General features: G+C 50.1%; 2 protein-coding genes across 2 annotated transcripts; both read right to left on the bottom strand.

Annotated features, from left to right (window-relative positions):
- Positions 1-19552: 19552 nt before the first annotated feature.
- Positions 19553-22822, bottom strand: LOC141021883 (uncharacterized). Its single transcript, XM_073497737.1, has 2 exons — positions 21689-22822; positions 19553-20509 (listed from the first exon to the last, which is right to left on the bottom strand). Exons 1-2 carry the CDS (start codon positions 22820-22822, stop codon positions 19553-19555), a joined length of 2091 nt encoding a protein of 696 aa, XP_073353838.1.
- An 11116-nt stretch (positions 22823-33938) lies between these two features.
- Positions 33939-38408, bottom strand: LOC109766082 (arginine biosynthesis bifunctional protein ArgJ, chloroplastic). The gene is made up of 16 exons (XM_020324850.4): positions 38056-38408; positions 37837-37960; positions 37553-37626; positions 37376-37420; positions 37213-37263; positions 37064-37132; positions 36768-36826; positions 36556-36625; positions 36378-36458; positions 36192-36278; positions 35723-35845; positions 35541-35603; positions 35237-35314; positions 34973-35118; positions 34777-34847; positions 33939-34324 (listed from the first exon to the last, which is right to left on the bottom strand). The coding sequence occupies exons 1-16, from the start codon at positions 38218-38220 to the stop codon at positions 34242-34244; spliced, it is 1389 nt and encodes a 462-aa protein (XP_020180439.1). The 5' UTR covers positions 38221-38408; the 3' UTR covers positions 33939-34241.
- Positions 38409-71400: the final 32992 nt, after the last annotated feature.

Raw genomic sequence — 71400 nt, 5'->3', positions numbered from 1 at the left:
GAATACGGTGGCCCTAGTGGCTTCTTGGGGAGCATTGTGCCTCCACACCGCTCCAACGGAGACGTACTTCCCCTCAAAAGGAAGGAACTTCGGTAACACATCCTCGTCTTCACCGGCTCCACTCTTGGTTATCTCGTGCCTTTACTTGTGCAAGCTTATTTGTGTGTTATCACTTGCTTGCTTGTGTGCTTATTGTTGTTGCATCATATAGGTTGCTCACCTATTGCATATCTAGACAACATACTTTGATGCAAAGTTTAAATTGGTAAAGAAAAGCTAAAAATTGTTAGTTGCCTATTCACCCCCTCTAGTCAACTATATCGATCCTTTCAATTGGTGTCAGAGCCTCGTCTCTTTATTAAGGACTTTCCGGTTCGAAGAGTATGGTTGACACCGTAGACAGTGTGGAGGAGCACTCCGGTGCGAATCCGGTCTCGTCTACGGGCGATGGGGGAACCGCGGTCTCTCGTGAGGAATTCAATGTGGCTTTAGACACATTGAAAACCTCCATGAAGACCGAGGTTGAAAGCATGTTTAATAAGTTCATAGAAGGGCTTAAATTATCCACCGCACCGATGAAAGTGGGTGATCCCACTAACAAGGTGACGGATGCTAACTCCGACAAGGGGGAAGCTACTAGTGAAAAGGCTCCTTCTTCTAGTGGTAAAAATGGCACCGACATCTTTGCCCATGTGGAACCTCCACTTGTTTATGGAGGACCGATTCCCTCCACTCATTTGAATCATGCCGGTCCTCCCCCTAAGATTGTGAAAAATGAGGACTTTGATTCTTGGGTCTATCGCTTTAAGCGCCATTTAAACCATGTTAATACTAATCTTTGGAGAATCATTGAAGAAGGTTTTTATCTGCATGATCGAAGCAACTTCACTCCTAGAGAAGCCGCAGATAATCAATTCAATGAGAATGCTCTCTTCATCATCCAAGATGCAACCCCACCCGAAGATCTTGCTCATCTTCGGCCCTACTCCATGGCCAAGGATGCTTGGCGCCAAGTTGTCTCGCTCTATAGGGGAAGCGCAAGCATTCAACGCTCCAACTATGAAGTGGTGCAAGATGAAGCCAATGAGTTTGCAATGAAAGAGGATGAAGAACCTCGTGAGCTTTATCGCAGATTAACTACTCTCGCGGTCTCTCTCCGAGATCATGGGAGCAAGGATACGGATGACAATTGGATCAAGCGCAAGTTCCTCAAGGCCATAATGCCTTACAACAAGGCCATGTCCTCCGTCATTCGTCAAAGGCCGGATTTCCACACGTTGTCCTCGAGTGAAGTATTGGATGAGTTCGTGGCAATGAGTATCTTGGACAAAACCACCGACAATGCGGTGTTACATTCTCAAAGAGCAAAGAAGCCCAACCTTGCATTGAAGGCCAAAGTTTGTGTGGAAGAAGAGGATGAAGAGGAAGAAGAGGAGAGAAATCCCGAAGATACAAAGTATGCTTATCATGAACACATGGCTCTTGCTTCAAGGCAATTTTGCAGTAAGAAGAACTCAAGGCCCAACTTCAACAAGAACAACTCAAGTGGCGCGAAGGTCAAGCAACGAGTGAGGACTTTCTATAATTGTGGCAATGTGAGCCATTTTGTTGCGGCATGTCCTTATGAGAAGAGGGAAGACAATGGTGGCAAGCTCATCCGAAAGGACAAGGCCAAGTCTTTCCCCAACAAGAGCAACTTCACCAAGAAGACTCCACTCAAGGGGTTGGTGGCACAAGAATAGTACAATGAGGATGATGATGATGAAGACGGTGAGTCGGTTGCCGTGGCCTCCATTGCCATTGCAACAACTCCACGGGTATCCCTCTTCGACTCACCCAATGAGAACATCACCGCCAAGTGCCTCATGGCTAAAGCCACCAACAAGGTAACCCCCAACATCAAAACTACCATCATTAATAATCCTTCTTTGACGGATTGCATTGATGAACATGAGGGGTCTAATATGGAGGAGAATGAATTTGACTCTTTTATGAGTAAGCTTAAGGGTAAATCCAAGAAGCACTTCGTTGCTCTCTTGGAACAACTTGGTGAAGCCAATGACATGATCGAGGCTCACGAAGGTACCATCTCTAAGATGGAAGGGCATAGTCGTGACTATGCCGATGAGATTTTGGATCTTTCCAATGCTCTTGAGGAAGAGCGAGGTATTCGTTTGGCTCTTGAGGAGTCATACAACGATGACCATGCTAAATTAAAGAAAGATCTTGATCATGCTCTTGTTATATCTCGTGTGCTAAATTCCGAGAAGGCCAAACTTGGGGTTGATCTTGCTAGACTCAAGGAGGAGTTTGATGTACTTGACAAGGCTCACAAGGCCTTGAAGGATATTCATGCTAGTCTCAAGGAATCTCATGATCTACTTCAAGTGAAGCTAACCAAGGAGAAAGCCACCTTTCCTCATATGGTTTTAACTGATAATGCAAATGCTACTAACCCTTGTTGTGAGCATGTGCATCTTGTTGAGGAGAATGCAAGTTGAAGGAGCAACTTGAGAAAGGCCTTGTGTCATGCATACAAGGAGAGAAGAACCTCAACGACCTTTTGAGCAATCAAAAGGAAGTTGTGGCCAAGGAAGGGATTGGGTTCGCGCCCGTGTCCAAGAACAAGAAGAGGAATGGCAAGACCAAACGACCTCCTCCTCTCAAGCAAACCTTTGTGAAGGAGGGAGAGGTTACTTCCAAGGAGAAGAAGAACAATGTGAAGGGTGGTGGTGTCAAGAAGGGCAATGCCACCCCTTCCAACAAAGCCGACCACTTTAACCCTTCTTATGTGTTGTGCCGTGCTAGTGATGGGCATGTTTATGCCAAATTTGTTGGTTCTCCTTATGAGTACATTGAATGGTCTATTTGGGTTCCTAAGACCCTTGTCGCTAACATCAAAGGACCCATTACAAAATGGGTACCTAAAACCAAGCATTGATTTCTTGTAGGTGTTTGCTTCCGGTGGGGGATCATGGTTGCTCGATAGTGGAGCTACAAATCATATGACCGGAAGCAAGGACTTGGTGGTGGATGTTCACAAGATTCCATCTATGCCCACCAATGTCAAGTGGTGTGATGCCTCGTCCTCTAAGGTATTGGGACTTGGCAAGGTTGTCATTTCTCATGATCTCACAATCGAGAAGGTCATGCTTGTTGAGTCCCTTGCATACAATTTACTTTTCGTTCGTCAACTTGCACTCATGGGCTTTGCCACTTTCTTTGATATTGATACCGTGGCCCTCTTGTGGAGCAAGACTCTTAAAGTAGCCTTTGTTGGGCATGTCGAGAACGGTCTCTATGTGATTAACTTTTTGGAGCGACCCACTAAGACCGCGACATTCCTAATGGCTAAAGTTAACATGGGATGGCTTTGGCATCGCTGTTTAGCCCATGTCAATATGAGATCTTTGCAAAGTCTTCTCAAGGGGGACCATGTCCGTGGACTAACAAATGTTAGTTTTGCTAAAGATCGTGCTTGCAGTGCTTGTATCGAAGGAAAGCTACATGAAAAGGCTCACCCTCCCATGACTATCATTTATTCGAAGAGGCCTTTGGAGCTCCTTCACTTGGATCTCTTTGGGCCTCCATCCTTTGATAGTCTTGGGGGTAGAAAGTATTGCTTGGTGATTGTGGATGATTATTCAAGATACAATTGGGTATATTTCTTCAAGAGGAAGAGCGAGACCCAACAAACCGTCATTGACTTTGCAAATGAAGCCCAACGTCAACATAATGCAAAGATCTTCACAATAAGAAGTGACAATGGCACCGAGTTCAAGAACTACACCTTGGATGAGTTTCTTAGTGATGAGGGGATCAAGCATCAATATTCTGCACCATACACCCCTCAACAAAATGGTGTTGCGGAGAGGAAGAACCGAACGTTGATGGACGCGGCAAGGACCATGATGGCAGAGTTCAAGTCTCCATACAACTTTTGGGCCGAAGCCATCAACACCGCTTGTCATGCTTCCAATCGGCTCTACCTCCGCAAGGGCTTGAACACGACTCCATATGAGATACTCACCGGTAACAAGCCCAACCTCAAGTACTTTCGGGTGTTCGGGTGTAAGTGTTTCATTCTCAAGAAAGGTGTTCGGTTGTCTAAATTTGAGGCTAGAGCTTATGAGGGCATATTTGTTGGTTATGCTACAAACTCTCATGCTTACCGTGTCCTCAATAAGTCCACGGGACTTACTGAGGAGACGTGTAACGTGGAGTTTGATGAGAATAACGGCTCCCAAGTGGAGCAAAGTGGCACTTGTGATGTGGGTGATGAAATTCCTCCTCAAGCCATAAGAAGAATGGGAGTTGGTTCCATCCTACCCATTGAGGAACCCCTTGTGGCCGAAGGAGAAGCACAATGCTCCACCCAAGTGGAGCCATCACCAACCCAAGGCCCACACGCTTCCGAAGAACAAAGTGAAGGCCCTCAACCTCATGAACAAGACCAAGGGCAAGATCAATCTCAAGACGGTGTTGAATCACCAAGTGATGCCCAAGGTCAAGTTCTCTCCTCCAAGCAAGTTCAAGATCAAGAGCACCCTCAAGATCAAGAACAAGCTCAAGACGGCGCTCAAGATGATCAAGTGACCGCTCCTCGACTCACCCCCGAGGAGGAATTGGAGCGTCGTGCCACCAAGATTGCATCCAAGCTCTCCACCAAGGGTCATCTCATGAAGAATGTGCTTGGAAGCATTCAAAAGGGGGTAAGCACTCGTAGACAATTGGCAAACTATTATGAACATCACGCGTTTCTCTCTTGTGTTGAACCCCAAAAGGTCTATGAGGCGCTCGAAGATCCGGATTGGCTCAATGCCATGCATGAAGAACTCAACAACTTTGAGTACAACAAGGTGTGGAGATTGGTGCCAAGGCCAACAGGGAACCACAATGTCATTGGAACCAAGTGGATATTCAAGAACAAGCAAGATGCTCATGGGACAATAGTTCGCAACAAGGCAAGATTGGTAGCACAAGGCTACTCCCAAGTCGAGGGTATCGACTACGGTGAAACCTTTGCTCCCGTTGCTCGCCTTGAATCCATTCGTTTGTTGATTGCTTATGCTTCTCATCATAACTTTAAGTTACAACAAATGGATGTGAAGAGTGCTTTTCTTAATGGTCCTATTAATGAGTTGGTGTATGTCAAGCAACCCCCCGGGTTTGAGGATCCCTACTTCTCCGATCACGTGTATCAACTCGATAAGGCACTCTATGGCCTTAAACAAGCCCCACGTGCGTGGTATGACCACCTTACCAAGGTGTTGCAAGATCGTGGATTTGAAGTTGGGAAAATCGACCCCACTCTTTTTACTAAGAAGTTCAAAGGGGAGTTGTTTGTGTGCCAACTATATGTTGATGATATTATCTTTGGTTCCCCTAACAAAGCTTTCAATAAGGAATTTGCCGCTCTCATGACCTCTAAGTTCAAGATACCTTCGATGGGAGAGTTGAAGTTCTTCCTTGGATTCGAAGTCAAACAAAGAAGAGAAGGAACCTTCATCAACCAAGCCAAATACACTCAAGACATGCTAAAGAGATTCAAGCTAAGTGATGTCAAGCCGGCTTCCACTCCAATGCCCACCAAGTGCCAACTTGACATTGATCCCAATGGTAAAGCGGTGGATCAAAAGGTATATCGCTCCATGATTGGCTCCTTGCTTTACCTTTGTGCATCTAGACCGGGTATCATGTTGAGTGTGGGAATTTGTGCACGGTTTCAATCCACACCTAAGGAAAGCCACTTTGTGGTGGTCAAGCGAATCTTTCGATATTTGGCTCATACCCCAAACTTTGGCTTATGGTAACCAAGAGGAGAAAACTTCAAGCTTGTAGGTTATTCGAACTCGGATTGAGCGGGAGACAAAGTGGATAGGAAGTCCACTTCCGGAGGGTGCCAATTCCTTGGTTGCTCTTTGGTAAGTTGGTCTTCTAAGAAGCAAAGTTGTGTGTCTCTCTCGTCCACCGAAGCGGAGTATGTGGCGGCCGGTAGTTGTTGTGCACAACTTCTATGGATGAGGCAAACTTTAAAGGATTATGGTGTCATTTGTGACAAAGTGCCTCTTTGGTGTGACAACGAAAGTGCCATCAAGATTTCTCTCAACCCGGTGCAACACTTCAAGACGAAGCATATTGAGATTCGGTATCACTTCATCCGGGATCACATTAGGCGAGGGGAGATCGAGCTCAACTATGTCAACACTCATGATAACCTTGCAGATATTTTCACGAAGCCCTTGGATGAAGCAAGATTTCGCGAGTTAAGGCATGAGCTAAATATCATTGATTCGAGCAATGTTGCTTGAACCCTTGCACACCCCACCATACTCAACTTGTTATCTTGTTTAGGTGTAGGCATGGACATAGGGGGAGTGTTATTCTCTCAATGAACTCTCCCTCCCCCCATTATGCATAAATTGATCAACTCTTTCACATTAACCGTTGTTGATGGTACTTGTGCTTCAAAGATGAGTTTTGGTCATGGGCCCAAGGATAATTCTTCACGATGCCATACCAATTGACTCAAACATAGGTGGCTCCGGCCATCGCCCTCTCTTTGGAGAGGTTGTGTTGCGTGTTTTAGTCCTTGTTGTCTCATGTCTCCCTTTCGTCGTGTCGAGCTTGTGTGTGTTGTCTCGTGTGACAGCGTCTTGGTGTGTCCGTTCGTTTGAAGGTTGCTTTGCAAAGGCCTTTTGTTCTCTCTTGTTCTCGAAACTTGCATCTTCTTGAGCACACGGTACTAACGCGGCCCGCCACGGTACTACCGTGTGAGCAGCGCACGGTACTTCCGCACCTAGTGCGGCAGCAAATTTTTACTGCCGCCTGGGGGAGCGGTACTACTGCCCACGGTGCGGTACTTCCGCCCGGGCGGTACTACCGCGATGACACGCGGTACTACCGTGCGGTTGAGGGCGCGTCGGGGTTAAGAGCGGGCAGGGGGGAGTTCCAACTTGCCCATACCCATTCTTCTGTTTCTCTCCACGTCGTCTCTCTCGCTCAAGAACGGCGCCGGAGACCCTTGCCGGATCTCCATCTCCGGGCGCTCTCCTTGGATTCCGATCGGTGGGATCGTTCCCCACCACTTCCTCTTTCCATGGAACAAGGTTTCTCCCCAAATCCCTCTCTCTTTGGTTCGTTTGTTTGCTTCTAGGTTTTTGGGGAGATGCATGTTGTTCTTGAGATTTTAGGCCAAATCTATGCAAGAGTAGGATGTAGGAGAGTAGTAATGCGTAGAGTTTGTACTTGCTATGTTGCCCCGTGATAGATTTTATCAACCGTAGTACCGCGTCGTTGTCACGGTTGTGATCAGATCCAATTGTGGATTCGGATCTGCCGCCGTGCGGTACTACCGCATCTCTGGTGCGGTACTACCGCTCATACGGTTACTACTGCGCGAGGCGCGCACTAAAATTTTACTGCCGCTCCGAGACACGGTACTACCGTGCCACCCTGGCATGGTACTACCATGACTAGGAGTAGCACTAAAATTTTAGTACCGCGCAGCCATGCGGTACTACCGTTTTTGTCAAATCTCTCTTATGGCAATTCTCAAGTACGAGTTCTACTTGTTTCACCTGTTTTGCTGTGGTCTTTGCATTATCCTTCTCGCTTCTCGTGCGTGTTTTTGTGTTTTGTGTCTTAGGTGGTGGCTTCGGTGCCCCTGCACGCATTTCCAATCCCAGTCGTGACACGGGCTCCAAAGCGTCTGCACAACCAAGACGAAGCTCCAGAGGGCTCCAATGCCCCCCAACGTAGGACCAAGACCACCGCCACCAAGCACAAGGAGCCCTCCATGGGCATGGATGAGATACCACTTGCTGAGTTCATCTCTCGAAGGAAGATCAACCCCTATGTGAACCCTCTTGCCAACTTCAGAGGGAATGACCTGTTCTGGACCAAGCAGCAGAATCTCATTTATCTGGATGTGATCAAGGGCAAGCAGAACATATATGTGGGCGTGCACTGGATTGACATGAATCACATGAGGGATGATAAGCACCGTGCCTACTTCGGTGAGGCCTTGGATCTCGTGGAGCAGTTTTCCATTGAGGATGTGTTCTCTTTCCACCTGGACTTTGATCCCGAGCTTGTGGCCCAGTTCTTTGCTTCGGTTCACTTTCATTCTGATGAGGAACGGAGGATGACCTGGATGACCAATGGACGTCAGCTGACTGCTACATGGAAGGACTTCATGGATTTGCTCCACGTACCTGATGAGGGGCTCAACACGCCCATTGGTGTTCGCCCTCATGCCAACTCCGAGTCAGCTAACAAAAAAAAGCTCCAGCAGTGTTATGTTGAGAAGTTGCTTCCCAGTGGCAAGAAGGCGTGGGTGCTAAACTCATTTCTGGACATCATGTATCGCATCTTCCGCAACTCCCTCTTTCCCCGCATTGGTGACAAGGACAAGGTCCATGCCTATCTTGTGGATATGATGCTCCTTTGTGAGGAGGCACGCGTTTCTCAGACGCAACCACTTGATGTCTCACATATCATGTGGTGTGAGCTTCAGTTCGCGGTGTTCAACCGCAAGGTACCCATCTATGGACCGTACATGTTTCTGTTGATCTCGAAGACTTGGGAGAAGCTCTTTCCCGGTGATGAGTTTCTTGCTCCTGACTGGACTCGTCATGAGCCCATCAAGCTCCGTGTCAAGACCCAATGGGCCAATACTACTACTCGTGCTGAGGTTGAGGCTGCTAGGATGGATGTTGATGAGGAGGATATTGAGGAGGAGGACGTAGATGAGGACAGCTCTGCTGGGTATGCCCCTCCCTCCATTGAGCCCTCTTGGGCTAAGAAGCTGAAGGCCAAGATGAAGGCCGTGTTCTGCATGCAGGCAAAGGGGCAGTACCGGACTCACGTTGCCTCCAAGGAGAGTCGCCGCAGCGACAAGAAGATCATGAGGGTTTTTGGAGAGGAAGTTTCCGGCGGCTCCGAGGAGCACATCACTCCAGAGGCTGAGTGGATGGCAAAACAAGGCTTCAAATGGACTGATTCTGGGAGGAGCCCATCCCCACTGCCGAGTCCGACGAAGAGCGTGCGAGTGACTACTCCGCTTGAGCCACCACGTGTGTTGTAGGTGTCCTCTCTGCCTTTTTGGCGTCTCGATGCCAAAGGGGGAGAGAGTGTAGGATTTGCTAGTCATTTATCGTGTTTGTCTCGTTTGCTTTTGTTCCGTTGAACCTCGTTTGCTTTGCTTTGGTTTGGTTTGCGCTTGTGAGACTTATCTATCATATGGTGTAAGACATATGCACTCTATCGTACCTTATTGAGCTTATGCTATCTTGTGCTATTTATATTATGCTCATATTTACTATCTTGCTTAACGTTAGTCTTGTTGTTGCAAGATATGCCTTGTCTATAAAATATAGGGGGAGTGTTGATCCTAGTATGTGTGCCGTGCAGTCCAAAGCACTTATCTAGATAAGCACACATCTAGGGGGAGCTCGTCGACATTTTATAGATGTGGGGTTTGCCCATGTTCATTTTATCTCATTGTTGTGCAAATCCCATATTGTCATCAATCCACCAAAAAGGGGGAGATTGTAAGGGCATATTTATCCCTTAGTTATTTTGGTGATTGATGACAATGCTTTTTGCGGACTAATCGTGTGCGTTGAGTATTTCAGGCATTTCATCACTACGCACAAGACGATTTGGTGCCCCTCGAAGACTACTGAAGACGACGTTTCTCTATGTTTCTTTTCGGTGGATTTGAGTCATAGGAAAGCCGTACTCAGGGGCGGAGCCAGGATTTAGTCATAGGGGGGGCGAGACAACAGCGAAGGCCAAAAAAAATTTGTGTCTCACAAACTACAGAAGTATTTACTTACGGCGACGAAGAATAAAACTATCGCTATATTTTTTCCTTTTCCTAGTTGTTCTTCCAAGTGCAGGATAACCCCAAGGGGTTGTGGTTTTTTTTCTACCAATGGGAACTTTCCCTTCACCGCCCCCATGGGGGTGGTCCAGAGGGTTCATAACTACCCCTCTTAGTACGGGGTGTTTACCTAGCCAACACTTAGATCCGTCTCTACCCATACTTTTTTGGTTCACCCTTATATCTAGATATCACTCGCAATGGGGGCAGGTCTAGCTATAAGTTGTAGCGTTGAACAACTGCAGTTTGTAATCGGACTACTCCAAAATACGGCAAAAAGCACATCGTTACGAAACATTATCATACGTATGTTTAAGATGGACATGACCAATCATTGTATAACTAAATATCAGGATTTGGCTTGCATTTATATAGTTTTGAATGGAAAATCAATCACTGCTTGGGACCAAACTTACATTTGCTTGATATCTACCAACGCAAACATAAATATAGAGTCAATATGTGTTGTATTATTAGAAAAAAGTGACCAACATCGCAAGAATACATACCTAGCTGGAGTATCAAATCCAGGCCCGGCCCGGCTCGTCCCATCTGTTCGTCATAACTTCCGTAGGCATGCGGGATGCGGCAACCATCATTGGTCAGGGTCGCTTGACGAAGCGTCAAAGGGTTAGCGCTTCCAAAAGATAGTGCATGTTTATGCCCTAGTGTGGCGACGATGGCCGATGGCAAAGCTTGATTAAGTTGGGCGGCGGCGGCCAGAGATCAGTTGGAGCTTCATTAGGTCAAAGGGCACGAAAAGGTAGATGCATCCAATTCACTCACGTGAAAATGCCATTTGTTTTGGGCTTGGGCCAGCCAACAATATCTGGATGCATGAATAAAGGCATTTACCTTTGCTAATGGCCGGGTACTAAGTAACAATTACAGAGTAGATTAGTATTAGCCCCCCTTAAAAATCCATGGGGGTGGCCGATCCATAGGGGGGTCTGGCCCCCGCTCGCCCCCCTACTGGCTCCGCCCCTGGCCGTACTATTAAGAGGGGGTCCGCTTTGGAATGGTTTGGGTGGAGTCATCACGTACACGTCTACTCCATTTGCACCTCCTTTCCTTTGGCACTTTGGAGTGTCCTCCGTCTTTTCACGTCTATGCAAATTGTCGTGTTTGCTGAGCTTGGGCATATGGTAGTAATGCTCCGAGGAGCGGTAGTACCGCAGGCCCTTGCGGTAGTACCGGGCCCTGGCACGATAGTACCGCAAGCGCCCACGGTAGTACCGCTCCCTTGGAGCTATACTACCGTGACCCCAGACCAGGCGCTGTTGCGGCTGCAGTAGTAGGGGCGGATGTAATTTTTTACATCCGCGCCCTACGCGGTAGTACCACGCTCGGTGCGCGGTAGTACCGTGCGTTCTGGCCTGGCTCAGCATCTTACGCGGCAGTAGGAGCGGATGTAATTTTTTAGTCCGCACCCCGCGCGGTACTACCGCTCCTGGATTACGGTACTACCGTGCCGGATTTTTGCATTGACTCCAACTCAGAGGAAGTTGCCACGGATGTATTTTTATATGTCCGTGCCTTCCCGAAATCTGGAACATCCCTGCCTTGCGGTAGTACCGCAACGGGGAGCGGTAGTACCGCGCCAGTGGTTCTACCGCCCTCTGCTTCAGTGCATTTGGGCTGTCCCGGTTTGTGCTGCTCGGGCGGTAGTACCGCGGGGCCCTGCGGTAGTACCGTGGCCCTGGCGCGGTAGTACCGTGCTGCGCAGGCTGGGTTGGTGGATAACTGTTGGATTTGTCCCTCCACTATATAAGGGGTGTCTTCTTCTCTGAGTTGACTACCTCTTCCATTTCTAAGCTCCATTGTTGCTCCAAGCTCCATTTTCGCCCGATCTCTCTCCCTAGCCAATCAAACTTGTTGATTTTCTAGGGATTGGTTGAGAAGGCCCCGATCTAAATTTGATTCCCCCCACTAATCCCTCGCGGATCTTGTTACTCTTGGGTGTTTGAGCACCCTAGACGGTTGAGGTCACCGCGGAGCCATAGTCCATTGTGGTGAAGCTTCGTGGTGTCTTTGGGAGCCTCCAATTAAGTTGTGGAGATTGCCCCAACCTTGTTTGTAAAGGTCCGGTCGCCGCCTCCAAGGGCACCAATAGTGGAATCACGACATCTCGCATTGTGTGAGGGCGTGAGGAGAATACGGTGGCCCTAGTGGCTTCTTGGGGAGCATTGTGCCTCCACACCGCTGCAACGGAGACGTACTTCCCCTCAAAAGGAAGGAACTTCGGTAACACATCCTCGTCTTCACCGGCTCCACTCTTGGTTATCTCGTGCCTTTACTTGTGCAAGCTTATTTGTGTGTTATCGCTTGCTTGCTTGTGTGTTTATTGTTGTTGCATCATATAGGTTGCTCACCTAGTTGCATATCTAGACAACCTACTTTGATGCAAAGTTTAAATTGGTAAAGAAAAGCTAAAAATTGTTAGTTGCCTATTCACCCCCCTCTAGTCAACTATATCGATCCTTTCAAGGGACTCACAGGAAGATATGACAACACAACTCTAAAAACACAAAGAAGTCATACAAGCATCATAATACAAGCCAGGGGCCTCGAGGGCTCGAATACAAGTGCTCGATCATAGACGAGTCAGCGGAAGCAACAATATCTGAGTACAGACATAAGTTAAAACAAGTTTGCCTTAAGAAGGCTAGCACAAACTAGGATACAGATCAAAAGAGGCGCATGCCTCCTGCCTGGGATCCTCCTAAACTACTCCTGGTCGTCGGCAGCCTGAACGTAGTAGTAGGCACCCTCGGTGTAGTAGGGGTCGTCGTCGACGGTGGCGTCTGGCTCCTGGGCTCCAGCATCTGGTTGCGACAACCGAGAGGAAAGGAAAGGGGGAAAAGCAACCGTGAGTACTCATCCAAAGTACTCGCAAGCAAGGATCTACACTACATATGCATGGGTATCTGTGTAAAGGGGAAATATCGGTGGACTGAACTGCAGAATGCCAGAATAAGAGGGGGATAGCTAGTCCTGTCAAAGACTATGCTTCTGGCAGCCTCCATCTTGCAGCATGTAGAAGAGAGTAGATGGTAAGTTCACCAAGTAACATCGCATAGCATAATCCTACCCGGCGATCCTCTCCTCGTTGCCCTGTTAGAGAGCGATCACCGGGTTATATCTGGCACTTGGAAGGGTGTGTTTTATTAAGTATCCAGTTCTAGTTGTCATAAGGTCAAGGTACAACTCCAAGTCGTCCTGTTACCGAAGATCATGGCTATTCGAATAGATAAAGTTCCCTGCAGGGGTGCACCACATTACCCGACACGCTCGACCCCCTTTGGCAGGACACACTTTCCTGGGTCATGCCCGGCCTTGGAAGATCAACACGTCGCAGCCCTACCTAGGCACAACAGAGAGGTCAACACGTTGGTCTAAATCCTATGGCGCAGGGGTCTGGGCCCATCGCCCATTGCACACCTGCACGTTGCAAGGGCAGCCGGAAGCAGACCTAGCCCCCTTAATACAAGCGCAGGCTTACGGTCCAATCCGGCGCGCGCCGCTCAGTCGCTGACGTCACGAAGGCTTCGGCTGATACCACGACGCCGGTTGCCCATATCTTGTCCCACGTGGCGGTTAGTGTGTATAAGGTCCACGACCCAACTCAGATCAAATACCAAGATCTCGTTAAGCGTGTTATTATGAAGTAACCGCGGACGCCGACCAGGGCCAGGCCCACCTCTCTCCTAGGTGGTCTCAACCTGCCCAGTCGCTCCGCCACAAAGTAACAGTATGCGGCCTTTGGGAACCCAGGCCCACCTCTACCGGGAAGGAGCCACCTGTCCTTCCAGCCCCCCACATCGGAATCACTTGCGGGTACTCTACGAGCCGATCCGACTTTAGTCACCACATGTGTCATATAATATGTATGTAAGTATATACCCGTGATCACCTCCCGAGTGATCACGGCCCGGTAGTATAGTATGGCAGACGGACAAGAATGTAGGGCCATCGATGGAATAGTAGCATCCTATACTAAGCATGTAGGATTGCAGGTAAAGGTAACAACAGTAGTAGCAAGGACAAGCTATGCATCAGGATAGGGTTAACGGAAAACAGTAACATGCTACACTACTTTAATGCAAGTAGTAAAGAGAAGAATAGGCGATATCTGGTGATCAAGGGGGGGCTGGCCTGGTTGTTCTGGCAAGTAGGAGGGGTCGTCAACACCGTAGTCGTACTGGGTAGCAGCGACGTCGGTCTCGGTGTCTAGCGAGAGAAGAGGGGAAGAAACAATAAATATAATGCAAACATATGCATGACGATGCATGACATGACAATGAGCGGTGCCAGGTGTGCCCTAACGCAGTAGGAGGTGATACCGGCGAAGGGGGAAAACAACCGGGAAAGTATCCCCGGTGTTTCGCGTTTTCGGACAGATGAACCAGAGGGGGAAAGTTGCGTGTTCGCTATGCTAGGGATGTGTGGTGGACGAACGGGCTGCGTATCCGGATTCGTCTCGTCGTTTTGAGCAACTTTCATGTACAAAGTATTTTCATCCGAGTTACGGATTATTTTATATTAATTTTTAAAGTTTTAAATTATTTTCTAGAATTAACAGATTATTTTAATTCGAAATTGCATTTATGACGTCATCATGACATCAGCAGTCAACTCTGACAGTTGACTGGTCAAGCTGACAGTTGGGTCCCGTTTGTCATTGACAGAGTTTGACTAAACATGATTAGTTAGTGTAACAAGTGATTAGGTTAATCTAATGAGGATTAATAAAGTTAATTAATTTCTTAATTATATTTTTATTATTTTGAATTAAACTGAGCAAATGCTAAGTCCCCACATGAATTCCTACCTAGTGCGTATGACAAGTGGGGGCAGTGTGCAGAGTTGACCCGGTCAACATGTTGACTAGTCAAGGATGAACAGTACATGTGGATCCCAATTGTCACTGACTCATTTTATTTAACAGTTTTTTTTAACTAAAATGAATTAGTCTAATTAGTGGGGTTAGGCTAAATTAAATAGGGGCCCCTAATTAACACGGACAGGCCCACATGACAGTGGCACATGGCCAGCAGGGCCTGCGTTGGGCACGCACGAACGCAACCAAGGCACCGGCAGCCACGAGCAGAGGCGGGCGCGAGTACGCGCGGGGCAGCGGGCGGCAGGCAAGGCCGGCGGGCGGCGCGCGCGCGGTGGCCGCTGGAGCGGGGCTAGCGGCGGGCCAAGGAGGGCGGGGGCGTAGGCTGCGGCAGCCGAAGCGGGCAAAGGCTGGAGCGGCGGGGCTGCAGCGGAGCTCGGGGGTGCGAGGCGCGGCGCTCGCGATGCGCGGGTAGGCGAAACGACGGAGCAACGGGGTTGTGCGGACGGGGTCGGGGCTCAGCCGACGGGAGGCCGAGGAGTGGTGGGGAGGCGTAGGGCGAGGCGCGAGTGCGGGAGCAGAGGAGCAGCAAGCAGGGGAGGAGGGCGCGGTGAGCACGGAGCTCCGGGCGCGGTGAGCGCGATGAGGCGCACAGGCGCGCGAGCAGGGCCGCGGCGAGCAAGTAGCGGGAGGCGGTGGGCGGTTGGGCGTGTGCGCTCGTGCGTACGGGGACAGGGGAAGCGAAGAGGCCTGGGGCCTCACTGTGCGTCTGTAGGGAACGGGGCAGTGGGGGTCGGGGAGGAGATGGAGACGACGGGGACGGAGAGGAAGCAGTCCGGCGGGGAGGAGGAGGCAGGCCGGCGAGGTTGCTCCGGCGACGGCGAGGTGGCCGCGGCGGCGGGCGACCAGGGGGCGATGGGATCGGGCTCCTCCCGATCCAGATCTAGTCGAGGGAGTGGGGGAGTGGGGTTTGGGGCGACGGGGAGTGGGTTAGGGTTTCGGGGTCCAGGGGGATAAGGAGAGGAGTGCGGGTGGCCGGCTGGGCCCTTGCCTAGTTGGGCTGGTGGCCTGCTGGGCCGAAGCCCAGTGGGAGGGGGGTTTCCTTTTACTTACTTTTTTTCTTCTGTTTTGTATTTTCTTTTCTTTATTTTCCTTTTCTGTTTTAATTCAATTTTAAATATTTATGCATTCTGTAAAAGTGTGTTTCCTTCACTTTAAATACCTAAACATTAATTGGCACACTCCGAACATTTTAGTTTTGATGTTTGAAAACTTTTGTTGTTTGCCATATTTAGACTATTGATTTTTGAACCGGTTTTTGAACTAACGAGAGATTAGAAACAGTAACAGAGGTGACGTGGCATCATTAGCATAGATTCACTGTAGCATAATTATTCGGGCGTTACAGATGGGGTAGTTAGTCCCACTTAAACCCACTCCCACCTGCAGCCTGACCTTGCTTTCATGACATTTTCTTACCCACTTGGCATATTGCTCGGGAACTCCACGCCCCTTTCATGATTCCACCATTGGCCTGATTAGGAATAACCACCACGCAACATTAATTGCATGGGTGAAATATTTGGAATAAGGACCATGCAATATTTGAGGAGAATGGACATGAGTTTGGGTGGCTTTGGAAGAAATAAACTAAAATAGCATTTACATCGTTCTATCGAGGAATATCACCCAAAAATTATGTGGTTCCTCTGAGAATGGAGGGGGTACGTACTTACCAGATTAGCGATCTCGGTGATCTAGAATATCATGAACCGTGCATGCTAGTGAATGAGACTTGCAAAATTGAAAAGACCAAAGTAGTGATGCAAGTCAAGAGAAAGCTAGAGACGTGTGGTTTGAGGCAGCATCTATATAAATTCCCAAGAGGCCAAAAAATCATAAGAGCATAAAATAATTCATCTATAAATGCCTCTAAGTGGTTTGAGGCAACATCTAGCCACTACAGCCCGTTGACTCAATGCTTTTGTAGATAGGAAGTGCCTCTTCACTTGGAGGCAACCTCTAATGAATAAAACAAAAGAGCGAAAGCGAGCGTGAAAGAAAGGCTATGCTAGTTTTTTTCAAAATAGATACCTCAGATGTAAGATTGCCCCAAAACACTCCAGTATTTGCTGACAAGCTTGGCGGTATAGGTGGGTCCCATGCCTCTCAAGACCTTGGATGCCCCAAGGAAAGTCCCCATACATAGCTGAAAGGATCGAGATGGATCTGGAGGGGGTGAATAGGGACAAATACAAAATTTAATTGATTATTAGCAAGTTTAGGTAACAAAAGAATATAAAGTGCGAGCATAAACAATTGCCTAAATATTTGGTTCAACAAGTCATGGCGAATGCAAAGGCCAAGTAGCCAAAGTAAACCACAAGTAGGGAGCTAGAGTTATAGATAATCGAAGGCACGGAGACGAGGATGTATCCTGATGTTCACTTCCTTGAAGGGAAGCTAGGCACTGTTGGAGGGGTGGGTGTTACCACGAAGGCTCTCCCGATTATCCTTGAGACGTCATAATGAATGTGATTTTTCAACCACTAGTGGTAGACCTTGAGGTGGAGTCCAAACCTCTACAAATATTTTGGGGGTAAATCACTAGTTGATTCCTCACTGAAGACTCCTCCCATCAAGGAGTCTCCAACCTTCAAGAGTAATAAGATCAGAGAGGAAATACTCAAGACTTTCTTAAATCACGAATTGCTTGGGTCAAAAGAGAGGGGCGGAGTGGATCTATGCTCGGGCGAAATCTCTCTATAGAACTCTCAAGAGTCTCCTTGGAATTTTCTATTTGATGTGCAGACAAGGAGGGGGGACCTTTATTGGACATAGGGTTCTTCGTATTGTGTTTTCCACCCCCTCCACGAAGTGGTGGAGGGGTATTAGTACCCATGCAAGAAAATTAGCCCTTTTGGGCTGATTACTTGCAGGCGAACGATCCGACAGAAAAAAAATGCCCGGATAGTTTGGCTGCTTAAGCGTGTTGGCTCATAGCACAAAATGCATATTAGATGTAACAACCACCAGAAGTCTACGAAGTTGCCGGACAATTCGGTCAATTAGCCCAGATGAAGCTCTTCCCCGTGTGATCGATCGACGCAAACATTCGACATAGGATTTTGCTATTTTTTGTCTTGGCGCAGTTATCCATAAAATTTTGCTCTTTGTTGTCTTGGCGAAGTTATCCAGACACTCTGGCAGTTTGCCCGGACAGTCATGCTTCATCCCGGATAAAAACTCGTTATGAACATTTGTCCTGCAAGCTATTTTGTCTTATGTAGCCAGAGAACGTCTACCCAGACAGTCCAGCCAGAAGATTACTCGTGTTCTTTTCTTTTTCTTTTGACACCAGTGTATAGAATGTGCCATGACTATTTGGCTTTCGAATTTTTAGTAGGAATTATGTGTTGGGATGATTGTTATCCAAGAAAATTCATTGCAAACCCCTTTGATCCCCTCTTAATAGTGTAGGATCCCTATAACTCAAGAGTTAAAAGAAACTCGGTGCTTCTCATCGTTGTTGCACCTCTCTTGATTCATATTATTTTTGGGAGGTCTATGATCGACACATAAATTATCCATGAGGATTAAACCCTGTACATTCACTTAACAAACATAATTAGTCCCATATAACTATATTTATAATGATATCAAAAACATATTAAAATGGTGTGATTGCAAGTTTGATAGTATCTTATGATGTATCATGTGTGACAAATAGATGTTTAGATACAACTCTGCAGCGGTGTTGTATCAAATAGCATATTGTGATGTATAATATGTAATAAATATATGTCTAGATACAACTCTTCAAGTAGTGCTTGTGTCCTAGAGTTGTATCTAGAGTAGATGCCATTTAGCATGTCTCATGGAAGAACAAATCATAACGTATCCTCTGTCCAAATATAATGTGCATTATTTCTCCTTGACAAGGATATTGCATTATCATTTTGGGTAGTCAACATGTTTTAGATGCAACGCTACGTCATGCCATGTGATGACTTGCTTTCACAGGACAACGGAATAATGTTGATGAATTTTTTTTGCAAATTATGTGAGTAGTGTGATTCTTTATGTTGAGGGTGCCGCCTAGTCATATGTTTATCAAGCAAATTCAACAAAAAGTCAAAGCATCAATTCGCAGTTAATAAGTCAAAGAAGAAAGAAGATAAAAAGAGAAGGTCAAAGGCGAACCAATTTAGGAGGAGGGGTGGTAGGCTAGTCCACCATAGCCCATTCACCGCATAGACTAGTTGGTCAACTTTTATCCATTTACTTCTCTCACCTGCCACCTCTAAGTAGTCTTGGTCATTTAGAGAAAGTACAATAGGTCCTAGTGCTATAAGCCATTTTACATCAGCAAAATCCCATGTGGAAGAAAGAGAAGAGAGGAAAGAGAAGGTAGCCGGCGCTTCACTAGTCGCCGGGCTGCAACACACTACACGAGAGAAAAGGACCGCATACAGCCCTTCAAAGCAGGCGCTGCTTTCTCCCTCCCAGTCAATGTGTTTCCTTTCTTCCCTATGCATGCAAATACTAATTACTATAGCCAGTTGAGCAGGTCCTCTATAGCCAGCGTTATTTTCTTATGAAGGCTATAAGATGACATGGCACAAGTTTAGAGCCCGCTGCCGGCTCTTCTATTAACCATGCTCTTAAGGACTCCTAGCCTGTATAACCCCCCAAGGGTGGAGGCTCAATCATGTCTCACTTGAATACACTCAAGGAGAGAGTGCACAGAGCTCTAGCCCCGTATCCGAGGAGTCCCATATGACTCAGACCAACTGTAAGGTACAAGATATATCTCCTCTAGATTATAGTTCACACACACTCACGATCTGATATAGGAATTGAGTTACAGATGAACTGGGGGAGCAGAGGTAGGAGAAAAGAGGAAGGTAGCCGCCGCCGGGTTGGTCCGTGATCCACTGGATGGTTTGCTCCTTGCCTTCGATCTGGTACTTGTAGTTGCAGCGATGGGGTAGCAGGCGGGCCAGGTCCATGAGCGGCCCAGTGGGCAAGCCCATGTGCGTACATGCTAGGAGGGCTCCTAACAGCCCCCCTTCCTTAAAATTCGGCTTGCCCCCAAGCCGAAACCACCAAGAGCCGCCTGGATCCCACTGCACTCGATGTTCCTTGACTACCTTGAAGTAGTGGTGGTAGCCGAAATCGGGCTTGACTTGAACGATCGGGTTGTGGTGGCCGTGGCCGGTGGCGACCCAACCAAATGAGGTGCCAAAGTTGTCGTTGTCGAAGCCGGGGCAGTTGTGGTCGATGGAGCCTTGCAGGAAGCCGACAGTGACAGCGATGACACCCCACCCTCCTTGAATAATAGTTTGTCGAGTCCATTTCAATAACAGCCACAATGCAATTCGTCCAGGATCCCAAGGTGTTACCAGCTGGTAGATGCCCCAGTGAGGCCCCAACAACTCGATAGCATAAAAGAGATGATAATCTGAATGGAGCTCATAGGACCGATGTCCAGCTTGATACACATCAAGTGCACTGGGCTCAACGCTTGTTCCCTTGCACCAATGAATATCCAGATTCAAATGTGCTAGGACAGAGCAAGCTTCCAAGTAATCAACCCAGGTAAGTAATAGGACGTTCTGAACAGAACAAATGTCGCTGCTCTGTCTGAATGAAGAAGTGACAGTAACAACTGAATTGTTTGAACCATGTTTCTTCATCTTCCACAGCAGTGCAAACTTCTCGAAATAAATTTCCCAGTGGGCAAGACCATAGGTAAGGTATTCAACACTTACTAGTTGCTGCACCATATAGGATATATAAGACTGTACGCTTTTTTGTAGGTCACCTGCATCCCATGTATTGCTTCTGAACACCCTCAAAGTAATGTTGATAAGATTCAGATAGGCCATACAACTTGCATGTGTATGCAATGTGCCAAGAGAAGATGTTTCCCGAGTCACTGTCCGGCTGCTACTATGACAAGCTTGAAAATGTAACTGGGACATATATCGACTTCTGGTGGCAAAGTCTGTGAAATATAGTACCTTTGTGCTGGTGATCCAAGGTTGAAAATGTTCAGAATTGCACTGGCCCCGGGGTGCCGTTAGAGAAATGAATGTAATTTGAAGATACCATTTAAGCAAGAAAAAACTACCCAGCTGTGAATGCAGAGGACAACGTGAAGAATCAAACAGTGCACCGTAGTTTCCTTGCAACGGCAGATGTAGCATCTCAAACAGTGGTTTCAACGTGGTCAGCACACAGCTTGGAGATGATGTTGTAGTGATAGTCCGCATTCTTATGAAAAGAAGGATGCACTTGTCATAATCTTCAGGAGGTTTGGCAGGTGGTCTAGGGACACAGAGCCTTCTAGTTGCCTGCATTCCCACTCCCTTATAAGGTGCTTGCACGGTGGGAATCTTTCTCTCCATAATTCCCTCTTCCCTCAAGTAAATAATTGCAGTATGGTGGCAGTCAGACCAAATTGAACATAGCTCCTCAAGATAGTTCGCTTCAGATCGAAACTTAATTTCCCTTCGACTCAAAAATGACCAATTCACTGACATTCTCCTGGTATTCATGGCCCTGTGCAATTTCTCATGCCATGGAATAATAGATACAACGGCATGTTCGTCATAGTTAAATATCCATTGTTCAGATATGCTAGCTAGAGAAATCGGTGATAGTCTGCAGGAAGGCCATGGTTGCAGGTTGACTGAAGGGGCTAAAAAAATATGCAATATTCTGAACTTCAGAAGCACACCACAATTTTCAGTTTGATTTGGTCGACGCCACAGCTCATAATCAATGTCAGCAGGAGATAGTAAAACCAAGCAGCGCGTCATCATTGCTCGACAATCGCAGGCAAAATATTGTAGCTTCAGCTGAACATTTTTTTGACTGAACCCAAGTTTCAGTTGTATATCTTGAGCACACAGTTCATAAGAGGATTGCACACAGAAGATAACGCAGCAGACTGTGAGTTTCCTTATGCATTTTCTCAGTAGACTGAACCATGCATCAACACTTAAACTTGCAGAGATATCCACATTGCGAAATGCCAATTCATTTGATGCTTTAGCATCAGGTGGTGCCTGATCCAGTGGACGCCTGGATTGCAACTGTGCAACTGACAAACAACTGGAATGCTCTTCCACGGAAATCACCTCATAACAAGAAACCGGAGGGAAAACCACATCTCTGTATAGCTTCCTGCCGAGTCCAAAATTGAATTCATGCGGATGACAATGTATACCTGTACATGGCTCCTCCTGATAGCTTGTATCTGAATGAAACTTGAAAGACGGCCATGGCTTGGGTCTGAACAGGTTTCTGATGTATCTGATCCTCACTGGCACAGGTGGTGGCCATGGTTGCTGCCCGATTCCTTGCTGTATCGGCGGCAGGCACGAGGTTTTGCTCATGTCCACAAGACGAACAGGCTTCAGCCATTCGCCATCCTGGAGTAGACCGTCTGTCGAACACATGGTCAGCACCGGCAGAGCAGGGTCGCTGCGGATGATGAGGGCGACATCGTGGTCCGCCTTGCTCATCAGTTGGGTGGCGGTGTCGCCAGAGAGGGCATCAAGCTCCTGCATGCCGGCATTGGGGTCGACGTCGGTGGTGGTCGTCACGGGAGAAACGACCTCGGCACAAGAGGGAGTGTTGGTGCCGATGGAGGCCGTTGCCTGCACCGGAGCGAGCTGCTCAACTGCTTGGTGGACCGGGTCGACCGTGGGCTCGAGGTGGACGGTGGTAGCAGCGTCATGGACCTCGTCGACGCTGTCGATGGTGTCAACCTGGGTCGAGCACTCCGTCGAAGAGGTGACGGGCACCATCGTGATGCACACCGGGGCTGCATCATGGGCGACCGTGGGAATCTCCTGGGCCTTGGTGGTGGAGCCGGAGACGTCCGGGACGGGCGCCGACGCGTTGGTTGTGCTCTCCGGCGAAGTGGTAGCTGATGGTGGGTTGTGGACGACGGCGGGTGAACTGGTGGCCCAACTGACGTCAAGGGCGTTCAGTTTATCGGCGAGGGACCTGGCGGCGTTGGTGTAGGCGTCGAGCCTGGCGCCGAGCCGCTCGAGATACTCCTGAAGGAACGGATCCATGGTTGATTCCGTCGGATGGTGGTGGTGAAAAAAAATGGGGAAAGAATTTGGGGAACGGTGGTGCCTGGCTCTGTATACCAGATGTAAGGTACAGGATATATCTCCTCTAGATTATAGTTCACACACACTCACGATCTGATACAGGAATTGAGTTACAGATGAACTGGGGGAGCAGAGGTAAGAGAAGAGAGGAAGGTAGCCGCCGCTGGGTTGGTCCGTGATCCACTGGATGGTTTGCTCCTTGCCTTTGATCTGGTACTTGTAGTTGCAGCGATGGGGTAGCAGGCGGGCCAGGTCCATGAGCGGCCCAGTGGGCAAGCCCATGTGCGTACATGCTAGGAGGGCTCCTAACACCAACATCGAGGGAAAAAAAAGCCCATGTTCGACCTTGGGAGGTCTCATACAAATCAAGTTGGCAATCAAGCCTTCCTTGGCAGTTCACAAAATAGGACTAGGTAGCGTTCCGCCAAGGCGACCGAACCTATTAAAAAAACATCGTAATATCACTTTGTCGAGCGTACAATGCAAGGTATTTGTACATACACCCTACTCGTTAAGTCTGTGTTGAGACTACGGTTAAGAGATACCTCCTAATCTCATGCTCCCTTAACTACACCAACATCTTTTCCTTACAAGTGTGGGTTTGAGATAGTTTTGGAAGATTGCAGATGTTCTTGTGAATTTTGTTTGAATATTTCCTAACTTCTATAATTTTTGTTGCATTGGTTGAATATATCACGATCATCCATTTAACCTACAAAGAGACCACATTTGTCCATTTAATATTGTCATCTCTGTCGAAATAAGAAGGCATGAAACCCAAAATGACAAAACGGAACCCCTATTACGTGGAGCTAGTTTTTTGTGTGAAAGAGAATCAAAAACAATATTTTCAAACCCATTTTTTCTAAAAACAAATTTACATACACACACAGATGTGGTGCCCTCCTATAAAAGACAATATATGGTCCAAAAATGGAGTTATTATTTGCCTTTGTGCACCCACAAAATTGTCTTTTTGTGTAGATTACAAATTAACATGTTTTTCCATAAATTTTACAAATATATAAAGTACATTCATATATACCAGTGGATTGTTTTTTCAAACTTCTTAATACATCTTTCACGTTTTTCAAAATAATGAGCTCCTTGACGAAAATACAAAGATGAACATGGTTCCACGCGCACCCACGTGAATAGTAAATAAAAAAACTTTTTTTTAGTTCAAAAATGTTGGGGTATCAAATTTGGTCGGCCATTCTACTCACGTGTGAAGTTTGGTGAAGTATTGACACATGTGGTATTCTTAATGAAGATAATACAATTGAGACCATACTATCCATCGAACAGTGTTTCTCATATAGCTTCAGTTTTGTCATTTTTGCCCAGATTTCCGTGGATGCCATTTTTTCATGAAACTTTATATGCGAGTGTACCGGTTGACTATGTATGTTAGAAAAGAAAACAGACGTATTTAATTTTCACTAGTATTTTTTAAATTTACTGTTCACAAGGGATGCGTGTGAAACCATGTTCGTCAAATCAGGGGACGCTCCTTGGAGCCAACTTTGACACTCATATGAAACCACACACCACCGCTACCAATGAAACCTTTTTCAGATGCGTCATCGCGGCCACATGATATATCCTCCAAAAATATTCTGTCACCTACGTAGAGCGTAACAGTATCTTATTTTATATTATAATTTAGCAAAAGTACTACAACAGGCCGAAACATCCAAGCTGGCCCATCCTTCTATTCGCCAACCCCTTTCAATGTCACAACATCAAGCTCTATCAGTGAATGCGCGAAAGCCCTAGCCTGACCTAGGCAAGAGTGTAATATCCCTACCCTAGCCGCCCATGGCGACTAGGGTTTCCCTACTCCGTCGGCATCCCACCGGCGTTGAGTTTTACATACTGCCCCTCACATCTAGTCCTCACATCCAACCGCTCCGCTGGATCCTCAGGCTGATGGGGACAGCTAGCCTGTCTTCCAGGCCTTGGGGTTGGTGGGTGTATGGCTACAGGGGAAGACCGACTGTGCTAGTCGGGGAGGAGGCAGTTGTTTCGACCAAGGCTGTATGGAGACTAGCAAAGGAAAGGAAGAAGTCGAGGAAAACAGGTGTTGCTGGTGAACAGAAGGAAAGCTCGGTGGCACCTCGGGAGAGGAAGAAACCGAAGAACACTATGTCACCAAAGAAGAAAGAGGGTACGAGCAATGGCACAACTTCAGGATCGGCGGGCTCCGAGGGGGAGCGCCACCAGGAGCAATGAAAACTTTATGCTGGAATTGCCGCGGGATTGGCGACCCCGCGACAGTTAGTGAACTCCACGATCTTGTGCGGATTTGTGCGCCGTCGATTCTATGTATAGTTGAAACCCAATTAGCTAAGAGTCGAGTGGAAGGCTTGGCGGGCTCATTACGCTTTGATGCTAGTTTCGGCGTTCCTAGTAGTGGTCGTAGTGGTGGCATTTGCTTGTACTGGAATAAGAGTTTGAATATAGAAATAAAGAATTTTTCCAAGTATCACGTAGATGCATGGATCTCTGAAGTGGGCAAAGAACAGTGGAGGCTTTCTTGCTTCTATGGAGAAGCCAATAGAAGTCTTCGTCATAAAACTTGGCAAACAATGAGGGTTCTTCGAGGTGAAAGTACTCTCCCATGGGTGTGCTTGGGGGATTTTAATGAGATTTTGTGTAAGGAAGAACAGCTTGGGCCAAATGAAAGGGATAGTGCACAAATGGAAGCATTCAGAGAGGCAGTGGATATATGTGGTTTGGCTGACTCGGGCTACAAAGGCGTATTCGGACTTGGGAAAAGAGGGTTGCAGGAGGAGAGTTTTGTCGTGTCTGGCTGGACCGAGCTCTTGCTACGACTAGTTGGTCTTCTCTCTTTCCGTTTGCCTCAGTGGAGCATCTTACGGCAGCGAAAAGTGACCACTGCCCAATTGTTCTGCACACAAAAGCTGATAGCTCTGGAGTTCGAGCGAGGCAGCGCCCCTTTCGGTATGAATGCATGTGGGAAAGGGACGACCGGTTCTATGCTATGTTAGAGAAGGCGTGGAAGAACAGTCCTTGCTCTGGATCAGTTGCTGAAATGGTTGCCAAATTAAGTTCGATGGCTGCGGCTTTGGGAAGATGGGGCCGGCAAACATTTGGTTCAGTGAGACAAGAGCTTCATTCTTTGCGGTCTCAGCTGGAGCAACTACGAGCAGATCCTATGCGGACAGGACCTACAACACAAGAAAAGGGAGTTGAAGCTCGGATCATTGAACTGTGTGTACGTGAGGAGATAATGTGGCGACAGCGTGCCCGTATTCAGTGGTTAGCAGAAGGGGATAGCAATTCCAAAAAATTTCACAAGAAAGCCTCTGCTAGAAAGTCAAAAAACATAATAGTTTCCCTTGAGCGGTCTGATGGAATAATGTGCACTGATTTGAATGAGCAGGAATCCATGGCAACAAATTTTTATGAGAATCTCTATACATCAGAGAACACCATTGGGATGGAAGAAGTGTTGTCTCACATCCCGACGCGAGTGCATGGAGATATGAAGGTGAAGTTAGATGCTCCTTTTTCTAAGGAGGAGGTGAAGTCGGCGTTGTTCCAAATGTTTCCAACCAAGGGCCCCGGGCCAGATGGTTTTCCCGCTCACTTTTTTCAGCGCCACTGGGAGTTGTGTGTAGATGAGGTGACTGCGATGGTGTTGCGAGTGCTCAATGGAGAGGATTCTCCGGAGGAGATTGACAAAACGTTCATTGTGTTAATTCCCAAGATTACCAGTCTAAAAAATTTAGGACAATTTAGACCGACAAGTCTTTGTAACGTAATTTTCAAGATTGCGTCCAAAGTGTTTGCGAACCGTCTAAAAGTAATTCTCCCCGAGGTAATTCCGAAGAGCAGTCCGCATTTGTTCCAGGTCGTCTTATTACGGATAACTTCATATCGTCATATGAATGTCTACATTACATGAAGAAAAAGAGGAGAAAGAGTAACAGGTTTTGTGCTCTAAATTTGGACATGATGAAAGCTTATGACCGACTAGAGTGGTCATACCTGAAGGCAGTCATGCTGAAGTTGGGTATTAGTCCAAGTTTCACCGACACAGTGATGAGGTGCGTTTCATCAGTTTCTTTTGCGGTTATGTTTAATGGTGGTAGGCTCGATGATTTCAAGCCATCCAGGGGCATACGGCAGGGGGACCCGATATCTCCGTATTTATTTCTGCTTGCTGCAGAAGGTTTATCCTGTTTACTGAAAACTACTATATCAGAAGAGACCATCCAGGGTATTCAAGTAGCTCCGGAGGCTCCCCATGGGAACCACCTGCTTTGTGCTGATGACAGCCTTTTGTTTTTTACTGCTACACCGGTGATGGCTACAAGGGTGTCATCTCTATTGAAGAAATATTGTGATGCCTCGGGACAAAGGATAAACCATGAAAAATCGTCCATCTTTTTCAGCAAGGGCTGCCCTGAGGCGGTCAGATTTGAGCTCAAAGAAATATTGCATGTACCCAATGAAAAGTTGTCAGAGAAATATTTGGGCCTTCCTTCTGATGTGGGGAGATCTAAAGAGGGATGTTTTAAATATCTGAAAGACCGGATATGGAAACAAGTGCAGGGGTGGATGGAGCGTGCACTCTCAGCTGGAGGTAAAGAAGTGCTCATTAAGTCGGTGGCGCAAACTATCCCTACATACTCTATGGCATGCTTCAAACTGCCGAGAGGTCTGTGTCAGCATATTAATGGCCAACTACGCAAATTTTGGTGGGGCTCAAAGAAGGGTGAGAGGAAGACGGCTTGGGTCTCCTGGGAGGTTATGGCGCAACCGAAATTCATGGGAGGGATGGGCTTTCGAGACATCGAACTCTTGAATCTAGCTCTTTTGGCCCGGCAAGCATGGCGACTCCTACATGAACCTAATTCCCTAAGTGCACGTATTTTAAAATCTGTTTATTACCCTTCTTGTTCCATCTTGGATGCAGAGATTGGCAGCAACCCCTCAAAGTATGGCGATCAATCATAGAAGGCCGTGACACACTAAAACTCGAATTGATCAAGAGGATTGGCACAGGTGAAGCGACGGAAATTTGGAATGACAACTGGATCCCCGGGGATTTTAAATTGCGCCCAGTTTGTGCAAAATCTCCCCACCCACCTGTGTACGTTAGTGAACTAATTGATCAGGTGAGTGGCGTATGGAATGTTCATGATTTGGATGAGCACTGTTTTGAGATGGACAAACGAGCTATACTAAATATCCCTCTCAATTCGAAACGACAGGAAGATTTCTGGTCGTGGCACTACGATCGCAAGGGAGTCTTCTCTGTATGTTCGGCCTACAGGCTACTCACAGCAACAAAAAGGCAACGGAAGGATTGGTTAGAAAAGGTTCCAGGGCACTCTAACCCTACCCTCAAAGGAAAATCCTGGGCCAAACTATGGGGTACTGTTGTTCCATCTAAAGTTAAGGTTTTCGCATGGAGACTAGCTAGAACCTCCCTCCCTACTGGTGATGTCCGAGAAAACCGGAAGATGGCGACCACTCCAGAGTGTAGCATTTGTTTGGCAGTGCATGATTCTTGGAGGCACTCGCTTTTCAATTGCAGATACTGCTGATGCATTCTTGTTTGGTGTTCGTGCGGATCTCCCTCGTTTCGACGGTGCAAACCCACGGTTGTGGCAAAACAGGTGCGAAGATCAGTTCAAACTCTGGAACACCCCGCCGCACAGATGGATTTCGCTGGCGACGTCTCAATTTGATGGGGCAGCAGCTCGGTGGTTGGAATCAGTCCAATGCAGGTCTCCCAATATGTAGTGGTCTGAATTTTGCTGCAGTCTGCAGAGTCGATTCGGCAGAAATCAACACCAGACACTGCTCCGCCAGCTCTTCCGTATAGCTCAAACCAGTACAGTTGTTGATTATGTGGATCGCTTCGCCGATTTATACGATCAGTTGTCTGCATATGAGGAAATTCCTAACACCTTGCATTACACTACTCGTTTCCTGGACGGGTTCAAGCCAGGTGTTCGAGTTACAGTGGCGCTTCAGAAGCCCAAGGATCTCGATTCAGCATACGACTTGGCCTTGCTGCATGAGGAGCTTGGGGAAGGAGTATCCCATATCAATTCTTCTACAGGCGTGAGGTCTGGACCATTTCCACTTCCTCTTCCTCCCAAACCCCGTGTCATTGAGGATAAGCATCATTCTAAAACTCCAAAAACATCACCAGCTGACGACAAGTGGTCTGCATTGCGAGCATACCGCAAATCAAAAGGGCTTTGTTTCGTTTGTGGAGAGAAGAGGTCTCGTGATCATGTGTGCAAATCAACAGTCCAGTTGCATTTTGTTCATGAACTGATTGATCATGTTCAGTCAATGGAATCTCTCCAGTCTGATAGTTCAGAGTCTGATACAGTTTCTGTTCACAGTATGCGGTTGTCAGCTGCTGCAATTGGAAAGGACCCCAACGCTCCATCCCTACAGTTGGAAATTCAGTTACAAGGGCATACTATGGTTTTCCTAGTGGACTCGGGCAGCACTCATTCTTTCATAGATAGCTCTTTTGCTCCTGTGTTGGAGGATGTTCAGGATACTGCTGCAGTTTCTGTTACAGTTGCGGGAGGAACGTCATTGCAGTGTTCTCAAGTGTTGCAAAAGTGCACACGGAGCTGTTGTGGTGCCGTTTTCTCTTCTGATTTCAGGCTTTTGCATTTATCCACTTATGATGGTATCTTGGGTCTTGACTGGTTGGCCCAACACAGTCCTATGCAAGTTGATTGGACTCAGAAATGGATGTCAGTCCAGCAGTCTGGCAGAACAGTTACATTGCAAGGCCTGTTGCCTTCTAACTTTGCACTGACAGTGATATCAGTGTCTCTCATTCAGTGTTTTGCCACTTTTTTAGTCTGTCCTGAAATGCAAGCAGTATTGGACAAGTTCCCTACAGTCTTTCAGGCTCCCACTGGCCTTCCTCCTAGAAGAATGCAAGACCATCACATTCCTTTGATTCCAGGTGCACGACCAGTTTCTGTCAGACCATACAGGATTTCCCCCCAGCTCAAAGACGAGTTAGAAAAGCAGATTGCTGAACTCTTGCCCTTGGGGATGATTCGACCCAGCAAAAGCCCATTTTCATCTCCTGTCCTCATGGTCAAGAAAAAGGAAGAAGGAGAATGGAGACTAGTTGTGGATTTCAGACATCTCAATGCTATCACTCTGAAGAGCAAATACCTAGTACCAATTATAGATGAGTTGTTGGATGAACTAGCTGGAGCATGTTGGTTTACCAAGATGGACCTCAAAGCTGGGTTTCACCAGATCAGGCTAGCCCCTGGAGAAGAGTACAAAACTGCATTTCAAACACACCATGGCCACTTTGAGTTTCTAGTAGTTGCCATGGGTTTGACAGGAGCTCCAGCAACATTTCAAGGGGCCATCAATTTTGATCGGTCTCCCCTTCTCAGGAAGTGTGTGCTATGTTTCTTTGATGATATCTTAGTTTTCAGCAAAACATTTGAAGAGCATTTGGAACATGTTGCACAGGTTCTGACAATTCTGAAAGAAAAAGAATGGAAAGTTAAAATGTCCAAATGTGCATTTGCTCAACAGGAAATTGCTTATTTGGGACATGTCATCTCTGTTAAGGGTGTGTCTACAGATCCTGCCAAGATAACAGCTGTCCAACAGTGGCCTACTCCAACTAATGTCAAAGAAGTTAGAGGGTTCCTTGGTCTTAGTGGTTACTATAGAAAATTCATCAAACACCATGGTATCATTGCAAAACCTCTCACTGGACTTCTTAAGAAAGGAATACCATTTGTGTGGACCAGTGTTACTGAAGAAGCTTTTGTGGTGCTCAAACAAGCTCTTACATCTGCCCCAGTTCTAGCTGTGCCTGATTTTTCCAAACCATTCACTGTGGAAACAAATGCATGTGACTATGGAATTGGAGCAGTTTTAATGCAGCAGGGCCACCCATTGGCATTTGTCAGCAAGGCCTTGGGTCCTAAGAACAGAGGTCTGTCAGTATATGAGAAAGAGTACCTGGCTATTCTTCTGGCTGTAGACCATGGAGATCATACTTGCAAATGCAACAGTTCATTATCAAGACTGATCACAAGAGTTTAGCCCACTTACAGGATCAGAGATTGCACACCCCATGGCAACAGAAATGCTTGACTAAGTTACTGGGCTTAAACTACACCATTCAGTATAAACAAGGAAACACAAATGCTGCTGCTGATGCACTTTCCAGGAGACCTTCTGAGGGAGCAGTTCTTTACCAGATTTCTTGTGCACAGCCTACTTGGCTAATGGAAATTGAAAAGAGTTACAAAGGTGACACTAAAACACAAGATATATTGCAACAACTGGCCATAGACCCTGCATCTAAGCCACAATTCTCTTTGCACCAAGGTCTCCTTCGTTACAAAAACAACATCTGGGTTGGACCAGATGCAGCCCTGCACCTCAAGATTTTTACAGCCTTTCATGCTAGTCCAATTGGGGGGCATTTTGGTTTTCCAGTTACATACAAAAGAATTATATCTCTCTTCAGGTGGCAAGGAATGAAAAACTTCATCAAGACTCAAGTACAAACCTGCTTGGTGTGTCAGCAAGCTAAGCCAGAGAGAGTTCAATACCCTGGTCTGTTATCTCCTCTGCCAGTACCTTCCAAAGCTTGGGACACAGTGTCCATGGATTTTATATCAGGTCTCCCTACATCCTTCCAATATAATTGCATTCTGGTGGTGATTGACAAGGTCTCTAAATATGGCCATTTCATCTCTCTCACATCCCTTCAATGCACAGAAAGTGGCTGACGTGTTTATTGATAATGTGTACAAATTGCATGGTATGCCCAGGTTGATAATCTGTGATAGGGACCCCATTTTCACTAGCTCCTTCTGGCAAATGCTCATATCAAGAACTGGAGCAGAACTCAATATGAGTACAGCATATCACCCTGAGACTGATGGTCAAACTGAACGAGTAAATCAGCAAATTGAGTGCTTCTTGAGGTGCTTCATTAGTGCTCATCCTACTAAGTGGAGCAAATGGCTGTTACTTTGTGAATTCTGGTACAATACCAACTGGCATTCTGCACTGAATAAGTCACCCTTTGAGATCATTTATGGGCAGACTCCACGATTCTTTGGAATATCCGCTTCTGACACTATTGCTCCCGTAGATATCCAATCCTGGTTGGACTCACGACAGTTGATGATTGCTTCAGTTCGACAACATTTGTTACTTGTGCAGCAGAGAATGAAGCAACAGGCAGACAAGAAATGAACTGAAAGAGTTTTTGCTGTCAATGACCTTGTGTTCCTTAAACTCCAACCATATGTGCAATCGTCAGTGGTCAGAAGAGCTAACCATAAGCTCTCATTCAAGTTTTTTGGTCCTTACAAGATCGTGGAGAAAATTGGAGAAGTTGCATACCGCTTGGAGCTGCCTCTTGACAGTCGAGTACACCCAGTGTTTCATGTGTCGCCGCTTAAGAAGTTCATTCCGCCAACGGCTCAGGTACAACAGCAATTACCTTCTCCTACAACCATTCTGCAAGTACCTGTGCAGGTGTTGGATCGTCGCGTTCGTCAAGCTGGCCGGAAGACAGTTATGCAAGGATTAATCCTCTGGAGTGGCGGTTCACCAGCTACTGCTACCTGGGAAGACCTGGACTCGTTGAAGCAAGAGTTTCCATGCGCTCCGGCTTGGGGACAAGCCGGTTCACAAGGAGAGGGGGATGTCAGTGTCGCCAAGGCAAGGACTGAACTGCTGGTTCAGTCGAGACGAGCTGTTGTCGATCCGGCTCCTGTAGCGGATCCGACAACGGAAGAAGGCGCGGAAGAATTCAAGCGCGGAGATGGGCCGGCCCAGCGGCCCAGGCGAGCGACCAACCCACCGCGTTGGCTCAAGGATTACAGCCTGGCCCGTTACCTGTACTAACGGTCGCTTGTTTAAATAGGCATCGATCTCCTCCTGTAATAGATGGCTAGGAACTGGGTGACGGCTTCGGCCGGTGTACTCGGATAGCTGTGTGGGTGGATGGGCGGATAGCTACCGAAACTTTTCCTCAATTCGAATTCGAATCCCTAATTCCTCCCAGATCCAGTGTGTTGCTTACAGAATGGCCTGCTGTGTTTGGGCACTCATGGACGAGGAGCTGGTGGAGGTAATTATTTCTAACTGGACTGAGGACCCAAGGCTATGGCTCTTCTGGTTGTTTGATACTCTCCAGCCGGATGAGTTGGCGCGAGTGTTGGTCTCTATGTGGGCTATCTAGTGGGCGCGGCGGCGCGCGATACATGCTCAGCAATTCCAAAGCCCCCTTACCACTTTCACTTTTATTAACAAGTTTCTTGATGACATTCAGACGTCCCATGCATGTGAGCTCAAGAACTCCAGGGGGGTGCATGTACCAACGCAAAGGAAAGCTGCTGGCTGGCTGCCGCCGCCGGCGGACGAAGCAAAACTTAATTCTGATGGTGCCATCAGCCGGGATGGTCGACGCGGTGCAGTGGCAGCAATTTGCAGGGACAAAAACGGCAAGTATATGGGAGCTTCTGCAGTAGTTTACGAAGGCTTGGTAGACCCAGCGAGCTTGGAGGCCCAGGCATGCAATGAAGCTCTTTCGCTCGCAGCAGATCTTCTGCAGTCGTCCATCTTCGTCGCGTCTGATTGTTTGGAAGTCATCAACAACATAAACTCTCCAACTGCCTGCCATTATGCTGCTGTTCTGCGGGAAATTGATCACCGGAGGATCTCATTTCACAAGGCGATCTTCGGGCATGAGCGTCGTAAACATAATGCGGAGGCTCATGCTCTTGCTAAAGCATCTACAACTCTAGCCACTGGGCGCCATGTTTGGCTGATTTCTGTACCTGATATTACTTGTATTCCTGAGAACGTTACTATAATTCAATAAAGCCCTTTGGTTACTCAAAAAAAAAGCTCTATCAGTGAATGACAGGATGGTCATCTGACGAACCTACTACAGTAGAACCAAATGCTCATGTTCTGCAGTCAACCGACTATTTATGGCACAGTGAGAAACTTGACTTGGTACTTGCAAAGTTGCAATCAATCCACAAATAATAGCGTATACAAAAATCCAAAGAAACTTTATTTTGTCAGGCCAACATCCTCTTTTATGAATCAGAACCGAGAAGGATGGTAGACAATTTTCACATGGTACCCCCAGATTCTTCAGCGCATTATTCCAGTCACAAAACACTAACCTGACTGTTCTTGTAAAAGATAATACATGTTCGACCTATTGGTACAACACACTATCGTTTTGGTATGATACAGTTTTCAGAAATGCAGTTGCATCGAAAGAGCACTCAGACAAATGAAGACAACGGATGTGTATTCAGAAATGCAGTTTTCATGGAGAATACGAATTTCACGTTGTGTATTCAGCATTTATTTCGACATACTTATAACTTAGGTCACAGCCCCACGCCTTTCCAGTGCCTCCTCCATTCCCTGTGGACACAATGGATGTGTATCGTAATGACAGTCTCACAATTTCATAAAATATAACCATCAATAGAGCGTATTCTTCAAAAAAAAGAATAAATAGAGTATCAGATTGTTCGGGGATAAGAAAAACAACTGGGTTATGCGCGATCTGAGCTTCCCTTCACACGAATCAATGACTGTGAAAGCATTCATTTCAGGGTTCGTTTGATTCAAGACACCCCGTTAGCCTGCCTCACAGCTGTCTTAACATCAATACCAATTCACGAAACTAAATGAATATGGGAAAAGATTAAATGCAAATACAGCAATTTAATGGGCATAAATATGAACTAAGAGCATTCTAGAAGATAATATGAACTAAGAGTATTCTAGAAGACAGATGCAGAACATCATGAAGCTCTCATACAAGGACATACTACAGTTTTAATTGTGCAACACAGAGGCTGGAAGCTTACCAACTGATACATCAATGTTCACTGTACCATGGATGTCACCAGCATCTTTGAGATACTTGCTAGCAGCAGATCTAAGAAAAAGAGTTGGCGTTTTAGCTCATAGCACTAAGAGTTAGAGATATTCTATGCAACAATTCTATTCACCGTGACTCAAACAAGTAAATTTAGAATCATATGTAGTCAAGGTTTCTTTAACCTGTCAAAAGGGAGTGGTTGGCCATTTTTCATTAGTGGAATAACTCCAAGGGAAATATCAAGTTGATCTGCATCAAAATGAATCCCTGAATAGCCGACAGAGCAAGCAATACGCCCCCAGTTCGGGTCTCGTCCAAATACAGCAGCCTGGCCCAAAAAATGATCCAATCATTCAGGTCTCCTGGGGTAAGGAATGCAATAGAGAAAACTAGTAATGCTCGTATGCTCCCGGGCTGCAATATATGGCAGGTAAACAATAACATACTTTAACCAAGGAGGACGCTGCCACTGAACGAGCAATTTTAGCTGCGTCTGCCTCATTATTTGCACCAGTTACAGTAACCTGCATAGGAAAAGGGCACTTTAGAAGATTGTGCTATATTACTGGAAATGTACGAAATGAATTTTGATATAATGCATGAAACTGTTGCCAGATGACTCAAATTGTTTTTCTGAAAGTAAAGACCCAAGTCATCATTTTCGCAAGAAAATGTGTCCCAGACTCCCAGTAGGCTGATGATGCAGAAGATACAAAGTGTTAAAAGTATTATGCCACTGATCCACTTAACTTCAATTAAGCAGGTTGCACCCTCACCATCCCATGCTATGGATTTTGCGAGGCCTTGCATTACCTACATAAAGATAGGTCAGACTCTTTCTACTTAACAGTACAACTGAAACTATATAGATTGCTATAAGTAATATTATGGCACACACACAGGCATGCTTGGATTGGGGAACTGGAACTTACTGCATCTAGGCATGCTTGGAGCTGTTGAGCTTCAGCGCTATCATGAGTGAGGATGTCCGACAAACCAGATAATCCACTAGCCATAGCAATAACACAGTCATTCGTACTTGTATCACCATCCACCTTCAGATTTATGAGATAAAACAGTTATGAGTTTTTGGTACATGATCAAGGAGATCATATGGCCATAAGATAACCCAACTAGTTAACAATGCTCATGTATTCTCAAAGTCATATTTCCAAACAAATTACCAATCAAATTAAACCCCAGTGCAAAAACAAATTCATGTCTACTAATCAGTATCCAATACTATTCTACTAGATATGAACCTCATACAACATTAAGATTATATTGATAGATTTTCAATATATATGTATGGAAGTATTTTGATTTACTCCATAAGTTCTTTACAGGTTGTGTAATTGCTGCACACACTGATCAACATAAGAGAGAAGAGAGGTTACTCACAGTAATTTGGTTGAAACTTCTACTCACTGATGTCCGGACCATTTCTCTCCAAACATCACTTCTTACTTGAGCATCGGTCGTGAGAACCTATAAAAGATATTACCATCAAGCTCGCGCTGAGCCTATAGAGAGGAAATGAGAGAGGGAAAAGGAGTGTATAAAATGAGACAGAAAGAGGGGACATACACCAAGCATTGTCGCCATATTTGGATGAATCATCCCGGAACCTTTGGCCATTCCTCCTATCTTGATAGGCACTCCTCCAATCTATTTTTTTTAGTAAGAATTGATGATAATCAAGATCATGTCACTTCATGATAGAAGCCAACGAATCCTACATGCAAGTAAATTAAGAAATTCAAACCTCAATCTGGACAGCAATACTCTTGCTAACAAGGTCTGTAGTTGTGATGGCCACAGCTGAAGAATTTGAACTGTAATGGAAGGACAAAAACAATAGTTTAAAGATAGCAAATCATTAAGCTCCTAGTGGTGATTTTATCTCAATAGGTTTACGTTTGTGGAGGCTTTGAGAAAACAGATTGTTGCTCACAAGACTATATATAATAATTATACCCTTCAGTAGATGAAGACAGAGAGCCCACAAGTCTAGGAAGTGAATTTACAAGTGCATCCTGCATTGTTAAAACCCAGAAGCATCAGATGGAAACTGTAACAGGTCAGACAATGTGTGGTGTCGTATTGCCAGACAAGTTGCTTAGCTACCACTCCCTCTGATCTATATTAATTGTCCCTGCTTTAGCACAACTTTAGTACAGAGTTATACTAAAGCAGCGACAACTAATATGAATCCGAGGGAGTACCTCATATGAAACACTCGAGTGTAGATTTGTTGCAAAAACCTGTTGTACCTTTTTTATTCTTTGACCAATGACACCAGTGGACTGGATCAGTATGTCATTTGTGCTCACATTCAAAAGCTGAAACAGCAATAATTGGTCAAACTAGCAGCAGTGATGCGCTGCGTAGTGCATAGGCATCTGAGGGACAGGTTCGGTACCTTCGCAACAGCTTCTGCACTATCCACTGCGTCCTGATATCCTGCATCACCCTGATGACCAATTATTTACAGAAATAGCTCTTGTTCAGTCAGTGCATTCCAAAATACAGTTCAGAGATGCTGGCGATCATATTCAGTTCTCCAGAAAGGCAGAAAGACTTACAGTGGCTGCATTTGCTTGACCAGCATTAATCAACACAGCACGAGCCTAGTAAACAGCAAAATGATAACAGTTAATACCCCTCAATGAATGACCACTACTATTGTGTATCATAATTTTTCCATCGAACAATTTTTCTTTAGTTTTGGCAAGGTAAGACTAGGGGCAGAATTATCTTACTGTTTTGGATGAACTAAGGACACGCTTGCAATACAGAACAGGCGCAGCAGCAACAACATTTGTTGTAAAGGATCCTGAAAGGAACCCAACACGATGAGAACTGAGTCTAACTGATAGGTTACCGATCATACATTACATCAGAAAGCAACAGAATGATTCACGATTGTTCATCATAGTGAGCAACTAACTGAACATACGCTGATAGAAATTCCCTAGTTGTGAATTGACTACCATACCATTGTAGCATTCAGTACTAGTGAAGAAAGCGCTCGTGGTAGTCTTACCGGCGACGGTGGCGTCGACGTCGCAAGCAACAAGCGCCAAGTCAGGCTTCTGTCCCTTGGCGCGCAGGCCGCCGTAGATGCCCGCGGCCTTAAACCCCTTCGCCGCCGTGACGCCGCCTTCTACCTGCATCGACACCAAAGCAGAGCAAGCAGATTCAGAGGGCAAGGCCCCCACGACGAGTCCCACGCCGAGCACAGCCAAATGGTTGAGCTAATCACCTGCTTCCATGGGCCGTCGGGAAGGAGGATCGGCGCCGCGGAGATGTACCCCTCGGCCGTGGAGGCGGAGCAGACGACCCTGCTCGGCGATGGAGAGCTCATCCGCAGTGGGCGGTGCGGGAGCGGGGCGCGGCAGTGGAAGAGCAGGAGGGAGGGTGGCGGCATCGCTGGGGCGAGCGGCGGCGTGGCGTGACGGCTGGTCGCGCGGCGCGGGGCAGGTGGGAGTACCGGAGTGGCGAGCGGGGCGGGTCGGGGGGTTCTTTTTGCGGCGTGGCCGGTCGGCGGTTGGGACCCGGGGGTTGGTGGCGCGGCCGGCTGGCGCTGGCGGCTCGGCGGAGAAGGGCTGTTGGGGCTGGTCGTGGGCCGTGGACTCGTACTTCGGGGGTGGGGTGCTAGCCCGCGGTCAAACAGCTGAAAGGATAGATGGTCACCCGTCAGCATCTTCGGCCCACTTCACCTAAAAAAAAATCAACTCGAACTGAGGGCATAGTTTTCCCCGGAAGAATACTTTTCCCTCCTGTGATCCGTTACATGCTGAACTCGGCAGCTCGCGCCCTCCCAAATACTCCTATGTGTTGGATATCCTCATTATGTGGGCTATGAGAAAATGATCGGCCTAAAGAGATATAAAAGCGTATTACCCATTAGGGTTATGACCTAGGGTAGACTCATTTTAGACTTTGTACGTGAGAGAATGGAGATACTTTACCCTTCATCCAGCAGCCATTACCAAGAGTGATAAAAATCTGTCCAGCCTTCATTGAAGAAGAAGAGAAAAAAAATAGAGAAATGAAAGAGATGAAGATTGAAGGAAGAAGACAAGGAAGCTCCTTCCCAAGGTTGTGATAGTCCAGATCCACTAACTTATCTCCTTCAAGCTCCGGATCCACTATCTTTGATGAGATTGTTCCAATCCCTAACTCTTGATCCCCAAATTTTGTTGTGTTCATCCAAGATTAAAAAATCTTGATGTATCCGATCCTCTAGTGCTATCTAGAGAAGAACTTGTTGTATCCCATATTTGATAATAGCGAAAGGATTTGGGTGGCGTCGGCCCGTGGTTTTTTCCCTCAAGTTGGAGGGTTTTTCACGTAAAAATCTGATATCTCTCTGTTGATTCTTGCTGCTGTCCAGAAAGTTACTCCTACCACAAGACACTCATCAGAGGAGCGTCTTATCTGCTGGGTAACATATTTTTCCTCCATATATGCTGCTGCATATGTTTCTTTCTGTACTAAGCAATGATCCTTGAGTTAGTACATGATGTGGTGCTGAGATTACTTTGTTTTTGCTGCAGTTTTCAGTTCATCCCAAGTGCATTTGTGTTCTAATTCCCAACAGAGTGGCATCAAAGTCTTGGTTGCTTAGAAGGTTGCCAATCCTAATTGCTTGATTGCTGCTGGGAGTGTTGCTCAAAATGGCTTTGGAAAAAAGCGCTACTGGCATGATAGAACTTGATTCTTCCAATTACTCATTATGGAAGCCCATGATGGAAGACATCCTTTATTGAAAGGATTTGTATGAGCCAATTGTGAAAGACAAGATACCCACTCGTGTCACGGAAGAAGAATGGAGAGTGTTGCACAGAAAGGCAGTAAGTATGATCGGTTGTACATCAACCACAATATATTCCACCATGTTGCAAATGACACAAATGCATATGAGATGTGGCAGAAGTTGGGGTCTATGTATGAGAGAAAGACATCAATGAACAAGGCTCCAGTGATCAAAAGACTTGCAAAGCTTGAGTACCGAGACGGCACAAGTGTAACTGAGCACTTGAATGTCTTCCAATGCCATATAAATCAGCCCTCAACCGTGAAGATCAACTTTGAGGATGAGGTGCAAGCATTGTTGCTGCTGAGTTCCATGCATGATAGTTGGAATACACTTGTTGTGTCACTTAGCAATTCAGCTCCGGATAGGAAGCTGACTTTGGAGATGGTGAAGAATAGTATGCTGAATGAAGAAGCCAGAAAGAAGGAAAAGGGTGATGCCTCTTCTTCTGGTGCAAGAACGATGGACGCAACAATACAAGATTTCAGCAAGGCAGAAGTAAATCTACGGGGAGATCAAAGTCAAAACAGAGAATAGATATTACTTGATTTTATTGTCACAATTCGGGACACATAAAGAGCAAGTGCAGGAAGTAAAAAAGAGAGCTTGCAGAGGGGAAACTTGTAAAGAAAACTGAGCAAAAGGTTGAGAGCAACTCAGCCATGACTGCAACAGATGAGGACTATATAGTCAGTGAGGATGAAGAATGCTATAGTGTTGTTCGTATGACGCCATGAGTTGGATTGTAGATTCAGGTGGGTCCTTCCACATCACATCACACAAGGAGTATTTCACATCTTACATCACTGGTGTTAATGGCCAAGTGATGATGGGAAATAATGGTCCGTCAACAATTATGGCAAGGGCTCTTTGTCAGCGTCCTGGGAACGGGGGTGCCCAGACTTGCTTGCCTGCGGTCCAGGGCGTGGCTCCTCCAGCGGCCTGGTACGGCCCATCTTCATCAACAAACACTCAAGACCCTCGCGAGGGGCCGAGTCTCGCGGGACGGACGATGCAAGACCTCCTCAGGGGCAGCCTCCCTAGGCTGGCTCCCGAGGAATGGAGAGATATATGCAAGGGGCACCTCGCGAGGTTCCCGTAACGTGAGCCATGACGACCAAGGCCAGGCGGGCGCCAGCGGGCGCAGAGTACTCGTTGCCTCTTTGGTGCTAAAGGGGAAAGCGCAGGCGAGGAGTCCCGAGGCATCAGGTAAAGGTTTCCATATTGGTGCAACGAGACCAAGACCAGCAGGACGACAGGACGGAGGTCACTGCGGAGCCCACGACGGTGTGACCACCAGAGCCTTTGGCAGGCGAAGACCACCTTTTGTCAGGATAGCATGTACTAGCTGTTCCCCTTCAAATTGGCCGTTGTGGGATCCCTTCCCGCCTAATATTTGGGAAGAGGACCAGGGCCTCTATAAATAGGACTAGCCACCATCGTAGAAAGACAACTAATTAGAGACGAGGGATCATTCAGACCATCCTCAGCGCACAAGCTCACCGAGCTCAAGAACACCTCTCCTCGGGAGGCTGTTCATCCCTTGTATCTGTCCATCCCCAGCCTACAAGGCAATCCACCACACCACACTGGAGTAGGGTATTACACCACAACGGTGGCCCGAACCAGTATAAACCCTCGTGTCTCTTGTTCTTTGGGTTCGTCGAGTTAGGCCTTGAGATTGTTGCGGGAGCGAGCGAGAGAGAGAGAGAGAGAGAGAGAGAGAGATCTTCGTGCGCACCCCAGTGTTCGAACCTCAAGGGTTTGCCGGAATCTGGAATCCGACATTTGGCGTGCCAGGTAGGGGTGCGCTGAAGCCTTTCTTCCGTCGATCCACGCTCCACTGCTCCACCACGTCCATGGCGGACGCTCGCCGAGCCCGCGCCGAGCGCCGGGCTGCCCTGGTCGCTCGCGTCGCTCAGACGGCGCCTGTCAGCGGACCTGCCCGCCGTTCTCCATTGCCCGCTGCCAACGCTGCCACCGGCCTGGCGGGAAACGAGCAGCAAGCATCATCTCTGCACCCCTCTGTGCGGTGAGACGGACGCACCGCCACCCCGTCGCTGACTCCGGCCGGCTCGTTGTCTCACGCTTGACGTGCAGGCTGCGTTGCTCATGGCACGTGAACTCCTGCGCTACTGTCCAGTCGACGACCTCTACGACGGCTGGCTCGACCGCATCGACGAGCTCGTCAGCGCCGCTGGGGGCTCTCCTGCACCGTCCCTTTCGCTACCTCGACCACCACCGGCAGCAGGCGACGTCGCCCACGGAGCGCCTCCACCACCTCCGCATCAAGATGCTGCCCTCGCACCAAGACGCGCGGTCCCGCGGCGTGACCCTCCACGCCGGGCGCCCGCGCATGAAGAAGGAAGCTGCCAAGAAGTCCCTCGGCCGCAAGAAAACGCTCCCGCGCTCGCAGCACCACAGCGCCAAGACCGCGTGCCGCCTGCCGCGGCGGCGCGTGGGTATCAAGACCAGGCTCCGCCTCCGCGACGGGCTCCGATGACCACAGCTGGTTGCCATGCCTTCACTCCCGAGCTGTGGAGCGTCGTCTGGCCCGACAAGTTCAAGTCGGACCTGCCTCCGCGCTACGACGGCACCCCCGACCCCGCGGAGTTCCTGCAGCTCTACGAGCTAAGCATCGAGGCGGCCAACGGCGATGAGAAGGTCATGGCGAATTGGTTCCCTATGGCCCTCAAGGATGGCGCGTGCTCATGGCTCCTGAACCTGCTCGCGGGATCGATCTCCTCCCGGGGCGAGATGCGTGAGCGTTTCGTCGCCAACTTCCAGGGCACTCGTGACCGCCCGCCGGCCGCGGGTAACTTACGGCGCATCAATCAGCAGCCAGGGGAAACTCTGCAGAAGTACATCCAGCGCTTCAACATCGTTCGCCTCAAGGTCCCCAAGGTGACGGACGAAGCCATCATCTCCGCGTTCTCCGACGGCGTCCGCGACGTCAAGATGAAGGAAGAGCTCGCCATCCACGAGGAGCTATGCACAGCCTTGGAGATGTTTAACATGGCGACCAAGTGCGCGAGAGCTAAGGAAGGGCGCCTTTCCCTCCTCAAGCTCCCCGCTGCCGACCAGGAGGAAAAGAAGGCCAAGATCAAGGACGTGAAACGCAAGGGGGCTGCCGTGCTCGCGGAAGAGCCAGAGATGAAGCGCGGCCGCGACCACCCCGAGTCGTCCAAGGCCAACCGCCCGTTCTGCGCCTTCCACAACGTTCACAGCCACAACACCAGCGACTGTCAGGAGCTCAGGGCCATCCGCGATGGGCGTTTCGGTCCACGCCCCGAGCGCAACGACTGGGGCTACGGCCGAGGAGGAGGAGGACGAAGCGGGGAACGCTGGGACGACCGCGGCCCCCGCCAGGAGTGGCGTGACCGGCCTCGGGAGGACTGTTGGCAGGACCCACCTCGCGAGGGCGCCTGGAGAGACCAGCCTCGTTGGGCTCCCTCCGTTGCCGCCACCGCCAAGGAGGAACGACGACCATCATCAGGACGAGGGGGCTGGTGGCTTCCAAGAGCCTCGCGCCATCGCCTGCATCTTGGGTGGTGCTCAAGCCCTAGCCTCTCAGCGTATCTTCAAGCAGTTTGCTCGTGAGGTGAACGCGGCCCTTCCCAGGCTCGAAGCCACGCACCCGCTCAGGTGGTCCAAGTGCGCCATCACCTTCAGCTCATCAGACCAGCTCAAGTGCGTGGCAACAGCCAGTGCCCTCCCAATGCTCTGCTCACCAGTCATCAGCAACGTCCAAGTCACCAATACCCTCATCGACGGCGGCGCAGGGCTCAATGTCCTGTCCGTCGAGACGTTTGACAACCTTCAAGTGCCATATGATCAGCTGCAACCTACCAAGCCCTTCTCAGGAGTGACCGACGGCTCCACCACCCCGATAGGGCAGGTCCGCCTCCCTGTCACCTTCGGCCAGCGTGACAACTACCGCACCGAGCTCATCGACTTCGACGTCGCCCACATCCGCCTGCCGTACAACGCCATCCTTGGGTATCCAGCCTTCGCCAAGTTCATGGCAGTAACCCACCATGGCTACAACGTCCTCAAGATGCCAGGGAGCGGCGGCATCATCACGGTCCCATGTGAAGAAAGAGATGCGGTGTGCTCCGTCGAGCGTGCCTACCAGGCTACAACAGTCGAAGACCCCGACAATGAAGGCACCACGTACCCTCCTGAGGCCATCCCCAAGAAGAAAAAGCAGCTACTCCACCCAGCGCCTAAGGAGAGTGGTGTCTCCAAGGACACAACCTCGGGACCTGCGCCCGCAGCTGGGGCACCTCCCTCCCTTGCATAGGAAGGCGCGCCCGGTGCCCGCCTCAGGCTGGGCTCGGGGGCTCTCTTCTGGAGGGCCTCAAACCTAGCCAACGTCACGAGGGAGGCGCTCGGGCACAACGTGGAAGCGTGCTTTGCTGCACGTTTCCGTCAAGAGGGCACGAGGCATGGAGCTCCTGGTGCTCGAGAGTTCATCACCAAGGCGATCCAGGAGCTTCAAGAAGCAAGGACCATACGTGGCGACCGCCGCCCACCACCTGGCGCAGCTCCCCATCCTGGCGAGGATGGCGGGCTGCGCGTCTGCGTCGACATTCCAGGGATTAACAGAGCCGCATCTCAGGGACGTTTCTGGCCTTCGCGCTTTGGACGGTGCGAGGGTCCACCTCACAGCTACGTTTGCATGCCATTCGGCTTGCCGAACGCGGCTGTCACCTTCCAGTGCCATCTGCGGAGCATCCTGGTGGCTCAGGAGGCCATGCATCAGGCCATCTTGGAGGAGATTGCGACGGTTCTCCAGGAGACACCAGGGCCCGCGGAGCCTCCCGAGGCTCAGGACCCTGGCGGCTCGTGAGGAACGACTCTTCGGCATGCATCTTCGGCTACTCGAACATCACTCCAGCGGTGTTATCAGGTGACTCTTTCCAGTTCATTTAGTTGGGGGCGCCCCTCGGGCAGCATTATCCCCAAGTCGCACGGGTCTGTCCCTGCGACATGTATCCTTTTGCATCTTTAGCTTACTCTGCTGGGAGCGCCCCTTGGGCTGCATCTTCCCCATGCCGCTCGGGTCAGTCCCAGCGGCATGATCGTTCTTGCATCTATCTAAGCTAACCTGCCTCTTTGCTTGAGTCATTCTATGGTTATCACCTGCTTATCTGGTACTTCGATACCTCACCCGCGACCGCCCTCGTTACCACGGGAGCCGTGCGCCGGTTATCTTTCTTTAGGATTCCTCGCATGAGTAGGCTAGGCACGGCGTCTGTGCTCGGTTCCGTCCCTGCAACGTCGATAAACCCAACGACTGAGCTCTGTCTGGCGGGCCAGCCCCGTTCACGTCACCTCCTGTTCCTGGGGTCATTGGTGTCTGGCCTTCTCATGGGATCGCCTCGGGAAATTCGTCCGGTGCAGGTTGCCTGACCATCTCGAAGGACCACTGAAGCTATCAAGAACCAAGACCAGGCGCAACCCGCCTTGAGGTAGGGCCTCGTGAGTCCCGCACTGGCTCACGAGTGCCCAGACACACCTCGTCTAGCCCTGCCGTGCAGCGGGGCTATACATGCCCCGGGGGCTCCAGAGGGAGCCCTCACCCATGCACCAGTGGAAGCACCATGCTCTGTGCTGGCAGTCGACACGGTCGAGGAGCGGCTATGCTCGTGCAAGTGCGGAAGCGCTACGCTCTGCGCTGGTGATAAACAACTGAGGACGGCCCCATGGCCGTACCAACCTCAGGGAGCCACCCGGCTCAGTGTCCAGCCTCACCGCAACGCTTTCCCCTCGGGAGAGTCACGCGAGGGGGCTGGGCACGGGGGCTACGCTCAGGCCTTGCCTAGCGTACGCTGCACTGCCAGGTCCCTCGGACCTGGTCGTTGCGCACCACTCCCGAGCGGGACCTCGGCGAGGACAGGTATGAAGGTCTGTTTGAGCGTCAAGGGGGACTGCTGAGCATCGCGACTCAGGAGCCTAACTGGCCACGTAGCCCCTCACCCCTTGGTCCGTCCTGGTAATCCGACGGCCCAACAGCGGCTGAGGTATGCGCGGGGTCGAGCCCTGCCGACGTAGAACCCTAAGGCCTACTTTAGCGTCTCCTTCCCGCAGGCTGTTTGCGCGTCAAGGGGGACTCCTGAGCATCGCGACTCAGGAGCCTAACTGGCCACGTAGCCCCTCACCCCTTGGTCCATCCTGGTGATTCGGACGGCCCAACGGCGGCTGAGGTATGCGCGGGGTCGGGCCCTGTCGACGTAGAACATCAAGCAAACGAGAAGGAAATCGCGAAACCTAAATAAATTATTACACAACATATTGTCCCCCAAACATCAAGCAGAGTTTTAACGCCTCCCTGAGGCATGTCTCATGTCACAGGGAAGCTCGTAGGAAAGTAAAGCGAGAAGGAGCGTCGTTCTTCACCAGCAAGCCTTTTCTTCAGCCTTGGGCGCCGTCGTCGGGGAGCGCCTTCCCGCCGGCAGCGTCACCGTCGGCCATGTCGTTGGCCTTGGTCGTAGGATCGGTGGGGCCATCGGTTGGAGGTGCAGGCTCGACGGCGAGGAACTTCTTCAGCAGGGCTTCCACCTGGCCCTCCACGGCTGCGGCAGCAGCTGCGCAGCGCTCCTCCTCCACGGGCTCGAGCAGCTCGCCGAGGTCAGCGTCGGGGTTGCGAAGATGCAGGTGGCTGAAGACGCGCGTCAGAGCCGAAGAAGAAAGCACGCGGGCTTCCCCCTCCACCATGGGGCCGATCCCGTCGACGACACCCACGAGCGCCACGACAAGATACGGAAGCAGCTGGGCAGTGCCTTCGTCGTCCGTCGCCAGCGGCTTCTCCAAGCCCTTCTCATAGAGTGCCTGCAGCGCCTCGCGAGATCTCTCCTCAAGGGACTTGAAGGCCACGCGATCCTCTGCCAGAACCTTTGCTTTGGCTTCCAGCTGGGCCTTCTCTGCCTCCACCTCCTGCACCAGCTTCTCCAGGCGGCTGCGCTTTGCGGCCTGCGCCCTTGCCAGCTGCTCTAACTCGGCGTCACGACCGGTGACGGCGCCTTATCAGGCCTTCATCCTCTCCTCCTCCGCCTTGCTACTGCGAGCCTCGGCTGCGCGCTCGTTGCGCATGGTCTCTAGCTCGGCCTCCATCGACCGACAGCGCCCCTTGGCGGCTTCGACATCCTTCAGCGCCACCTCGCGGGAGGCTGCGGCTTGGTCGACAGCCCGCTTGTCCTCTTTGGAAGCTGCCACGGCCTGGCCCAACGCCGCCCTAACGGACGCATCGGAATGCAGCCAACCCGAGATCAGCTCCAGGCGCCCCGCAACCAGGTGGTGGTCGGTGCCTTGAAGGTCGCCCCGAAGCTGCGTCAGTGTGGAAAGGGCCTCCTCCAGGGCGTCGGGCAAAGCGGAAGGATCGCGAGCCAGCGGTTCGATCGGAGCAGGAGGCTGCGTCGTCGCTAAGACCTGCGAGCTGATGATGACAGGAAGAGAAACTGGGGGCTCCTGAACCTTGGCAGCATCGACAGGCGAGCTGGGGATGGGTTCCTCCGGAGCTGACTTGGCCGAGGAGTTCGCCTTCTCCCGAGGATGGTCCGCTGGGCCTCGCGAGGATGATCGAGAGGGAGAAGTGTGGGCGCCTTCACCGCCCTTCTGCGCCGGAGGGGGTGCGGCCAGGCCAGGCTGCTGGGCTCTCGAGGATGCGGCCGCCCCTTTCTCTTCTTCTCCGCCGATAGCGTCGGCCTGACAATGCAAGAGGAGAACATCAGGAAGCAGCAATTGAAGCGGGAGCAAGAACAAAGTAACGACGAGGTGCTTACTGGTCCACGGAGGCGTAGTCCCGTGGCCTCTTCAGGAGTGCGGAGCCCAAGGGCCTCGCGGCCTGGGGCACCGGTACGCGGGCTCCAGTAGCAGATGAAGAAGCAGCAGCCGGCCCAGCGGCAGCACCAGACGGCGCCAGGGCAAGAGCATCGCCCCGTGTCGGAGTAAATGGCCACGGGTAGCCTAACCAACTCCCCCTGGCACTTCAAGAAATTATCAAGCCGATCGAGCCTTCAAGCATCCAAAACACAGGGCCGCCTTCTCCTAGTCGGCTATCTCACAGGCTGACTACCGAAAGGCGACCCGACCTCAAAAATATTCCCGAAGATAACCGTAAGATGGCCAACTCCCAGAAGCCGGCCACAAGAAGACCGACTCCCAGAGGCCGGCCAAGACTGCACCCTCAAGGGCTGCACCCACATAACGGTGATGAGACGGGGCGTGGCCACAGTACAGCCTGCCACCCCCGAATCCCGGAGCACGCGTGGCCACAGTGCGCCGTACGGGTCGGCCATCCCCTGTCTGGCGCGACACTGTTGCCATGTTGACCATGACGCCACCCATGACAGGCACCAGCACGGCCCGCGGGCGGCGGGCCCCTTCAGCCAGAGAGATGCTCGAAGGCGGCCAAGCCTCCCCTAGTCGGCCTGGGGCATAGCCGGCTCCCAATAGCCGGCCACCCCCTCTCTCGAAGTATGTGCATCATTAAGGAGACAAGACGAGGTAAGGCTACAGTGAGAGCCCGCCATGCGGCGGCACTGTAGCCATGCTTACCTCGACAAAGCCCTTGTCATCAGGGGCGAGGCTACAGTAACCAGCCACCGATAAGACCCCCAGGTGGTGGGGCCGGCCTGTCGGCCAAGAGGCCGGCAGTCGGCGGGCCCCAGCGGTCGGCGGAGAAGACGGCGAATACAGGCACTGACGGCTAGGACCCGCGTCTTGCCGGATTACCATTGTACCCTTGGGGGTAGGCCTATATAACCCCCCAGGGCACCCATGCAAAGGGTTGATCTCAGAGATAGTTTTACACACCATGTAGAGAGAAGAGGAGAGCTAGCCTTGCCCTTCTTCCTCCTCTAGCCAAACAGCTCAAGGAGCACTTGTAGCTACTTGTGTTGATCTAGTGATCATGCGGAGACCCCGCAGAGCAGGATTAGGGGTGTTATCTCCACAAAGAGCCCCGAACCTGGGTAAGATCTGCCGGCGTGCATGTCTTCGCCTTATCCCGTTTCCAGGCACCGACGACGTCTTATTGGCTCCCACAATGATAAGCCACCCGTTGGCATATGTCGCACCTACCACCCGGCATTTGGTGCCCACCGTTGGGCCAGGTGCACCGTCGTCCGGAGACCTGTTCTGGACGGGAACCCTTTTTTCCCCAGCGAGCGTAGCCAGCCCGCCACGCCCGATGGCGCTTGCCCCGACGCGCTGCAAGGCGTCGACGACGCCTTCGCGGCGAGCTGCCTCGCCGATCTTCTTGGCGAGGCTCGCATCTTCGACGAGCCTGCATCCGACGCGGGCACAGACTGCCCCGAGAGCCGCCTCGTCAGCCTCCTCGACCAGCTTCACGTCTCCGGCGAGCTTGCTGTGGACTTGGAGTCGGTCGGCTCCACTGACCCGATGCTGGTCGACTCTGACACGGCATCGCTTGACGCCTTCCCCACCAACATGGTGATCATCGACGACCCTCTTCCTCGAGCCGACAGCGGCAGCAGCGCTGTCACTGAGGTGCTAGTCATCAGCCACGGTGCCGTCTCCGGCGAGAACGCCCACGACGCCCTACAAGCGGCGCTGCACGACTTGTCCGTCCCCATCCCGGCCGACGCCGACGCCGAGACACTGGAGGCACGCCGCCTTGCCCTCGTCGCGGAGGGCCAGAAGATAGCATCCATGAGATGCCTCACTGAGGCTCACCAGCGCGAAGTCGACCGCGCTGCCTTTGATACGCCACCTCCTGGCGGGCCGAGCCGAGCCGGCTTCGTCAAGAAGCGCGACGCAGCCATCGCCAGCATGCTGGGAGCAGACCGTCCAGTCTACGCGATGCCACTCGAGAACCGGCGTGCCGCTCAGGCGGCCGTAGACGAGCTGAACGGGCTGGGGGCCGACGAGCTTCCCTACATGACTAGACGCATCCAGCAGCTGATGGACGCGGCCACAGAGCGGCATGAAGCCAGCGCCCGCGCTGAAAGTCCTCCCCAACGCCGAGAGCACGACGCGACATCCCAGACGCCGACTGCAGACGGTGCCCGTGCAAGAAAAGACAAGGAGCCGGCTGCTAGCCGCAGTCGGACTCGGCTCACCGTCGAGCGCGACGCAGAAGGCCGCCCCCGAGCTGTGGAACGACGAGGTGATCCGCCTCCTCCCCCGCCTCGTGGGGAGAGATATCCCACGCCGCCGCCTGTTACGCATCCGACCCTCGGTGGCCGACTAGGCCACCGCGAAGGAGTCGGCGAGAATGATGCCCGCCACCGGATCGACCGCCTAGCGCGATCCTTGGCGCTAGAAGAAGAAGACGATGTCGGCTCGCCTTGCTTTGGCCCCCGCATCCGCGACGAGCCCTTCCCGAAAGGGTTCTCACTCCCAAGAGATACGCCAAAATACAACGGCTCCGTGAAGCCGGAAGACTGGTTGATCGACTACTCCATCGCAGTCCGGATAGAAAACGGCAATAGGCGCGTTGCCGTGAAGTACGTCCCGCTCATGCTTCAAGGCACGGCACGCACTTGGTTGAACAGCCTCAAGCCCTACAACATCAACAACTGGCTAGACTTCACGGAAGTCTTCATCCGCAACTTCACCAGCACGTACAAGCGGCCTCCCAAGCCCCGCCAGCTCTCCTTGTGCATCCAAGGGCCCAGCGAATCAACTCGCGACTACCTCACGCGTTGGGCCGAGCTCCGCAACTCCTGCGAAGGGGTGCACGAGGTTCAAGCCATAGAGTACTTCACCACCGGGTGCCGAGAGGGCACCCTCCTCAAACACCGACTCCTCTGCGACGAACCGACTACCCTTGATGAGCTGCTGATCATAGCAGACAAGTACGCCACGGCTGACTCTTCAGTGAAGACCGAGCTTCGAGTGGACGCCTCTGGAAAGGTGCTCACTCTGGCTCCCAAGACGCCGGCTGGTGACTCCAACCGGCGCCCTTACCAGAACGACAACAAGCGCAAGGCCCCTATGCCGCCTTCCACCAGTCGGCAAGTAGCCACAGTCGAAGACGAACAACCTGAAGAGCGGCCCGCGCCCAAGAAGCAGAAGGGCGGCAGGGCGGCTTGGTAGGCGGCTTTCTCCTACAAGCAAACCCTTGATGCCCCCTGCAAGTTCCACAGCGGCGCGAAGCCGTCCAACCACACGACCCAGAAATGCCATTGGCTCACGCGGATCTCCAAAGGCGAGGGGCTGGTGCCGCCTCCGCCTGCTGGCCCACTGCCTCCAGCCCCTCAGCAGTCGGCTGTTCGACCAGCAGTCGGAGCCATTCAAGATGAGTTCCCAGATGAGCACGCCGCCTACGTCGTCTTCACAAGCCAAATTGAAGACAGGCGCAGTCGGCGCCGACAGCACCAAGAAGTCAACGCGGTCGCCTCCAACAACCCCGAGTTTATCTATTAGTCTGAGAAGCCTATCAGCTGGAGCCGGGCCGATCACCCAGAGGTGATGCCGTCTCCCGGCTCTTATGCATTGGTGTTGGACGCCACCCTCGCGACGGAAAGGCGAGCTGCCCGTTTCTCCCGTGTGCTGATTGACGGTGGAAGCAGCATCAACATACTGTACCGCGACACCATGGAGAAGTTGAACCTCAAGACGAAGCAACTCATGCCAAGCCGGACTGTGTTCCATGGCATCGTACCCGGCCTGTCCTGTTCCCCAATCGGCAAGATCAAGATGGATGTTCTCTTCGGAGACAAGGATCACTTCCGCCAAGAAGCAATCTGGTTTGAAGTAGTGGATCTAGAGAGCCCTTACCACGCATTACTTGGCCGACCTGCCCTGGCCAAGTTCATGGCTGTGCCCCACTACGCCTACCTCAAGATGAAGATGCCGAGTTCGAAGGGGATCATCACCATAGCCGGAGACTACAAGAAATCCTCCGAGTGTGCTACAGCCAGCAGCCGGCTGGCCGAGTCCCTCGTGATTGCTGAAGAGAAGAAGATGCTGGACCGATTCGTGGCCATGGCCGGCAAGCAGCCGACCCTGTCCCCCGACCCCAAGGAGTATGACGCTCAAGGCTCCTTCCAGCCAGCCAAGGAGACAAAGAAGATACCGCTGGACCCGGAGAACCCAGAGAGGTTTGCTGTCATTGGGGCAAACCTGGACAACAAATAGGAAGGCAAGCTCGTCGACTTCCTCCGTGAGAATCGGGACATCTTTGCATGGTCCCCAAAGGACATGCCAGGTGTTCCGAAGGATTTCGCCGAGCACAAGCTACACGTTCGAGCAGACGCAAAACCAGTCAAGCAACCTCTCCGCCAACTGTCGGAAGAGAAGAGAAGGATTGTAGGAGAAGAGATAGCCCGGCTCCTGGCTGCCGGCTTCATTATGGAGGTGTTTTTTCCAGAATGGCTTGCCAACCCGGTCCTGGTGTTAAAAATAAATAAATGGCGCATGTGCATAGATTACACCAGCCTCGACAAAGCCCGCCCCAAAGATCCGTTTGCCTTACCACGAATCGATCAAGTGATAGACTCCACAGCCGGATGCGAGCTGTTGAGTTTCTTGGATGCTTACTCAGGCTACCACCAGATCAAGTTGGATCCAGCCGACCGCCTGAAGACCGCCTTCATCACACCATTCGGAGCTTTCTGCTACCTGACTATGACATTCGGCTTGAGAAATGCCGGTGCCACTTTTCAGCGTTGCATGCAGAAATGCCTCCTCAAGCAACTCGGCAGAAATGCCCACGTCTATGTAGACGATATTGTGGTGAAGACGGAGAAGCGCGGCACCCTGCTGGAAGACCTCAGAGAAACATTTGCCAACTTGCGCCGGTTTCAGATCAAGCTCAACCCTGAGAAATGCGTGTTCGGAGTACCAGCCGGCTAGCTTCTAGGCTTTTTGGTCTCCGAACGCGGCATCGAGTGCAACCCAGTAAAGATCAAGGCCATAGAGAGAATGGAGATTCCTACCAAGCTACGAGACGTTCAGAAGTTTACCAGGTGCCTGGCCTCCCTAAACTGCTTCATCAGCCGGCTAGGAGAGAAGGCTCTCCCCCTGTACCGACTCAGGAAGAAGTCCACCCACTTCGAGTGGAACGACCAAGCAGACCAAGCTTTCCACGAGTTGAAGAAGATGCTGACCACGCCACCTGTCCTGGCGGCGCCGACTGAGAAAGAGCCCATGCTCCTTTACATTGCCGCGACTAGCCGAGTGGTCAGCATAGTTATTGTGGTCCAACGCCCAGAAGAAGGCCGGGCTCAGCTAGTCCAGAGGCCGGTGTATTATTTGAGCGAAGTACTGTCCACCTCGAAGCAAAACTACCCGCACTACTAGAAGATGTGCTATGGAGTATACTTTGCCGCCAAGAAGCTGGAGCCCTACTTTCAAGAGCATCCCATCACGGTCGTATGCACTGCCCCGCTTGCCGAGATCATAGGCAGCCGGGATGCATCCGGCCGGGTGGCTAAGTGGGCCAATGCGCTGGCTCCTTACACGATCTTCTACCAGCCTCACACCGCCATCAAGTCCCAAGCATTGGCCGACTTCCTTGTCGACTGGGCCGAGACCCAGTACCTACCGCTGGCTCCCGACTCCACTCATTGGCGGATGCACTTCGATGGGTCCAAGATGTGCACCGGCTTGGGAGCCGGCATCGTCCTTACCTCTCCCAAGGGCGACAAACTCAGATACACACTGCAAATTCATTTTGCCGCCTCCAACAATGTGGCCGAGTACGAGGCGCTCATACACGGGCTCCGGCTAGCCAAAGAGCTCGGCATACGCCGGATCCTGTGCTATGGCAACTCGGATCTAGTAGTCCAACAATCATCTGGCGACTGGGACGCCAAGGACGCAAACATGGCGAGCTACCGATTCCTCGTCCGGCAAATCAGCGGATACTTTGAAGGATGCAAGTTCCTCCACGTGCCACGGGCCGACAACGAGCAAGCAGATGCCCTGGCATGGATCGGCTCCACCCGACAAGCTATACCAACCGGCGTCTCTCTCCAACGCCTCCTCAAACCGTCTGTCAAGCCGTCTCCAGAATCAGACTCCATATTCGTACCGCCTGCCCCTGACGCAGTCGGATCCGACTTGGGGAACCTAGCAGGCGGCTCGGGGACTTTGACAGGCGGCCCGGGGACTGCCGTAGTCGCACCCGGCTCGGGGACTTCAGAACCCGGCCCGGGGACTGCAGCAGTCGGCCCGGGGACTGCAACGACACAACAGGCGGTGGCCAACTCCAACTCTTCACCACCCAACCCACCCACCCTGGTCGCAGTAGCCGTATTGGCAATAGAAGAAGTCACAGCTCCATCATGGGCCCAACCCATCCTCAACTTCTTGGTAAACAGAGAGCTGCCGACTGACGAGATCTCGGCAAGACAAGTTCAACGCCGAGCCGGAGCATACATATTAATAAACAGAGAACTCATTGAGCGCAGTGTCACTGGAGTCTTCTAGCACTGCGTCGAGCCAGAGAAGGGTATAGCAATCCTCAAGGATATCCACCAAGGCGAATGCGGCCACCATGCGGCCTCAAGATCACCTGTCGCCAAAGCTTTCCGCCATGGTTTCTTCTGGCCGACTGCTTTGGAAGACGCCAAGGAATTAGTCAAATGCCGCAAAGAGTGCCAAGTCTTCAACTCCAAGCAACACCTGCCGGCTTCTGCACTCAATACCATCCCTCTCACCTGGCCCTTTGCCGTCTGGGGATTGGACATGGTGTCACGACCGGTTTTCCAATAAAAATATTTATTGAGAAATCAATCCCTTTTACGGACCAGTAGAGAAGAATTCTTCTCACTGGTAGACAAAATCTTGATCACAGAAGAAAAACCAGGAGTACTGAATATAATACAAGGTTGAGCGGAGACTGCTCAACAATTTATTACAAGCACGCCAATAATACATAAAGGCGGATAGGGTGGCATAACTACTAACTCACGATAAAAGCGGTGGTGGAAATATCACAGCGAAGTGGGTGACATGACTCCTAAATCTAACAGCTCTTCGAGCGTCGGAGTGAGGCTCGAGGATACTTATTATGGGTGGCGGAAGCATATATAATACAAGTGACCAATATCCAGGATCGCACGGGACTGACTGGGATTCCTCTAGGCGTCGGACTCACTATCAAACTCTTCATCCATGAGATCGCCTTCGTCAACATCTGGCCAAATCAACAAGCCAGGTGAGTACTATGAAAGTACTCGCAAGACAGTTCGGACATAAGATATAACAAATGTAAACATGATGCATATGAACAGATTAACATGCGCACTCAGTCAATGGGATAGCAATGCACGGAAATATAAAAGGGAAGTCGGGCGGTAGTCCTCCAGAAAACCCAAAGTAATACTGAAGGCCAATCGAGTGTCTGAATGACTCCTCGGAAGGGTAAAAATGAAATAACAATGCCGTAGTCGGGCGTCAGGGCGACACCTCATAAAGGGCTTATGATAGAATATAAAAGACAGTGCGTGCCTCAGTCGGACGTCTGAAGCGACATCACATAAAGGGCTTATATTGAAAGTAAATGACAAGAGTGCCACAGTCGGACGTCTGAGCGACATCACATAAAGGGCTTATATCAAAAGTAAATAACGGACATGCCACAGTCGGACGTCTGAGCGACATCACATAAAGGGCTTATATTGAAAGTAAATGACAAGAGTGCCACAGTCGGACGTCTGAGCGACATCACATAAAGGGCTTATATTGAAAGTAAATGACAAGAGTGCCACAGTCGGACGTCTGAGCGACATCACATAAAGGGCTTATATTTCACAACTTAATAATTGAGTAGCTCATGAATTTAATTCATTTCACGGGAATATTCAAGTACGAGATAAAATAAAGGTTAGTCCATCCACAGGAATAACAATTCAAACGGGTATACCCCTCAAGTTTGTTCACCGGGGATTTTACCACGAGGGTTGACATAGATATGGATATACTGACCATGGTCCTGGATCACGGACACGATGACTCGGAAGGATTTGACTCTGCAGAGTTTGTACTTTAACCACAACCAACGGATTTCAGTAGTCATAAGGGACTAGTTCCGTTTACGGTGTTTTAGGAGAAACACATCTAACCAGTACACACCCATTCAACATTCCGATGCCAGGAATCACCCTCGGCAACGTTCAAGAAAAACCTTGAGACGGGGAGGCTACAACCTCGCGTAGCATGGGATCAAATTTATATACGCGCGCTCTAAGGGGTGCCCCCCTCTCGGTCCCAACCGGAAACACCCATGCCCCCTGACCGGATGACTGGCTTTAATCCAGGGCCATGGAACCCTCATCCCGGCCCCTCTATTTGGTGTGCACAAGGAAAGAGGTTAACAACTTACTAAACCGTATTCTTGGCAGAAAACATGTGGCAGCACGGAAGGGGGAAGAACGATAACGTGACTCAGTCCACGTTAACGTCGGAGTTTATCGGATGTCGTAGGGCTGGCATGCTACAACAATACCACCTTACTGCCTTTCATGTCACCACATGACTAGGCCATCTCTCATCAGAGATCACAGTAACTTCGGAACACACGGATAGTTGCCTTGCATGCAACGAGATACTCACCGATGCTCTTATGCCATGCACAAACCATTCAAGCAAACATGCAAAACACCTATCATATCAGAGGTTCAAACATGCTTGCCTGGTTCGGAGAAGTCGGAGTCTAGCTCGGCGAAGTTCGCGGCTCCGTCACCTCCTTCGGAACCTACGGTATAGCGAAAACGTACACTAACGTGAAAATCATCGCGTGTATAAAAATTGTTCCAAACATTTTCCAAATAAATACTATAAAAAACTAGACAAAAATATAAGACTGACAGAAAAAGAATCAATCAAAAATCATCTTTTATTAAAAAGTTATAAGGGTTCTAGTCCAGGGACTAATCTGTGATGAAACAGAAAAGATCCAGGGACTTAACTGAGAAAACAGAAAACGGTTCGTAGAGGAAAGCGCCAGCCCAAAGAGAAAACGTATTTGCCCGAAGGCGCCAACAGAAAACGGTTCGAGGGGAATAGAAGAGAGGCTGACGGGGGGGGGGGGGGTCCACACGTCAGGTTCAAAAACTCCAACGGAGCTCGCCGGTGCCCGAAGGCTGTGGTGGTCGCCGACGTTGAACCGCGGCGAGATAGAGAGATCGGAGGGTACCAAGAGGTTCAGTGCGTCCTTCCGCGTCTGTGGGTGGTGGACTTGGCCGACGGAGAGCACCACGTCGACGGCGACACTTTCTCCGGCGGACGGTGGTTCGGGCGATGGTGGAGAACTCCGGTGGGTGTTGCAAACTCCAAATTGAAGCGCGGGTCAGCAGAGTGGATGCACTAGAAAGCTACTGGCAAGAGTTGAGGGGTAGAGGTGCACGCACGGGAGCGAATCGAGCTGGGTCCCATGGCGGGTCGAGGCGGCCGGAGTTGGGGAAGAAGGCTCCGTCGAGGCTCTACCTGTGGCTTGGCGTGGTATTGGTGGTGCGTAGGGGTGGTGTGAGTTCGAGTTCGAGCTCGGGGCCTCTATTTATAGGCGATCCAAGGGAGTGGCCGTGAATGGGATTTCTCCGGCGAGCGATTACGGCGAGGCAGTGGTTGGGCAGTGGGTTTAGGGGGCTAGGCACCATCAGGGAAGATCACTGGTGCCGTTCCACCATTAAACTTCGGTCGGGCAAGGTGTAATGTGCCGATCCTCGACGGGGCGGCCGTACGGGCACGGCGGAGGCAAAGAGCATGCTCCGTGCCTAGCAGTTCACGACGAAGGGTGGCAGCGCGCACGGTGAGTGGAGGGACACGCAGCGGCCTCGGGTGGCTTGGGCGGCGCCGTCCACGCTGCGCCTCTCTCTGGCAGCCGCAAAGCCGCCGCTGCCGTCGCTCACGGGGTGGCGCACCTCCTCCTGCTCGTCGCCGACGCCCGCAAGACTCCAGGAGCTCGTGCGGCGCAGAGATAAGAAGAAGGGGACGGGGAGCAAGGCGCCACCGCGGCACTGGCAAGATCGACATCGGGCTCTGAAGAAAACGACAGTGTTCACTAAAACTGTTTGTCTGAATTTTCTGAACATGATAGCAACAGTGCCAGTCAGGTGTTCGACGAAATGATTTGGCATGAAGAAATTTTTTTCTGGAGCTGGGACTTGGTGAGGTGACCTCTCAATGCACCCAGAGGCTGCCTGAATTTTCTCAGATTTTTAGGAGGAGAATTCAAATGAATTTCATCAAATTTGGCAAATAAGGTCCAAACTTGCAGCATGTATAATTTGAAATATTTGAACTGGAGACCAGTGGATCTTCATGGATCTTGGTTGAGGGCTCAAAGGACTAGCTAGGGAAATTGGTTTGGAGGCCAAACTCAAAGTAGAAATGGTAGCTCCTTTGTAAATCTTCAAGAGCCAAAGTAGAAGGCAGAAATTGTTTTTGATGAGAAATAAATGGGAACAAATATATGGAGAGGTTCAACTTGCTGTATTAGAAGCATGATCCAAAGATAGTGAAAGGCTTTTGGGAGAGGATTTCCACTCATGTCATGGCAAGAAGATATTTAGAAAAGGGGAGAAGATCACTCCAAATGCCATAGGGCTATTTAAAAGATTTTCAAAAATAAATTTCCCAAATGAAAAACATTTGGGTTTGAGTCCACATAAAATAGAAAACCCTCCAAGACCAGAATCAAGTCTTGGGTGAATCCAAAACAAAACACTTGTCATAAAAGAAAATATTTTGAGAGGGAAAGTTCTTTTTAGAAGAAAAATTTAAATACCCTCCTCAAATCAAATAAAAGGTTTGAAAAAGCCAAATAAAATTTTTGGTGTCACAACACCTACCCCCTTAGGAAAAATCTCGTCCTCGAGATTTCTGATGATCCTCAAATAGGTATGGATACTCTGCCTGGAGAAAATCTTCCCTTTCCCATGTAGCTTCATCCTCGGTGTGGTTGCTCCATTGAACCTTGAAAAATTTAGTTGTTTTCTGTCGGGTCCTCCGTTCAGACTCTTCCAATATCTTTACTGGCCGTTCTATGTAGGTGAGGTCTGGTTGCACATCAATGCTCTCATGAGATACATGCTTTTCCGGGTTACTCACACATTTCCTCAACTGTGAGACGTGGAACACGTCGTGGACGTCTGACAGTTCCTTGGGTAGGTCTAGCTGGTAGGCTACTGTGCCTCTTCGTGCAATCACACAGAATGGTCCAATAAATCTTGGGGCTAGCTTCCCCTTAATTTTGAACCGTTGCAGGCCCCTCATAGGAGATACTCGTAGGTATACGAAATCACCGGGTTCAAAGCTGACCTCACGATGTTTTTGATCGTAGTAGCTCTTTTGTCGGCTTTGAGCTGTCTTGAGTCTGTCCCTGATCTGTTTAACCTTCTCCTCGGCCTCCTTGAGCATGTCTGGGCCGAAGATACGACTATCACCTGTCTCTGACCAATTTAGTGGGGTACGACACCTCCGTCTGTATAATGCTTCAAAGGGTGCCATTTGTAAGCTGGCTTGGTAACTGTTGTTGTAAGCAAACTCGGCATATGGCAAACTTTCTTCCCAACTGGATCCATAGGTGAGCACACAGGCTCTCTGCATGTCCTCTAGGATTTGGTTCACGCGTTCCGTCTGTCCATCGGTCTGAGGGTGGTACGCTGTACTGAATGCTAGTTGCGTGCCCAGAGCTTGTTGTAAGTGATCCCAGAATTTAGAGACAAATTGAGTGCCTCGGTCGGATATTATAGTCTTTGGGACTCCATGCAAACAAACTATACGGGAGAGATATAGCTTGGCTAGCCTTTGAGTGGAGTAGGTCGTCTTCACGGGAATGAAATGAGCAACCTTGGTTAGCCTATCTGTGATGACCCATATGGCATCATTTCCGCGTTGCGATCGAGGCAGTCCGACGATGAAGTCCATTCCAATTTCATCCCATTTCCACTCAGGTATCCGGTTTGGCTGGAGTAGCCCTGCTGGCTTTTGATGCTCGGCTTTAATGCGCTGACATGAATCGCAACAAGCAATAAATGCGGCTATATCCCTTTTCATACCGTGCCACAAAAATCTCTCCTGAATGTCTTTGTACATTTTGGTTCCTCTAGGGTGGATCGAGTATGGAGCGGTGTGGCTTTCGGTTAGGATTTGTTGCTTGAGTTCCTCAATGTTTGGTACGCAAAGTCTGTCCCCGTACCATAATATTCCTTCATTGTCTGTGACGAACTCTAAAACCTTGCCTAGGCTCATTTTTCTCTTTATACCTTCGATGCTGGGATGTCCCTGCTGAGCCTTCTTAATTTGTTCCATTAGGGTGGGATGTATCTCCAGATTTGATACGGTGCCCTCAGAGACTAACACCATGTTGAGTCTAGCGAACTCCTGCTGAAACTCAGGTCTCAAGTTTTGTGGACTGTCCTTGCCTGGGCTGGGGTTCCGACTAAGAGCATCTGCCACTACATTGGCCTTCCCTGGATGATAGTGAATGCCGACATCATAGTCCTTGAGCAATTCCAACCAGCGTCATTGGCGTAAATTTAGCTCTAGTTGTGTGAAAATATATTTGAGGCTCTTATGGTCCGTATATAATTCGCAATGGTTTCCCAACAGAAAGTGCCTCCATTCTTTGAGTGCATGGATAACGGCTGCTAGCTCCAAGTCATGAGTAGGATAATTTTCCTCATGCTTCCGCAGTTGCCTGGAAGCATACGCGACAACTTTGCCATCTTGCATCAGTACGCATCCGAGGCCCTTCCGGGATGCGTCACAATACACTTCAAAACTCTTGTGTATGTCTGGCACGGTCAAAACTGGTGCTGTTGTTAGTTTCTTCTTGAGTTCTTGGAATCTTTTCTCGCATGCTTCCGTCCATACAAATTTCTTGTCTTTCTTGAGCAACTGGGTCATCGGTTTTGCCACAGTGGAGAATCCTTCAATAAATCTCCGGTAATATCCAGCCATTCCAAGGAAACTCCGCACATCTGTCATGTTGGCTGGTGGTTTCCAGTCAAGTATGGCTTTGACTTTTTCTGGGTCTACGGCCACGCCTTCTTGGGTTAATATATGGCCTAGGAAACCAACTTTCCTTAGCCAAAATTCACACTTGCTAAATTTGGCGTACAATTGATGTTTCCTTAATTCTCCCAAAACAATTCTGAGATGTTCAACATGCTCTTCTGGTGTCCTTGAATATACCAGAATGTCGTCAATGAACACCACAACAAATTTGTCCATGAATTTCATAAACACTTTGTTCATGAGGTGGACGAAATATGCGGGGGCGTTTGTCAGTCCAAAAGGCATCACTGTGAACTCATATAATCCGTATCTGGAGGTGAATGCTGTCTTAGGGATATCTTCTGTCCGTACTTTCAATTGGTGATATCCCGATCTTAAATCAATCTTTGAGAACACCTTGGCTTGCGCGAGTTGATCAAACAAATCATTTATCCGTGGCATCGGATATTTGTTTTTGATGGTGACCATATTGAGAGCTCGATAGTCTATGCACAATCTCAGTGTCCCATCCTTTTTCTTGGCGAATAATACTGGCGATCCCCAAGGTGAGGAGCTGGCTCGAATAAATCCTTTGTCCAGTAATTCCTTTATTTGTTTCTTCAATTCTACCAACTCTGAGGGTGCCATTCTATAAGGTTTCTTATAGATGGGAGTGGTGCCAGGTGCTAGTTCAATGCTGAACTCTATCTCTCGGTCTGGTGGCATGCCTGGTAGTTCTTCAGGAAATACATCTGGAAACTCGCACACCACTGGAACTTTTCTTAATTCTGAAAGGTCCACTTTGTTCAGCTTTGGTTGTCGTGACCGTGGTCTCTCTTGAGCTGTAACCTTTATTGTCTTGTCGTGATGATGAGTGAGAATCACAGTCCGATTGAAACAATCAATAAATCCTTTGTTGGTGGTCAACCAGTCCATCCCTAGGATGACATCCAGTCCTTTATTTTCCAACACGATGAGATTAGCTTGAAACTTTAGTCCTTCGAACTCAATGATCACTCCTTGGCAGTAACTCTGAGCGATCTGCTTATTTCCGGGGGACTTGATGATCATAGACTTTTCCAAGGGAAGTATCGGAAAACCATGTTGTAAAACAAAACTCTTCGAAACGAACGAGTGAGAAGCTCCAGAATCAAACAAAACCGTGGCAGGTACTGTGTTGACAGGGAACGTACCGAGTACGATGTCTGGGGCATCCTGGGCTCCTTCCCTGGTCACATGGTTCAGGTGACCCTTCCTGTGATTGTTGCTGGGATTGGAATTGTTGCGCTTGGGGGCTGGATTGTTCCCACCATTGTTCGGCTTGGGGGCCGAGTTCCTTGGTTTTGGGCACTGTTTGGCATAGTGCCCTTCTTCACCACAAGCATAGCAAGTGACCCCTGGACGGTACGTGAAGTCCTTGTCCCTGGAATGAAACTGTCTGGTTGGCCTTAGATCAGTAGTCGTGGATTTTCTGGCTTCATTCCTCGGAACCTCAGTCTTGCTTCGATTTTTGCGAGCAAGAGTCGTCTTGTCCCTCTTTCGCTTACGAATATCTTCCAGACTGCGGTGCTCATTCTCCAAGGTAATGGCCTTGTCTACCAGAGTTTTGAAATCTGGGAAAGTGTGTACGACCAGTTGGCATCTTAATGCTGGCGCCAGGCCGTCCAAAAACTTTTCCATCCTTTTGTTCTCAGTCATATGTTCATCGTAGGCATAACGAGATAGCTGGGTAAACTGACCGTTGTATTCTGTCACTGACATGCCTCTTTGCTTGAGGTCATCAAATTCTCTTTTCTTGATTTTTATGATGCTCCTGGGGATGTGTGCCCCACGAAAGCCTTCCTTAAACTCCTCCCAGGTGATGTTGTGTTCACTGGGATGCATGTGTAGGAAGTTCTCCCACCATGTTGCAGCTGCTCCAGTGAGGTAGTGGGGTGCATAAAGCACCTTCTCATGATCTGAACACTGCGCAATAATCAGCTTTCTTTCGATGTCTCGAAGCCAATCATCGGCTTCAAGCGGCCTATCTGTGTGAGCAAACGTTGGAGGGCGGGTCTTCTGTAATTCAGACAACTTGGAGTGTGGTTGATATGGCTCACGGTGGTTTCCATATTGATGACGCGATTCATCATCTCTTGGTGCTGCTGTTGGCTTTGTTCGAAAAGGCGGCATACTTGAGATAAGGCTGCTTCGCTGTCCTGTTGACTAGACTGTCCCTGTGTGAAGTTGTTGCTGGTCTGTGTTCCATAAACTTCTTCTGGTTGATTGGGCATGGAACGAGTCCACGGACGAGACATTTTCCACTCTGGGGTATTATTTTGCAAAAATTATGAGAAGAACTGTGTGGCACAAGGAGAATCTTGCAAAGACAAAATTTTTAAAAGACCTCAAGATTTTGCAAGAAAATAAACGATTTCGCACGGAGAAGGACTGCTTAGCACATATCTTACACGCGATACGCAAACCTACGATACAACACTCAGGATGTGCGTACACATTCCTGACATGTTATTTAGACTAGCACATTCCTCCGGAATGCAGCGCACACAACTACTACAAACTTAAGTACATAAAACATAACATACATGCAGGTACAACGCACGGCTACTCGGCGCACTCAGTCGGAGATGGTGAAGATGTCCTTCCCCTTGCCGAGGGTAAGACCCAGCGGTGCAGGAGACTCAACCTCCACCTCCTCCCTAGTAGGCTCCAAGCGCGTAGCACTGCGCTGAGGTGATGGCGCGGGAGCGACAGGCGGTAGTGCGGGTGCGGCAGGCGGTGCAGCTCTGACTGGAGTAGGAGCGATGACTCGGTCGAACCCCTCAGTGGTAGGCAGACGGCGAGCAGTGGCCAAAATGGCCGGTGAATAAGATGCCGAGGACGAGACGAATGTCAGTGGCGGTGCCGTGTGGAGAAGCTCCTTCCTGCTGGCAAGACCGCCCCGAACTAAGTCCATGCGGGCAGCCACAAGATCGTCCACGAGGTTGTCGAAAGATTCCTCCAGAGCTTTGAGGTACTCGACAAGCATCTCGATAGCTTCATCCCGCTCTCCCCTATGGCAGGCGAATGCATAGTGACAAGTATATGGCACATGGCATGGGAGGTAGCGGTAGCGACGAGTCTTCATCATAGGAAGGATATCCCGAAGGCGAGCTATCGCCTCACGGGCGGCCATCTGCATGGCATGCCTCTCCGTAGGCATGGCCCTTCCCACAAAACGGAAGTGGCGTGACGCAGAACGTCCTCCCTTGAATTGCACCACGGCTTGGTGCATAGACACGTCGTCGCTGAGCTTGTGCTGGTAAAGCATGAACTCCGGACGAGTCGCTGGCCCGATCGCGAGCTTGGTGATGGAGACGAGGAGTTTGACAAACCCCTCGGGCACATTAGTGAACACCCGAGTCTCGCAGTCATTGCCAGCCATCTACAAAAGTAGGCAAAAATTCTGAGTAGTCATGTCATAAATTTATGATGACCAACAGAAAATAGCTACATTTGCAAAATGCTGAAAAAGCACTAAAGACGCTAATAACCGATTAGCGATCGCACCTAGTGGCTTCCTACAGTCAGCCTGGCTCTGATACCAAGCTTGTCACGACCGGTTTTCCAATAAAAATATTTATTGAGAAATCGATCCCTTTTACGGACCAGTAGAGAAGAATTCTTCTCACTGGTAGACAAAATCTTGATCACAAAAGAAAAACCAGGAGTACTGAATATAATACAAGGTTGAGCGGAGACTGCTCAACAATTTATTACAAGCACGCCAATAATACATAAAGGCGGATAGGGTGGCATAACTACTAACTCACGATAAAAGCGGTGGTGGAAATATCACAGCGAAGTGGGTGACATGACTCCTAAATCTAACAGCTCTTCGAGCGTCGGAGTGAGGCTCGAGGATACTTATTATGGGTGGCGGAAGCGTAAATAATACAAGTGACCAATATCCAGGATTGCACGGGACTGACTGGGATTCCTCTAGGCGTCGGACTCACTATCAAACTCTTCATCCATGAGATCGCCTTCTTCAACATCTGGCCAAATCAACAAGCCAGGTGAGTACTATGAAAGTACTCGCAAGACAGTTCGGACATAAGATATAACAAATGTAAACATGATGCATATGAACAGATTAACATGCGCACTCAGTCAATGGGATAGCAATGCATGGAAATATAAAAGGGAAGTCGGGCGGTAGTCCTCCCGAAAACCCAAAGTAATACTGAAGGCCAATCGAGTGTCTGAATGACTCCTCGGAAGGGTAAAAATGAAATAACAATGCCGCAGTCGGGCGTCAGGGCGACACCTCATAAATGGCTTATGATAGAATATAAAATACAGTGCGTGCCACAGTCGGACGTCTGAGCGACATCACATAAAGGGCTTATATTGAAAGTAAATGACAAGAGTGCCACAATCGGACGTCTGAGCGACATCACATAAAGGGCTTATATTTCACAACTTAATAATTGAGTAGCTCATGAATTTAATTCATTTCACAGGAATATTCAAGTACGAGATAAAATAAAGGTTAGTCCATCCACAGGAATAACAATTCAAACGGGTATACCCCTCAAGTTTGTTCACCGGGGATTTTACCACGAGGGTTGACATAGATATGGATATACTGACCATGGTCCTTGATCACGGACACGATGACTCGGAAGGATTTGACTCTGCAGAGTTTGTACTTTAACCACAGCCAACGGATTTCAGTAGTCATAAGGGACTAGTTCCGTTTACGGTGTTTTAGGAGAAACACATCTAACTAGTACACACCCATTCAACATTCCGATGACAGGAATCACCCTCGGCAACGTTCAAGAAAAACCTTGAGACGGGGAGGCTACAACCTCGCGTAGCATGGGATCAAATTTATATACGCGCGCTCTAAGGGGTGCCCCCCTCTCGGTCCCAACCGGAAACACCCATGCCCCCTGACCGGATGACTGGCTTTAATCCAGGGCCATGGAACCCTCATCCCGGCCCCTCTATTTGGTGTGTACAAGGAAAGAGGTTAACAACTTACTAAACCGTATTCTTGGCAGAAAACATGTGGCAGCACGGAAGGGGGAAGAACGATAACGTGACTCAGTCCACGTTAACGTCGGAGTTTATCGGATGTCGTAGGGCTGGCATGCTACAACAATACCACCTTACTGCCTTTCATGTCACCACATGACTAGGCCATCTCTCATCAGAGATCACAGTAACTTCGGAACACACGGATAGTTGCCTTGCATGCAACGAGATACTCACCGATGCTCTTATGCCATGCACAAACCATTCAAGCAAACATGCAAAACACTTATCATACCCGAGGTTCAAACATGCTTGCCTGGTTCGGAGAAGTCGGAGTCTAGCTCGGCGAAGTTCGCGGCTCCGTCACCTCCTCCGGAACCTACGGTATAGCGAAAACGTACACTAACGTGAAAATCATCGCGTGTATAAAAATTGTTCCAAACATTTTCCAATTAAATACTATAAAAAACTAGACAAAAATATAAGACTGACAGAAAAGGAATCAATCAAAAATCATCTTTTATTAAAAAGTTATAAGGGTTCTAGTCCAGGGACTAATCTGTGATGAAACAGAAAAGATCCAGGGACTTAACTGAGAAAAGAGAAAACGGTTCGGAGAGGAAAGCGCCAGCCCAAAGAGAAAACGTATTTGCTCGAAGGCGCCAACAGAAAACAGTTCGAGGGGAATAGAAGAGAGGCTGACGGGTGGGTCCACACGTCAGGTTCAAAAACTCCAACGGAGCTCGCCGACGCCCGAAGGCTGCGGTGGTCGCCGGCGTTGAACCGCGGCGAGATAGAGAGATCGGAGGGTACCAAGAGGTTCAGTGCGTCCTTCCACGTCAGTGGGTGGTGGACTTGGCCGACGGAGAGCACCACGTCGACGGCGACACTTTCTCCGGCGGACGGTGGTTCGGGCGATGGTGGAGAACTCCGGTGGGTGCTGCAAACTCCAAATTGAAGCGCGGGTCAGCAGAGTGGATGCACTAGAAAGCTACTGGCAAGAGTTGAGGGGTAGAGGTGCACGCACGGGAGCGAATCAAGCTGGGTCCCGTGGCGGGTCGAGGCGGCCGGAGTTGGGGAGGAAGGCTCCGTCGAGGCTCTACCAGTGGCTTGGCGTGGTATTGGTGGTGCGTAGGGGTGGTGTGAGTTCGAGTTCGAGCTCGGGGCCTCTATTTATAGGCGATCCAAGGGGGTGGCCGTGAACGGGATTTCTCCGGCGAGCGATTACGGCGAGGCAGTGGTTGGGCAGTGGGTTTAGGGGGCTAGGCACCATCAGGGAAGATCATTGGTGCCGTTCCACCATTAAACTTCGGTCGGGCAAGGCGTAATGTGTCGAGCCTCGACGGGGCGGACGTACGGGCACGGCGGCGGCAGAGAGCGCGCTCGGCGCCTAGTAGTTCACGATGAAGGGTGGCAGCGCGCACGGTGAGTGGAGGGACACGCGGCGGCCTCGGGTGGCTTGGGCGGCGCTGGGCGGTGCCTTCCATGCTGCGCCTCTCTCTGGCAGCCGCAAAGCCGCCGCTGCCGTCGCTCACGGGGTGGCGCACCTCCTCCTGCTCATCGCCGACGCCCGCAAGACTCCAGGAGCTCGTGCGGCGCAGAGATAAGAAGAAGGGGACGGGGAGCAAGGCGCCACCGCGGCACTGGCGAGATCGACATTGGGCTCTGAAGAAAACGACAGTGTTCACTGAAACTGTTTGTCTGAATTTTCTGAACATGATAGCAACAGTGCCAGTCAGGTGTTCGACAAAATGATTTGGCATGAAGAAATTTTTTTCTGGAGCTGGGACTTGGTGAGGTGACCTCTCAATGCACCCAGAGGCTGCCTGAATTTTCTCAGATTTTTAGGAGGAGAATTCAAATGAATTTCATCAAATTTGGCAAATAAGGTCCAAACTTGCAGCATGTATAATTTGAAATATTTGAACTAGAGACCAGTGGATCTTCACGGATCTTGGTTGAGGACTCAAAGGACTAGCTAGGGAAATTGGTTTGGAGGCCAAACTCAAAGTAGAAATGGTAGCTCCTTTGTAAATCTTCAAGAGCCAAAGTAGAAGGCAGAAATTGTTTTTGATGAGAAATAAATGGGAACAAATATATGGAGAGGTTCAACTTGCTGGATTAGAAGCATATCATGATCCAAAGATGGTGAAAGGCTTTTGGGAGAGGATTTCCACTCATGTCATGGCAAGAAGATATTTAGAAAAGGGGAGAAGATCACTCCAAATGCCATAGGGCTATTTAAAAGATTTTCAAAAATAAATTTCCCAAATGAAAAACATTTGGGTTTGAGTCCACATAAGATAGAAAACCCTCCAAGACCAAAATCAAGTCTTGGGTGAATCCAAAACAAAACACTTGTCATAAAAGAAAATATTTTGAGAGGGAAAGTTCTTTTTAGAAGAAAAATTTAAATACCCTCCTCAAATCAAATAAAAGGTTTGAAAAAGCCAAATAAAATTTTGGGTGTCACACATGGTGGGCCCATTCAAGACGGCGAGCGGCGGCATGACTCATCTGCTTGTCGCCGTGGACATATTCACCAAGTGGGTTGAAGCGAAGCCAATCAAGAAGCTGAACGGGCCTACTGCCATGACATTCATTGCAGATATCACCACCCGGTATGGCATACCACACAGCATCATCACCGACAATGGCACGAATTTTGCCAAAGGAGCACTGGCACGTTTCTGCGCGACGCAGGGCATCCGACTGGACTTAGCGTCTGTTGCCCACCCGCAGTCAAACGGCCAAGTCGAGCGAGCAAACGGCCTCATCCTCTCCGGCATCAAGCCCCGACTGGTCGTACCACTAGAGCATTCGGCCGGCTGTCCTCTGGAGTCTGCGTACTACCCCGAACAAGTCAACCGGCTTCACCCCTTTCTTCCTTGTATATGGTGCCGAGGCTGTCATCCCAACTGCCATCGAGTTCGACTCACCTCAGGTCACCATGTACACGGAGGCAAAGGCCAAGGAAGCGCGAGAAGACGGGGTTGACCTGCTGGAAGAGGGCCGGCTGTTAGCACTCAGCCGGTCCGCCATCTACCAGTAGGCTTTGCGCCGTTACCACAACCGGAAGGTCAAGCCAAGATCCTTCCAAGAAGGCGATCTTGTGCTCCGGCTGATCCAGCGAACAGCCAGCCAGCACAAGCTCTCGGCCCCTTGGGAAGGCCCCTTCGTCATCAGCAAGGCCCTAGGCAACGACTCCTACTACCTGATCGACGCACAGAAGCCGAAGGCACGCAAGAGAGATGATTCCGGCAAGGAGTCGGAACGACCATGGAACGCCAATCTCCTTCGAAGATTTTATAGTTAAAAAGCAGTATGTACCACGCTACCTTTTGTATTAAGCACAAGACAACGGCCCCCCCGAGGTGCACTCGGGGACTACCCTCTTTTATTTATGTATGACGAGTGTCATACCTATGAATGTATTATTACATTTGATTTTCTGTCCGGCACCGGGTTCGATTAGTCGGCCCGGGGACTCGCCGCCTTGAGTTATATTAAAGTTTTGCCTGCAGTCAGACAAGTAGTGTGCCGGTACCCGAGCCCTCTCTTGTTGAAAGTCGCAGCTCGAAGAACCGACTGTCCGATTGGCAAGAGCCAAAGGCAGGAAAGGATGCCCACACGAAAAACGGCTAAGGACTAACGAACTTATATAACACAAGCCGGCCTCCCACCCCGCCTACCGGCTGTCAGAACAGCCGGCTGACCGGCTTCCCATTTCACCTTGCTACAATCTAAGAAAGCTAGAGTACTTGCCCTCCCAAACGGCCAAGCACTTCTCCAGCCACAGACTGTAGAGCAGCTGTCCGGCTGGGAAGGCGGCGACCAAGGGAGGGTGGCAAATGAAACAACCAAAAAGATGAAAAGCAAGAACAATCGGAAGCCAAGCACATGCATGATTATATTTACACAAAAGGCCTTCGAAAGGCCGGCACTCAACATAGTTTGAATACACCCCCAGTGGGGTGGAACTGCGCAAATTTAACAAAATATTGTTCAAAGAGTAACAAAACAGGAAAGTAAAGGCGGCAGATCAGGCTAAGGGTGCAACAGGCGAGCCGGGCAGGTCAGTGGAGGCAGCAGTGCCGGCTGGAGGAGTGGCCGGCTGGCGAGTCTCGGCTTGATCATCGCCGGCTGTAGGCGGCGCGCTCGCACGCGCCTCGTTGCTAGAGGCACGATCAAGTTGAGGCTGGTCGGTCGCTCCACCATCTGGCACGGCGTCTTCACCATCCTCTCGCTCCTCCTCTTCGCCCTCGTCGCTGGAGTCGATCTCCTCCGCCGAGTCCTCACCATCTGCTGGGTTCAGCCCGAACCATTCCTCCGGCTGAGCAATGCCGTCATCATCCACCTCAGGAGCAAAGGCGCTGGTGTCGGTGTAGTCGGCGATTGCCGAGGCGCGTTGGATGATATCCGGCCGCACCGCCTCTAGCTCCTTGTCGGCCTCCTGCCGCCAGGTGGCCAGTTGGTCCAAGCTCAGCTCGGGATACCAAGCTTTGACGAACTCCAGCGCCCGCCTGGTGCCTGACCGAGCTGCAGAAGCCTTCCAGGCCTCGAAGCGGCCAACCGCTACCTCCAGCCAGTCGGCAGTCCGACTGGGGGTACGGGGAACCACCTCGCCGGGCCAGCGGGCGGCCAGCACTTGCGCCCCAATGCGCTAAAGACGACGGAGCATGCGGTGAGCCGGCTGGAGGCGGGTTTGGATCGCCAGAAGCTGCTCCTCAAGTGACCGACGAGCATTCGGCGCGATCTCAGCACCAGCCTGCCTTCGCGCCTCGCGGTGGGCCTCGATGACCTGGTTGGCGGCAGTAGAGTAACCAGGGAAGTACTCTGCACAAGAAAGAAAGGAAGAGAAAAAGAAAAAAACACAAAGTCAGAGAATGGACCAAATGGCAAGCGGCAAGCGAAGGAGCGAAGAAGAAGGCGGCCTACCATCAACCAAGTCTTCGATTTGGCCGTAGCCATTGATCAGCGATTGCTCGCCTCAGCCCAGCTCGCCACCTCGGTCTCGTACTCGGCTTGGAGGGCGGCCTCACTGTCTTGCACCGCCTTCAGGGCCGCCTTGTGGCTCTCCTCCTGGTCGGCCAGCCTCTTGACCAAGCGGTCATGCTCCTGAGCCAAGGCGTCGAACTCGGCTTCCTTGGCGCGAAGGGCGGTCTGGGTCCCACCCAGCTGCTCCCTCAGGTTGGCATTGGCCTCTTTAGATATGGCAAAGAAGAAAAAAAGCAATAAGAAAGAAGTCGCCAGGAAAGATCCGACCTGACTGCTCAGCAGTCGGCCCGAATCTCGGGGACTACACCCAGTGGGTGCGCTGACGCGCCCCCACGTGAGATAAAAGATGAAGCACTTACTCCGGCTCTCAGTTAGATCAGCGGTCTTCTGGGTCAGCTCCCGAGCCTGGGAGTTGAAGGCAGCCACGCGGAGGTTATGATAGTCCTGCAAGTGAGACAGAGAAGCGAACTAGAGCAAGATAAGCAATCAAAGTCTACTAAGAAGTTCCAAGCCGCCTGCTCAGCAGCTGACTCGGAACTCGGGGACTACACCCAGTGGGTGCGCTGACGCGTCCCCACGGAAGAAATCAAGATCAAGAAACATAAAAGCGGGAAGACTCACCCGAATGGCCGTCCGTGTCGCAAGGAACTCTTGATTGTACAGCCTCAGCACGGCGGCCTGGGACTGAAGCCGGTTCCGGACTTCTTGCGCCGCCACGTTCACCACGGCCGTCCACCCCAAGCTGGCGCTGGCCGTCTCCAGATCCTGGACTGACAAGCTAGAGCCCGCGGCCTTCTGCGGGTCCGGCGCCGAAGTCGCCTTGCCCGCGCGCTGGCGCGATGGCGACCG

This window comes from Aegilops tauschii, chromosome 4, assembly GCF_002575655.3.
Source record: "Aegilops tauschii subsp. strangulata cultivar AL8/78 chromosome 4, Aet v6.0, whole genome shotgun sequence".
Taxonomy (NCBI): Eukaryota; Viridiplantae; Streptophyta; class Magnoliopsida; order Poales; family Poaceae; genus Aegilops; species Aegilops tauschii.
Note: the sequence above shows the minus strand (reverse complement) of the source record. Positions and strands in the feature narration are given on the sequence as shown.

Bases quoted from the DNA above. Each gene is read 5' to 3' on its own strand.
- LOC109766082 (XM_020324850.4), bottom strand. From the start codon at position 38,220: ATGCCGCCACCCTCCCTCCTGCTCTTCCACTGCCGCGCCCCGCTCCCG. The intron at 37,627-37,836 runs GTAAGACTACCA...GGTTCCTTTCAG, and splicing joins CGTCGACGCCACCGTCGCCG to GATCCTTTACAACAAATGTT. The intron at 35,315-35,540 runs GTTAAGTGGATC...TTTCCTATGCAG, and splicing joins GTGCAACCTGCTTAATTGAA to GTTACTGTAACTGGTGCAAA.
- LOC141021883 (XM_073497737.1), bottom strand. From the start codon at position 22,822: ATGGATCCGTTCCTTCAGGAGTATCTCGAGCGGCTCGGCGCCAGGCTC. The intron at 20,510-21,688 runs GTCTGCTGCGTT...TATATGGTGCAG, and splicing joins AATGCATAAGGAAACTCACA to CAACTAGTAAGTGTTGAATA.